Below are 72,089 nucleotides of genomic sequence, written 5' to 3' on the forward strand. Positions count from 1 at the left end.
GATGCAGCAGGTGATCTTGCCGGTGATCCTACAGATCAACGATGTACACGTTCTCAGTTTGATAGAGCCTCTTCTTTATTGGCTCAAGCTTCAGTGAATTATGATCCCGACACCTTTGCATAAGCTTCAGGCCATCCAGATTGGGAAGCAGCTATGAATGAAGAATATCATTCATTATTTGCAAATGATACATGGGATCTTGTTCCTCTACCAAAGGGACGAAAACTTGTTAGATGCAAATGGGTTTACAGAACCAAGTATGGCCCAGATGGGAAAGTTTATAAACATAAAGCTCGTCTTGTTGCTAAGGGTTTTTCACAAGTTGAAGGCACTGACTACACTGAAACCTTCTCCCCTATTGCCAAAATGAACTCTATCCACCTTGTTCTTTCCCTTGCTGCCTCTTTCAAATGGGAAGTCCATCAGATGGATGTTAAATCTGCCTTCTTGCATGGGGAATTGCATGAAGAAATCTATATGGAACAACCTATTGGCTTTATACAAACAGACTCCAGCCTTGTATGTCGGCTTAAGAAATCCCTTTATGGTCTCAAGCAAGCTCCTCGAGCTTGGTATGCCAGAATGGATAACTTTCTTTTAGAAAATGGCTTTTCTAGGTGTCATTCTAACAATACTGTCTACACCAAGAAAGTGGGCAAGTCTCTTATCATTCTTGTTCTTTATGTTGATGATCTTATCCTAACTAGTAGTGATCCCAACCTTATAAACCATGTGAAGACTAGCCTTAAAAGGAAGTTTGAAATGACAGACTTAGGACACTTACATTATTTTCTTGGTCTTCAAGTCTTGCAATCCAAGGTATTTCCCTTTCCCAGTCCAAGTATGCCTGTGATATTCTACGCCATTTTCACATGGAATACTATAAGCCAGCCCCTTCTCCCTTTCAATCTGGAGTCAAACTTTCAGTCACTTGTATTTCCCCTGAAGTTGATGCTACCTTATACCGTCAACTTGTAGGAAAACTTTTGTATCTAACCCATACTCGTCCTGACCTTTCCTTTGTCGTTGGCCTTGTTGCTCGGTTTATGCAAAACCCACGTGAAAGTCATTGGAAAGTGGCTAAAAGAATACTTCGTTATGTTCAAGGTACAATTCAGTTTGGGATTCATTACAGTGTCGAAGCATCTCCTCTATTGGTTGGTTTCACTGACTCCGATCGGGCTGGTGACCCTGATGATCAGAAGTCTACTGTAGGTTATGTGTTCACTCTTGGTTCAGGACCTATTACATGGGCTTGCAAGAAAAAAGGTGCCATTTCTCTTTCTTCAGCAGAAGCAGAGTATCGTGGTGCCGTAGAAGCTAGTAAGGAAACCTTGTGGCTTCGTCAGATCCTGTCAGAGTTTGGCTTTCAGCAGCAGCATCCGACTACACTTTGGTGTGATAATCAAAGTGCCATTCAACTATGCAAAGATCCAGTCCAACATCAGCGCAGCAAACACATTGAACTGCACATGCACTTCATCAGAAAGCTCATCCACGACGATGTTCTTGAAGTGAAATATTGTTCAACAGATAATCAAGTTGCAGACATCTTTACAAAGGTTCTCACAGAGGCGAAATTCACTAAACTTCGATTTATGGTTGGAGTTCAGGAAGTTGTCACTAAGGGGGGATAGGCTCTCGTGCCTCCTTCCTTCTCCTATTGTGTCATATTTGTAAATCCTTCAATCCTATCCCAAGTTGTTCTTAAGGGGGGATGTTAGGATATTCCGACACATAGGAAATAGTTAAGTATAACTTGGTCTAGTATAGAGTTAGGTAAAGTGTGTTTCTTTACTATGTACATTTTGTAACTTACAATCCGACGGTCACGATATGTAGTGATCCGACGGTACATTCTCTCCTTAGTATTACCGACACTTGATCCGTGGCTTAACACCCAATTGGTCCATGATCTCTATTTAAAGAGCATGAAGGGTCATTTGTAGGTTAACTGTCCATGAGAGAAGCTTATGTAAATTTTCATTCTTTTATTAATAAATTGCCTGAAGTGGCCGCGTTGGCTCAGGCCGTGGACTGTTTCCCTCTTTGAGGGTTTTAACCACGTCAAAAGTATTGGTGTATTGATCTGTGATCTGTTTGTGAGCGGTGTCCTTTGGTGTTCTATCTGAGGAACTTACCCTGTAAATTCCTACAATCTAATCTTATTCCTTGATTAGAGATTTAATCTCAGTCGTTGATGGACCAACGAGAAAAGTATAAGAGGAGGCTTGAGGGTCAGTTGGAGAACACACTAGAGTGATTAGTCATTCAATTTTCTAGAGTGGGATTTGCTAAAAGAAAGCGAATCAGTGATCAACAATGAGGGGCAGTGAATACATAGCAAAGAGGCAGAGTTAGTACCATAGAGATAGCACAGAGCTCAGAGAGGTTGACGCAGAGGCAGTTGGGTGCTACATAGAGGCATTTGGGAGCTACGCAGAGCCTGGAGAGGCCAGCGTGTGTGATGCAAAGTTTCTGATGGTTGACGCGGAAGCTTCAGTAGCTGCGCAGAGGCTAGCAGAGCTAACACAGGGCCAAGAGGCAACACTAGGAGGATTTTCGTGGGACGAGTTGGGAGTTGGTGAGTTGGGTAGGGTGACGCAGTCCCTATTAGAGTGACGCGGAGCAGTGGAAGCTGAAATTGTCGATGTTGGACCGTTCATTTGGTGATTAATCAGCCGGAACATTTGTCTCCAAGGAGAGGTACTACTGTCGAGGAATTCTCTGTTGGGTGAGCCATTTCTGGCACCCTAGTTGTATTGTGAAAAACTACATAATAATAAAACCCTTTGAATAGTTGCACCAATTTTCCCGCATTGGTTTTTTCCGATGACATTGGTCCAAAAACAATGGTGTCACTTGTGTACTTGTTTTCTTTCAGTTGATGATCTGCATATGTTGTGATTGTATTGTATTTATTTCGATGTTTAACTATGTTAAATAACTTGTAATAATTTAGACAAGTAGGAGAAATAAATCAGAAGAATACAGAATAATTTTCTAACGAATAGACATGGAAAATTCAACACACTTTGATTTTTGGCAGCGTCATTATAAGCCTAAAAGATGCGATTCAAAATCCTTTATGGCCATGTGGAAACTAAATTATGGTATCCTAGGCCTATTATGGTCATCCACGGCCTATCCCTTTAGTTTAAGTTCCTATTCTTTTCATCCTAGATGAAATTCAATGGATTTTGATGGATCTCATTAGGACTCATGGTTTAGAAAAGCATTTGGTTTTGTGGGTGTGATCACACATTGTAGGGCCACTCCATCCCATGTCTCGTGTGCACTTATGTATTTCCCACATGGTTGTTTTATTGATTCTGAAATTTTAAAATTAGAAAATGGGGGAAAATTCCACTTTGGGAAGCTCCTTTGAAGAAGATAATTGTGGCATGAATTCCTCTTTTTGAGAGGACCAAAATCGACCTAAAGATCATCAAATTTGGACAAAGAGAAATGCGTTTTTTAATATTATGCCCACTCATATGAAAATTATCAAGGTTGGCCTCACCTCCATGTAGGCTCATAAAGCCCAAACTTCATGTCTCATCCAAGGGCTCCCGTGTATGTCTAAGGTAGCAGAGTTCTAGAAGGAGGACGAAGGGTTATTTTGTTTTGGATTATTCTTCTGCAACAAGGTCAAGTTCCTTAAGTAGGAGGTCAAGGTTGGCAGGAGAAAGTTTGAGCTGATTTGATATGTCTTTTGGGCAACTCTTATCCTCCTTTGTAGGCTGATTTCCAACCGAAAGGTAGCCGTAGGTCTAAGGGTTGATCTAATAAACTTTTGGGCATGATCCTTGTGGTAAAACCCTCCTAGAAGTAGGTCGCACTTGATTGGGCCACTTACATCTAGGCCACGGGCCTTAATTACCTCGTTCAGGAGGCCGAGAAGCTACAGATAGAGGTTGCAACTTGTTATGCCTAAACAATAGGTTTGATAGATCATTTTTTATGCCTAGAAGAAGGCTAAAGGATAGTGAGTTGTTGGAGGGAATATTTGAAGGGAAGTCGTAGTCAAATCATAGGTCTGATGGGTGTGAACATGGTATTGTAAGTAGACTGTATTAGTGCCCTAACCAGTGTCCAGAATTGCAGAGAAGAAGGCATCGGCTCTTGGACAATTCAAAGAATGTTAGAATTGCAGATTAATTGGACCATCTCCTTGTTTAAGAGAAATGTTATTAGATCTTCAACTATCTCTCTTTTGAACATTTGATATTAAAAATAAGAAGAATTGATAAAGGGTTTCCCCCATCTTGGGGTTTTCTCTTGGCTTGAGCCAATTCATGTGTTCTCTTTTCTTGGCTTATCTTCTGCATTTATGTTGGATGATCTTTCATCGGTTATTGTTATAAGATAATGGTTAATGTGATTGCTAATGGATTAATGGAATTGATTGTGGCTAGGGTTGACCGCAGGTTGACTATTTAACCGGACTTTGACTAGGAAAAATTTGATTGTTTTGAGGGTTGTTTCATCTTTCTATTTGGAAGCCGAAGTTGACCGAATCTTTGAGGGTCAAATACGCCATGTTGACCAGCATTGACTTTTCTGGTTAGGGCTCTTTTGTTGCGGTTATAAATTATCATAATTTGTAAATTCTACTATCTCTCTCTGCTGAACTATTGAAGACTAAAAGAAGATTTGATTAAGGGTTTCTCCACATTGGGGTTTGTCCCTGGTTGGTGCGACATCTTATGTCCTCTTGTCTTGGCTTGTCTTCTACTGTTTATGTTTATGTTCTATCAACATTTTACTTACATGTTTATGTGATTGCTAAACTGAAATTGATATTGGGCTCATAAAGAAATTGAAGTAAAATTGCTCTAAAGCATAGAACATACCATTGTTGCCTAAAATTAACAGTAATGACATATAGTCGCATCTTTGTCTCATTGGCATATGAACCTGCTATAGTATGAGTCTTTGCATTGTAAAATTATCACAATTGTGTATACCATCTCGACATATCTCTTGCTTCAGTCATATGTATGTTATTGATTCACATATAGAACAACATTGGTATGGCTTCCCATATTAGCAATGATGAGTATCAACCTATATGCACAGATTTCTTCACTCTTATATGCACCCAACATTACGTATGGTTGTCATTGCTCAATTAGCTCCAGTATGGTATTGTTATGTTCTAGCTACAGTAATATATGCATGACCTGAACTTCATATATATATATATATATATATATATATATATATATATCACACAAAGATGTATGGCATCCCTATGTATGATGGTCTCGACTCGATACAATATATGAATATATATGAGTGCATGTCAAGATCCAACAGTATAGTAGATATATATGGCTTCTTGCTTTATATGTATGGCACCTCTACATTGTTTCTTAATGTATATTCATTGAGATGGCATTGTATACATAGCAGTGAGATCCCCTTTGATCGTATATTCAAGCTATTGAGCTCAAGTTATATGGTATCAAGAAGCCTATACAAGAATAATGACACAATGATGTAGCTGCATATCCTCTAAGATATCAATGCATTTGCTATGATTGATCATTTTATTGTATGGGCAGTATTGATTATGTTCACAAACGAATCCAAGATGTGTTCCTTCAATGGTGTCAACACATATGTAGATACTAGTTTGAACTTCTTAGCTAAGCTGACCTATGGAATTTTATGTTGGAAAAAAAGAAATCTACATGCATCAAGCAGTATTGATCCTCATTTAGTTTTTAGTAGAATCAGTCACTTATGACCTCTTTTATGACGGAAATCACTATGCTTACTCTCCTCACATTATATAATTGATAATCTTAAGAAGTGTTGATTTTGGGTAGCATCGGTTGTTCTCTAGCCATGAAAATTGGTGGAGAGGCTAAAGCACATGAGATCTCCGAGACCCAAAAATGGTTTGGACAGATTATACCCGGTTTGGGAGATATTAAAATAATTAATATTTTTAATGGAGTTCCTAAGTATAAACTTAGGAAAAATAAAATATTAATGGGTATTAATATAAAACTGGGTTAGAAGGTTCCAAAAGTCATGGATCAAGCCAAATCTAATCTTAGCCATTGATTAGAGATTTAATCTTGATCGTTGATGGACCAACGAGAAAAGTATAAGAAGAGGCTTGAGTGTTAGTTGGAGAACGCATTGAGGGAGATCAGTCAGTTCGATTTCTGGAGCGGGGTTAGCTGAGAAATTCGAACTAGTGGTCTGGAGAGCAACAGGAGGCAGCGAGTACGGAACCAAGAGTTGGGAACAACACCAGAAGATTAGCGCAGAGGCAGCAGACTGCACAATCACTAGAGGGCATGTGTGGGTGACGCGGAGAGTCCCAATGTTGATGCAGAGAGGCAGGGGCTGAAACAGAGGGTCTGGGAGCTACGCAGAGGTTAGCCAGGCTGACGCTGAGACTGGGAGAAGTGCTGGAGAGTTTTATCTTTGTTGGGCAAGCCATTTTGGCACCCAGTTGTACTAAAGAATTACTAAATAATAAAATCCTATCGTGTTGCATTGATTTTCCCACATTGGGTTTTTCCGGGGACTGTTGTCCAAAATATCTGTGTCAATGTGTTAATTCTTGTGCATGTGTTTGTTTCTGTATTATGGTGTGATATCTGCAGCATAATTTATTTTAATGTTTACTGAAGGATTTTCATAAATAACTTATTGGGAAAATAAGTAGGTAAAATAAATCAGTTGTTGCAGTGATAGAATTTTCACATGGTATCAGAGCAAGTAATCAGAGACAGGAAGGGAAAATCAATTATGGGTCGAGACCATGATGCAGAGGCATCTACGTCAGGAGACTCGCACAGATTTTCAGAAAATTGCACAAGAGAAAGTGATTTCGATTTCTCTATGTTGGCTTCCAGGCTGGAAGAAGAAGTGGCTTGTGTGACTAGCTCTGCATCATCAAAGGTGTGGTATATAGACAGTGGAGCCTCTTGGCATATGACAGGAATCCGGCAATGTTTCTCAGATTATCGAGAGGAGAAGATGAACTTTCAGATCACCATGGGGAACAAGGCAAAGTGTACTCTAGTAGGGAGGGGTACCATAGTTTTTCAAAAAAAAACGAGAGAGCGGTTCCGTGCTACTAGTGTGCTGCATGTACCAAGATTGGGGATGAATTTACTTTCCATATTGCAACTTCAAGGCAAAGGCTATGACGTTTTCTTCATCAAGGAGAAAGTATACGTCAAACACATGAGCTGGAAAAGGAAATTTCAAATCGGGATAAAAAGTAACAGGTTGTATAGGCTACAACTAGAATCACCAATGGCACTAATAGGCAATCATGGAGACAAGGATTTGAATGAACTATGGCACAGAAGAATGGGACATTTGCACCATGGGGCTCTAAGAATTCTTAGGAGCATTGTAATAGGAGTTTCAGATCTTAGTACAAAACGAGATGATGTATGCAGAGGATGTGCTCTAGGAAAGTATGCCAAAGCAGCATTTCCTAGAAGTAAAAACAAGGTCAAGAGTGTACTAGGATTGATACACTCAGATATCTGCGGACCCATGTCCACTAAAGCTCTTAGTGGTGTCGAGTACTTCCTCACCTTCATTGATGACCACTCAAGGAAAACTTGGATTTATTTTCTGAAAAGTAAGGACAAGGTATTATGTCGATTCAAAGAGTTCAAGGCTTTGGTGGAGAATCTAAGTGGGAAGAAAATAAAAGTTTTGCACTCAGATAATGGTTGAGAGTATATCAATAAGGACTTCACTGATTTTTGCGGTAAGGAGGGCATCAGAAGAGAGTGGAAAACTCCTTACAATCCGGAGCAGAATGGAGGAGCAGAAAGAAAGAACATGACTATTGTAGAAGTAGTTAGGGCCATGATGTATGATTAGGATATGCCAAAATTCCTATGGGCAGAAGCATGCAACACAACAATCTATGTTCAGAATAGAACTCTTCATCGGGAATTGGGCAAGATTACTCTTCACAGGGAAGATGCCTAAAGTCAGTCATTTCATTAGCATATTGCCGCATACCTGAAGAAAAGAGGAAGAAGATGGATCAAACTACAGAGAAAGGATATTTTGTGGGATACATCGAGAATTCTAAGGCATACAGAATCTATCTTCCTAGGAGCAGGAAGGTAGTAATTCAATGAGATGTGAAGTTCATGGAGGACAGGGCTTTCAAAAAATCTCGAGAAATGCCTTCTGAGGAGCAGTTAAAAGAGGAACCATTGGTCAAACCTCTTCAACCGACGGAAGAAAAGAATTCTTCCTCGGGTCAGGAAGAATCACAGGATGAGAAGGAGCTAATAGAAGCACCTGCTGGAAGAGGAAGAACGAGCAGGGAACTTTTTCAAATTCTACGAGATGCAGAGGACTTCATCGGTGCGCCAAGGAACAATAAGAGGGAGTGAAAATAGCCAGATAGATATCAGGCATTAGTAGCTCAGGATGGGAGCCTGCCAGTTTTCAGGAGGTAGCTCAACATCAAGTTTGGCTAGATGCGATGGTAGAGGAGTAAAACTCCATAATGGTGAACGATGTCTGGGAGGTAGTGCCAAGGCCTCAAGACAGATTAGTGGTAGGTTCGAGATGGATCTACAAGATCAAATATGCTACAGACAGTAGTGTTGAGAAATACAAAGTCAGGTTTGTGGCTAAGGGGTATGCTCAGAAGGAATGAATTGACTACGAAGAGACCTTCGCCCCAATAGCCAGGTATACATATATTAGAACCGTGGTATCTCTTGCAGCACAGATGGGGTGGGAGATTCATCAAATGGATGTCAAAATGGCATTTCTGATCGGAGTGATAGAAGAAGAGGTATACATTGAATAACCAGAGGGTTTTGAGACACATCAACTATGCAGATTGAAGAAATCCTTGAATGGGCTGAAACAGGCACCTAGAGCATGGTATGGTCGAATCGATGGCTACTTGCAGAAAATGGGATTTGTCAAGAGTGATGCAAATCCAAATCTCTACTATCTAGTTGTAGAGAATGAGCCTCTAATCTTAGTATTATATATGGATGATCTCTTCCCGACAAGATCATCCAGACTCATAGGGGATTGCAAGAAGAATCTAACCACGGAATTCGACCTGAAGGATTTGGGACAAATGCATTATTTCCTGGGGTTGGAAGTTTGGCAGCAAAAATGGGATATCTTCCTTGGGTAGGGGAGATATGCTACATAAATCTTGAAGAGATTCAGGATGGAGGACTGTATACCCATGGCTACTCCAATGATAACCAATTGGGAGAAGATTGATGCATCAGAAGACAAGGATGTTGATCCCACCTTATATAGGCAGCTCATAGGGTCCCTGATGTATCTAGTCAATACCAAGCCAGACATTTGCTACGTTGTCAACACCCTCAGTCAGTTCATGGTGGAGCTGAAGAGGGCACACTGGGAAATAGCCAAACATGTTCTCAGGTATTTACAGGGAACAATCGATTATGGGCTCTTGTACACTAGGAGTAAGGATATCATATTGAGTGGGTTTACTAATGTAGATTGGGCGGGAAGTTTGGTGGATCGAAAAAGTATCTCTGGGTATTGTTTCAACATTGGATCGGGAATGACCTCCTGGTGCAGTAGCAAACAGAAATCTGTGGCTTTGAGCTCAGCTAAGGCAGAATATATGGCTACGAGCATAGCTTCGTGTGAGGCCATATCGCTTAGAAAAATGCTTGTGAACCTATTCAAAAGAAAGATGGAGGCGACCAGGATCATGTGCGATAATCAGAGTTGCATCAAACTCTTTGAGAATCTAGTGTTTCATGATCAGTCAAAGCATATTGATATCAGGTGTCACTTTGTCAGAGACTGTGTCCAACAAGGAGTTGTACAGTTGAGCTACACTCTTATAGGAGAACAGGTGGTAGACATCCTCACCAAGGCCCTTGGAAGAACAAATCTTGATTACTTCAGGGAAAAGATGGGGATGATAAAGAATCTGGTTCAGTAGCAGAAATGGGGGTGATGTTTCCGTGCAGTAGTAGTTAGCAGTAGCATGATGAGAAGAGGATGAAGTGCAAATGTAGTGATGGGAAGAAGGACCAACAACGGCACAGATGTAGAGGGAGCTTCCGTACGAATGTAGCAGTGGTAGAGGCAGAGCCATGGGCAGTAGTAAAGGATGCAGCAGTGCAGAGGATGTTGGACGGGGATGCCTAACATCAGCACAGGTACCAGTGCTGATAATCAGAGTGATGCTCAGTGAGGAGCATTACTAGAGCACAGTCCTCGCTAAGAGGGAGTGTTGATTTGGGGTAGCATTGGTTGTGCTCTAGCCATGAAAATTGGTGGAGAGGCTAAAGCACATGAGATCTCCAAGACCCAAAAATGGTTTGGACAGATTGTACCCAGTTTGGGAGATATTAAAATAATTAATATTTTTAATGGAGTTCCTAAGTCTAAACTTAGGGAAACTAAAATATTAATATAAAATTGGGTTAGAAGGTTCCAAAATTCATGGATCAAGACAAATCTAATCTTAATCATTGATTAGAGATTTAATCTAGGTCATTGATGGACCAACGATAAAAGTATAAGAAGAGGCTTGAGGGTCAGTTGGGGAACACACTAAGGGAGACCAGTCAGTTCGATTTCTGAAGCGGAGTTAGCTGAGAAATTCGAACTAGTGGTCTAGAGAGCAGCAGGAGGCAACGAGTACGGAACAGAGAGTCGGGAATGGCACCAGAAGATCAGCGCAGAGGTTGGAGAGGCAAATGCAGAGGCAGCACACTGCGCAGTCACTAGAGGGTCTGCGTGGGTGACGCAGAGAGGCCCATTGCTGACGCAGAGAGGTAGGGGCTGACGCAGAGGGTCTGGAAGCTACGCAGAGGTCAGCCAGGTTGATGCTGAGACTGGGAGAAGTGCTGGAGAATTTTCTCTCTGTTGGGTAAGCCAGTTTGGCACCCAGTTGTACTAAAGAATAGCTGAATAATAAAATCCTCCCTTGTTGCACCTCCCACATTGGGTTTTTCTGGGGACTATTGTCCAAAATATCTGTGTCGATGTGTTAATTCTTGTGCATGTTTTTGTTTCTGTATTATGGTGTGATATTTGCAGCAGAATTTATTTTAATGTTTACTGAAGGATTTTGATAAATAACTTATTGGGAAAATAAGTAGGTATTGTTATCACTCAGGTTATTCCCTGCCTCCAGAAGGGAATACGGCCGAGGTAACAACTAACCAGTGTTTTAATTGTAGATTCTAGCCAATCTGCAACCAGAGAGGGCTCTCTCTTTATAATTTAGATTTGTTTTGTTATATTTTAGGCTAGTTATTAAGCATAAGTTTTGTTTGGTGTTTGGAAGATGACATTCAGTAGAGCAGGGCTGTAATGTGAGAGAAGTTCAGACCATTGGGTTGATGGAGTCTAATGGAAATAAACCTCTGGGTATGGTGTCTTTGGCAATAGGAGAATTACAGAGCAAGATAATCAAACATAGAGACAATTTTCAAGCTGTAATAAGGTGAAGTGAAGTCAGGGAATGAAAGGCAATTAAGAATCTTTCATTATGCTAACAGAGGGAAATTGTATAAACATAATCAGGGAGCAATTAAGAATTCCTTAATTATATTTAAAATGAAAGAACCAGGGAGGCAAGAGCAATGAAGAATTCTTGTCTATGCTGGCCCTGTAGAAAACATAAGAAATTACAGAAATTGAACACAGAGTACAGCAAAGTAAATTATGTGTTATCCTTCTTTCCTGTAACTTAGAGCATGATGTTCAGATGTTTAAATAAAACACAAGTATAGTAACATGAGAGTAGAGAAGACTTATTGATCCATGCATTAACACGAGAATTCTGCAATATATCCTTCTGCCATTGATTCCATAACCAGCAAATTCACCAGCAAAGCATTCCAGCAATCTTTTATTTCAGAAGAGCTCTCAAAACATACAGCACAGGTCCAGAATGATATTCACCAGCCAACAACAATACATATTTTGGGGAAGTATTTATAAAAGAGTTTACAAAATATCCCGTAGGAAGAAATATCAGGTAATAAATTCATCCATCTACTCTGGCAAAGGCAATAACTGATGTGGAAAAAACCATGCAAAAATAAATGAAGGAGTAACTATGCTTGTACAAGACGGCTTAGGTGTTCTGCTATTGTTGACTTTTTGGCTTGAGTAGTCGGCTGATAGTTGTTTCTTTGATTTGCGTCCCTGTTGTGCTATCGTTTGCCACCTGTGCCTGAGTTTGTCTCAACACTTTTCATTGTGCATTCCTTCCTTTATCAATTTGATTTTCTGATGGGTGACTTCTGCATTTAACTTTGCTATTATGCAGCAGATCAAAAAAGAATTTTTAAATTACCTTGGCAAAATCTCAAGCATGCTCTCCCACCATTAATCTGTAAGCAGCTGGTGTCTTTGTAGCTTAATCAGTGTTTCATCAGCTTTAGTGTATGTGTAATATTTTGGCTAGACCTCAAAAATATGATTTATTTCATGTTCAATATAAAACAAATTTTCCAATTTGTCATACAAAACTTGTCCAGAGGGAGGTGTTGTCTCTTCTGTGCTGCTTGATGATGCTGTGATTTGATTTGTGATATAGGTATTTACCCTTCGAGCATATTGTTCATGTGTTAACAGTCTTCCACTGCTGGTCAGTAAGCTAGGCAACCCCTTGCTCTGCAACACTGCAAACTTTTGTCTGAAGATATTTATTTCTACTTGCATCTCTTGGCACTTTCTCTCCAAAGTCTGCACAAAATTCCTCATGGTCAGCACCTTTTTTACTAACAGAATTGTGTCTGTTCTGTTCCTTATATCCAGAGCTGCCAATTGTTCTCTAGTATGGGTATTTAAAAAATGGATCATTTTGTTGGCCTCTTCGGGCTTGTTTGCCAATAATGTTCTGGCCTTTTGAGTCTCAAATTGAGCTATCCCAATCAACTCAATCTGGTCATGAATGGTCTGGATTGTTGTCCATTGATCAGTAATGGACTGGCCAATTTTACTCCACAAAATTGTTTTGATTTTTGTTAGAGTCTTGTGAAGAGTAAGGTCCTTCTCCAGCTCCTTTATTCTTTTCTCCAAGGCCTTTACTTCCCTTGTCTTCTCAGCCACATCCATTTTTGATTTGTCATATTTTACCTCAATTTTGGCCAGCTTTTCTTTGGCTTCTTTTAATTCTGCCATTTGCAGTTCCAGAGCCTTTATTTCTTTCATCATTTCCTCCATACTCAGGCTGGCTTCTTGTTCTGTTGCTGCTGTAGTTGTTGCTGAAGTTGAGGCTAGAGCTGAGGTACCTGCTGTTGGTGTTGGATCAGTAGGAGGGACTGCTGTGGTGACTGTAGGAGGAGAAGTTTCCAGAGATGGGGCTGTTTGAGCTGGCTGAGAGGCCAACTCTCCCTGTTTTCCTTGCAGTGCTGCCCCCAAGGCTTTCTCTGTTTCTAGCAGTCTTTCATTCATCCTCATAAGTAAACTTACTACATCCTCCTCTTCTTTTTGTTGTGCTACTTCTGTGGTTTGAGGATGCATTGTAGCCGACAACCTGAGTTGTTTTCTGAGGGCTGCTATGTCTTCTTCTTTCTTCTTAATTAAAGCTTGTACGCCTTTGGGATCATTGGGATCATGTCCCAGCTCCATAATGATCTCCTCCAATGATTTGATTCTATTATCCTTGGCCAATGATGAAGCCTTCTCCAATTCCAATTGGGCAGAAGTATTATGAAGTGAATTCTGCAATCTGTGGGCCAATATTTCCTTGTCTGCCAAGGTGGAGTACACCATTTCTCCAGTTTGTTTGTGTAACTCAATCTAGTCCATTGGGTGGATGTCTTTAGCAAGGACTTCCAGATTGGTTCTGATATAATCAGCAGCTGACTGGGGCTGTTGTACTGTAGGCTTGAAATGACTGAGGGTCATTTTTCCTTCTTGGATATCATAAGCTGCCATTAGCCTCTGTTGATTGGTGGGAGCCATTCTTAGTAATTGGTTATAGAGCTGGAACCTTACCGGCTCATTTCTGGCTTTGATTTCAGTGAATGCCTTCTTGATGTCAGAGCCTTGCTTGCTCTGTTGCTTGGTGGATGTAACCTCCACACCTTGTTGTCTCTCTTGCTCCTGTTGAAAGGAGCTAGCTGATGTTTCCATGCTTGGAGGAATTTGTTGTTCGGCTGTTTCCTCACCCCTTTGATTGCATGTTGTCTCCTCTGTAAATTCTTCCTCGGAGTAGGGGTTTAGCCTTTTTCTTTTCTCTCCTTGTTGTTCTGTGGATGCCCTTGTAGGTGTCTCTTCTTGCCTTTCCCTTTTCTTGGTTCTTTCCTCATTGAGAGGAGTTTGTAAGACAGGGATTTCAGGTGCTTTTGCTTGTGTTGAAGGGGCTTGCCCTTGATTTTGTTCTTTGCTTGTGTCTGGCCGGTCTGCCATTATCTCCTGCTGCTCTGAATGCTGCACCTCTTTGCCTTTAGATGTCCCTGCAGGTGGAGCACTTTCTTGGGCAGGTTGTTGTGAAGTTGTGGCAGATAATGTGCCCGCTCCAAGGTGTCGAGGCAGTGTGAAAAACACTTGTCTAACAGAGTCTAGGTCAAGTGTCTTTTCAAACTCTTTCATTTCTTTTTCTAGTCTCTCTTCTTCAGTAATTTCTTCAACTAGTGTGCCTTCTATCCACTCATGTTGATTAGCATATTGTTCAATTTGAGGGATACTATAGTGCACATATCTGTAAGCTTGTGTTTGACTCTCCTAAAGCTTATGAAATGTTCAGGGTCATATGGTGACCAAAGAAAACTTTGTTTCAGCTTAAGTTTGTCTCTCATAATAGTGTCAACCTCCTTCCATGCTTCTTCCCTTTTATTAAATATAAAAGGGCCCATTTGGTGCCTTATCTTGAGCTGTGCCTTTTTCCTAGCACCATAGAAATGAGTCAAATCTGAACTACTGAATTGTCGGTAGTATTCCAGGGCAAAGAGTCTCATAGGGACATACTTTGGCAGCTTGTAGGGAGCCAATTGACAGCCATAGATCCTGATCACTGTATGATTTTGGTACAAATACCAATCACCAATACTGTATTCCTTTGAGAGGTGTAAGATTTTCTGCATTTTAGCAGAGAGCCCGGCAGGAGGAGTTATTGACAACAAGCAAGTGGCTGGATATATGAAAAGGTCAATAAACTCACAATATGTGTATGAGGAGCTACTAACATGATGGAATACTGAGGACCAAAATATCACAGAACTTCGCTCCCCCTTAGCATCCATTTTTTTAAGGGGAACTGGGAAACTATCACATTGATAGTACAACATCAAATGGTATATATATGCAGTGTATTTGAACACTCTCTCTCTCTCTAAATTCATGAACTGCTCATGAATTTTGTTAGCTATATAGGTGGCATAATCATACTTGACAGCAGGGGGTTGTCCTGGGGCAAACATGGACATCAAAGCAAAGATAGTTTCATCCACAATCTCACTTGTTCTGAATCCCAGGATGTAGGAAATCATGTCTATGAGCATTTTTCCAACCTCATTAAACCAGGCATGGTGATAGGGAATTTTGTATCTGGAGTGGCAATCTGGTGGCATAAACAGCTTGGCAATTCGGTCAACTTCTGTAGAGGACAACTTGGAGGCTTGGTCCAGCAAATTTTTCATGGTGAGAGGGATCAAAGGCTGAGCTGGCTCGAAGTGCAGCATCTCATTTATAGACTGAGGGGTGATATAAAAGAGGACATTTCCAGAAGGGTCCATCACTGCCCTTTGAGAAGGCTCATAATTAGCACAACATTGATGGATGAGGTCAGGGAAGACATTGACTGAAGGCAGGTAGTATATAGGCATATTAGACTCCCAGATTCTAAGTATGTCAGTTTTGTTCCTGTGGCTATTCCTTATTTCACAGAAAGCTTGCAGGTGAGGCTTTTCACCCTCCATGTCATCAATCTGGAAATCCCTATCAGCAAGAGGTAACCACTCCAACTGCTTATGTGGTGCATTCAAGGGTGCAATGTTCAGGGCCACTGGAGCCTCCATTCTCAGTTTGTTGATGACTTTTAACTTAAGGTTAGAGTTTCTGGAGCAATAGACAATAGAACACTGGTTTTGTTTTTCCTTAGGAAATCAGAGAGTGAGTTATGTCCCCAGAAATTGTTGTCTTTTGATGAAATTCACAGTGGACCTAGAATTTGTAGAGTTTGGGCAGGAAGGTGGACAGAAACAGGGGAAACAGTCCTCTTTGGGAGTGAATTTTGACAAATTTGACTTCAGATGTGGATGTTCTTGGAATTTTACCCGCAGAAATGGGCACGAGATACAAAGGAGTGGTCAATATGCAGAGGAAAACAGGCTTACAGGTTTTTCTGTGGAAGCAATGGTTACAGAGTGACTTAGAATATCGAGGTTCGCAGAGAGTAGTGCATTTCACACAAATTCAATTCTTTTGGTAATTGCAACAGCTATGTTTCGTAAAAACAGGGTTTATGGGTATCTATCGGGAAAATACCTGTTTTGCAAGCGACTGGAGTGAAATGTGGTTGCGGAGTGAGCTGAGGGAGTCCAGTTCGCAGGTTGACTTTGCTTGGGTGGCGGTTTCAACGTAATTCTCATGCACACTCTCGACAAAGCGACGAATAGAAAATAACAAAAGACATCACTTTCATGACTTTTAAACAAATTTGGGCTTTTTCGGCTTTTTGGTGCTTTTTATGCTGACGTCATCATGACGTAATTTTGTCGCGTAGCGAAGTACGGGAAGTGACGTGGCTGATGACGTGGAAGGGTGACAGGGCAGACACGGTGGACGGAATAGTGGTGGGGGTGCTGACGCAGACGCAGACGTGGGGATGACGTGCGCGGCGGGGAGAACAGGCGGTAAATGGTTTCCATCGGACCGCTTTTGGTACGGGGGTGGTTTCTGTCAGAGCGGGCCCGATGCAATAGGAATGGGACACGCGTCCCCGCGTACGGCGGCAAAACCACTTTCCATCGGGAGCTAACGTGCGGGTGCGGGGGTGGCTCCGATATCAACGAGGGCCGTTGGATCTACAGCGCCGGATCGGACGATTGACGAGAGAGGTAGGTGGTGGGGTTTTATGACGGGGGACCCGCGTATTATTTTAATGCTTAAATAAAGTTTGGCGGGGTTATAAACTTTGGGTTAGGAGTTTTAATAACTGTGGTTGTTTGATTAATCAAATATTAATCAAATTCCAATGTTTTTTGCGCAACGACTATGGTTATTCGTTCAACCGGAGGTCAACGAATCCCAGGGTGACAAGTGGCGGGTTGTTATTGGTCCCAGGTGGACCAATGACTCCCGAGGGAAATTTTATAGCCATATTAGGCCGGGGCGGGGTATTTACAATATTGTTGGGTTTTTGTGGATTTTTATACATAGTAGGGGAGGGGGAAATATAAGGGGGATTTATATAGTAAAGTTAGAATATTAATATGAATATGAGGGAGAAGCGCTAGGTGTATGAAACTAAATCACCTAGGCTTTAGGGTGTTTAGGAGAAACAAAACTTTACACAAGAAATGTGGCTTTTAGCTCTTAAGCAAACCTGAAGTTTCACTTAAGTTTTTCTAAAAATGGAGTGAAGTTAAGAGTTTGGGCAGATCCCAATCTCTTTAAGGGATGTTAGTGAATATTTGTTGTGAGGGAAGAGAGAGGAAGTTAGACATGCAACATCTGATCTGTCATCATACCTTTTCCATGGCACTTGAGACATCCATGAAGTAGATCATATTTGAAAAAGAAGACACTACTGACAGACTTGTTTCTGCAACTTCAATCTACTTACCCATTCTACAATCCCTAACATTTTTTCTTCATTTTAATTGGGTGCACTTGAACTTGCAAACCCTGATTTTGCTCTTTTCTTTTGACTGCTCTCCTATCTAGATCTACCCTTATTTCTTCCAAGGCTCAGATTAAGCAGTTGAAACCCTTTGCTTCTCTATTTAGCTAGTGATCTGCCAAGATTGAACTGTTTGGACAGACCTTCATTCTCTATTCTACAGCAGGAAATTCAAATATGGTCTAACCCAAATTGAACTGTTGCGACATCCATCAAGTGTGTTCAAAACAGTGTTTGTACTTTGTGAACTTGCTTTACACAAATAAGATAGTAGTGGCATTTTGACTGGCCACTTTCCTGGTCTTTCTTTGGGGTTCATTTTTCTTTTCTTTTTGTTGACCAATTCATTCTTCTTGCCCTTTGATTTTTCTTTTAGGGCATACCCTCTTTACATTTTTTTATTTTCTTTATCTATATACAAAATATGGAACCTTTTCAGCATGGAAAGGATGATCATATTTGGCACTTCCATAGTCAATCATGAGAAATGATACCTATTGGTATAGGAACCTAACAGGTACAATAAATCAGTTGTTGCAGTGATAGAATTTTCACAAGAAGTTAGTTTGGACCCTCCATTAGCCTACAAAATAATTTAAGTTGTATTGAACTGTGTCACCGATCCTAGGATATAGCAAGTATTCATAGTATCTCATCTCCATCATTTAATGGCAAGCATCACAACCTGAAGGGCAGAAGTCAATTCTTCTTTAAACAATTAACTATTTACCACATTCTTTTGCAATAGTACTGAACCTTGGAAGAAATTCAACACATCAAATAATATATTTGTGGTTGAGAAGTAACTTGGCATAATTTGGAATCTCTTTGGTCTATCTAGAAGATGTTAAGATCGGGCTAGAACTTGGATCTGTGGCATAATCAGACTTGGAAATCATTCCAAGGCTGAATTCAAAGTAAGTCTCGTGGTATCTTTATAATGTCAGTCATACTTGTAATATTAGTAATAAGGTTTTATTGATATACTATTGTTGAGATTTTTCAGTTGAACGAGCAAAGCATGTGAGAGAGTTTACCTATGCATTTTTGAGGTTTGGTATGATAATGTATCATCCTAAAGATGAGGAGAAATTTGATAAAAGGTTGGATGACCAGCTGAAGCAAGAATTCAAAGGGAACTATATTGATGACTTTAGCACATGGATTAAAGGAATAATGACAGGAAAAGTAGCAAGTTGCAGATAGCTCGATGATTATGATTTTGGCAAGGTCACTTTCCCTATATTTAGAGGGATTTATGGACAAGCCATGTTGAGTGGATTATAAGGATGCAACTATTGATGATGTTTGATTGATGGCCCTCTCATTTATCAATGTAAGAGGGAGTTTACTTTTGAATTCAAGATGGAAAACCTGGTCTTGATGCACTATTCCCTGCACTTAAAGGTTTGATGAGATGGAAAAGTTGATGTCTGCATATGTATATCTTATGGGATCCCTGGTGTTCTTGATAAACGCCCTATCAGTCATATGCCTCGCTATGAAGACCTGAGTCGATTTATGGATGAGCCTCATATATTGGATAGTTTCTTATTGAGATATATTTGTGATTCTATTATCTATAATCTGAGGTGCACTGCTGGAATCTAATATTCCATGAATATTTTGATGTTGGATCGAAAGAGCACATCTAGTACTATATCTATTGATTCGATTGATCTGGAAGCACTATTGAGGTTGAATGTATATAACAAGAAGTATGGCTTAGTATGAAGCCAGTTGGTTGAGGAAGCTCTTCAGTGAGCCATTTGAGCACATGTTGGTAACCACTATTGTATATTGTGATATTCTTGAGCGGGATTCATTTTTTAGAGAATATGTGTTCCACAACAGCTCCAAGTGTTTGGTACCGATTTATTTTGATAAGGAACATTGAAAAGCTACCAAGCTCTATCATTGTTGGTTGGATGAGCAAATTACTGCCATCCTTACATATCCTCTTGGTAAGGTCAAGATTATCTTTCTTCATAGAGAGGTTGGGAGTTGTGGATGGACCCTACTAGGAGGGTATCGATTGAACATTGAGCTCTGGGAGTTCTGGGGGCTTGGGATACTTCTTGAAGCTATGAGTGACCATAGGATGAGTGGTTCACCTTCTCCTATAGGTGTGTTGTGTGTAGGGTGAGTGGTTCACCTTCCCATACAATTGATGATATATGCATAGGATGAGTGGTTCACCTTCTCCTATGGCATATGAATAGGATGAGTGGTTCACCTTCTCCTGCGGATACCCCCGTGAGAGATGCATATAGGCATATGTTGGTTGTCACATGTGGTCATGTCAGTGGGATGTGGTTCATCCTTTCCCCACATGTAGGATGCTCATTCCCTACGAGTGGTTGACATGTCAGTGGGGCGTGGTTCATCCTTTCCCCACATGTAGGATCTTTCCTACGATTGTTGGTTGTAGGATGTGGTTCATCCTTTCCCTACTATCAATGGTTTTCATGCCCGTAGGATGTGGTTTATCCTTTCCCTACGATGGTTGTGACATGTGACTGTAGGATGTGGTTTCCTTTCCCTACGTGTGGTTGTGAGCGGGATGTGATATATTCTTTCTTTGTTGTTGCCCTAGCATCATCCTACCCATGTAGTCCAGGACACATGGGAAGTACCTCTCATCTGGCCAATGAGTTGGGAAAAGTGGATAGGGACCATAACACTACTGATGGACGCATCGTGTACTGTCGTACTCCCTATGTCTAGGATGCATGATGTTCAACAAAACTTGATCACTTGGGATCAAGTTTGATTATGGTTCTACACCTGGTTATGTGGACTAACTTTTGTCAATGGAGAGTGGTAAGGTCTTGTGATTCACTCTCAATCTATTCTTCTTCATTATCTATATCAATGTTCAACAGAGTTGAGATGGGATGCAGAGATGGTTCATGATGACATAATGGCATGGATAGACAGGTGGAATTCTCCCTAGTTGAGAGGGAGTGTTAAAATTGGCAACTAGGGCCAAATTCCACTTTGGGCAGCTCCTTTGAAGAAGATAATTGTGGCATTGAATTCCTCTTTTCAAGAGGACCAAAATCGACCTAAAGATCATCAAATTAGGACAAGAAGAAATGTGTTTTTGAATTTTATGCCCACTCATATGCAAATTGTCAAGTTCAACCTCACCTCCATGTAGGCTCATAAAGCCCAAACGTCATGTCTCTTGACCCTCAAACACTTGTATATATAGAGGTGCCTCCAACCTCATTTGTCACATCCAAGGGCTCCCATGTATGTCTAAGGTAGCCGATTTCTAGAAGGACGAAGGGTTATTTTGTTTTGGGTTATTCTTTTGCAACAAGGTTGAGTTTCTTAGGCAGGAGGCCAAGGCTGTCAGGAGCAAGTCTGGGCTGATTTGATCCATGTTCTAGGCAGTTTTTATCCTTCTTTGCAGGTTGAGATCCAACACGAAGGTAGTTGCAGGTCTAAGGGCTGATCTAATAAAGTTTTGGGCATGATCCTTGTGGTAAAACCCTCCTAGAAGTAGGTCGCACTTGATTGGGCCACTTACATCCAGGTTGCAAGCCTTAATTACCGAGTTCAAGAGGTTGAGAAGCTACAGATGGAGGTTGCAATCTGTTATACTTGAACAGTAGGTTGGATGGATCATTTATGAGGCTCAGAAGAAGGCTAAAGGATAGCGAGTTGTTGGAGGGATTGTTTGAAGGGAAGCGCGCAATCAAATCTTAGGTCTGATGGGTATGAACAGGGTGTTATAAGCATAATGTATTTGTGCCCTAACCAATGTCCAAAATTGCATAGAAGAAGACATTAGCTCTTGGAGCATTCAAAGAATGCCAAAATTGTAGATTGTTTGGGCTATCTCCTTGTCTAAGAGCAATGTTATTAGATCTTCAATTAGCAAGTCATTTTTATTATACTCTCTCTCTCTCTCTCTATTGAACATTTGATATTTTTAATAAGAAGAATTGATAAAGGGTTTCCCCATCTTGGGGTTTTTCCCTAGCTTGAGCCAATTCATGTGTTCTCTTGTCTTGGCTTGTCTTCTGCATTTATGTTGGATGGCCTTTCATCAGTTATTGTTATAAGATAATGGTTAATGTGATTGCTAATGGATCAATAGAACTAATAACGGGCTAATGAAGTAACTGACTTAAGCAAAGAACATGTTAACTCAAAATTAATATGAATGCATTATTTGACCATGGGATATTCATTAAACAGTTCTCAACATGGAAGTCTCATGGTTTTTCACTAGTTCACGTTTCTCGATGTGGTACATGCTTCCCAATGCATGTGGTCTCGAAAGGAAAAAAGTCAACTTGTTCTCAGATTGCTCAAAAAAAAAAAAAAAAGATGACGTGCCACATAGAAATGTTTCAAAAATGTGAAGGCGTCATCAAGAAAAATGGCAATCAAAGGTAGTCCAACAACAAATGGGGGTTCTAGATGGTAGAAAAGGGTCAAATCTTGGCCAAATGAGACATGCAACACATCAAAATTTATCTACATAATCGGATGAACAAAACCCAAGTGGCATATTCCTCATTTTCCCTAGGGTGGTGTAGATTCTCATTAGTTGCATGATGACATCCTCACTAGATGCCACACAGAGTTGAGAGACTTGTCATGAAGGGGTGAAATTGACATCAAAAGTTATGTAAAATATTAGCTAGACAAAACCCATGTGGTGAAATTCTCAAGGGCATTGGAGATCTAGCATCCGAGCAAGGTGATGTCATTCCTTTGTGATACATGGGGGTCATGCTAGCCATTGTGATGGGCCAAACTAGTAGTTTGAAGTCAAAAGGTGGAAGGTTGACCCATGTGTGGACAAAAAGTAGTTGTTGTAAAGCAAAATCATCTTCCTTTCAACCAAATCAAACTTCCTTGGACCGAGTTGAATTTATGTGGACCAAATCAAGCCAAACAAAGTGGAGCGAGCTACCCCAACTACCCTTTGGAGTCTTCTTGAGCAAGATATTAAGCATCTTTTACTATAATTCTTCACTTCTTGCCTCTTTGACGTCAAATCAAAGGGAACATTTCACTTTTAAGGGTCAAATCAAGCCAAGTTGAATTCCTTTGTGGGCAATTTATTGTAATAAAAATTTAGTTATTGAATTTACTTAATCTCGAGGTTGCAGATGATAAGTAAAAAATATTAGTTTGAGAGTGACGTCCAATTAGTAGTTACAAGAGAAATTATAAAAGGTTAGTCCCTCCTCTCATTTGAGTGGTTGTTAAACTATGTGATCGCTCATGACATAATAGAAATGTTATTTGCAAACACTTTGTATTCAATTTGTGGGTTGGATTTTTCTACTTTTCTTTTTCTTCATTTTCTTGTAACATGGCTTAATAAAATAAAACACATGTAAGGGTTACACAGAATTTGGAGGGACAATCCACCAAGGGGCTAAATAGTCACATGGAGGATACAATCAACACATCAATTTTCATTGCAAGCTTGTTGGAGGTTGAAGAATTATTTTACCCCACAGTCAACCTGATGATTGGGGACACTTTGCTAGAAATTTCTTCTAGTTGGATCTAGAAACTTCTGGAGTTTTTAGACATATGTGGAGGTGATACAATCTTCTAGACCCCAAGCTCACTTCACTGTCCAGATTGCAAGACTGACTAAAGAGTGATATGACTCACAACCCAACACTTGAGAGGTAAAGTTGTGGCCAACGTAAGTATATCTCAACAACCATTTTCTTATTTATTAGTTTTCATTTTTTAGATTTTATCCCATGTTTAGCTAGTAACCCTTGCAGTTATGAGAATAAAGTTTAAATTTAGTCCAAACGATCAATATACCTTGTTTTAAGCTTTTAAACACATACATTTCATGGGCATGTTGAGTTGTTTTTGCAAATCTACATTTAAATTACAATTATACATCTTCGGATTTTGCAAAAATCCAAGGGACAAGGGCTTCTCCAAGTAAGTTCTCATCTTAAAAACCTTTGTGATAGTTTTCAGATTTGTATTTCAAGTTAATATCATTAATTTTGAATTATTTTAAGCATATTCTAGCAGCTAAAAGTTTAGTTTATAAGCTGGAATTTATTTCTAGGTTTTTACCCAATGAGACTCTGATCCAAAAACCAGTTTCTAGCTAGTTGAAAGCTCATATTTATTGCATATCTAAAACTTAGGAAGGACCAGTAATGATCTAATATTGTTGTCCTAGCTTCCCACCCATATATTATCAATCTATAGTGGTTAGGAACTATTGGGTGGCCCTATAAGAGGAGATTTGCTATTATTTTCCATATTTTCTGTAGATTTCATATCTACAGTCACAGGAAAGCAAGCAAAATCACATAGAAAACTTCTTTACCAAAGATTCAATTCAAGAATAACTTACAGATTTGTTAAAAATATAAATTTTTCACTCCTTTGAGCTATTTTCATGTTATTTATCTTCTGTTTTGAGTGAATCATGTTGATGGTCTACACTATTTCCCTGCATAATCTAAATTTATATATCAATAAATAATTAACTCCTCACTTCACCCAAGACCCCGTTCAAGGCACTAGTCTACCAACTATTAGGTGAAGCACTTTATACAAGGAATATTCCCATAGCCATTCTAGTAGGAGTTGGCCTTGAAGAGTGGGGACTCATACCAAGGCGACAGTGGGCACTAGTTCTGTGTGTCCCATTTTAGCAGTTTGCAAGGACCTTGTCAAAACTGCTAGTTTGGGTGGTAAGAGGACCAAACCCACGTGTAGCTTCATTGTCATAGCTCATAGAAATTACAACTATAGCGTGGCCATGGAAGCGGACACAATAGGAAATAATAATGGCCTCATTTCTTCTTTTCAAACAATGTAAATGATGTTTCTCAAGCCAACACTATTCTTGCTTTCCTCCACATTCACCTTATCATAACTCAAGCTCATAAATGTTTATTCTTGCCCAATAGTTTCAGAGAAAGTCAACTTTTTGTCAGATTCAATCTTCACATTTGGGTTGTTTGCATCAAGCAATTCAATCGTTATATACAACTTATTAGACCTTTGTACCCATTTGACTTACATATTTCTTGAATTTAGAGCATACCTATAATTCAGAAAGTAACCTGAATGCATTACAGATGAAGAATGTTAGTTCTACTTTTCCCACAATTTCAAAGTTGATGAGCAATCATGCACAAATGACCATGTGACCTAAAAAAAGGCTTTTGGATGGAGAATAGTCTAAAAGTTCAGACTTTAGACTTTCGTGATTCATCTTTGATTGATTATATTGTTATGGTCACACGTCCAACGGTAATAAAGTATTTCAAACCTTTTAGTATACAAGTTTTCTTCTTAGTTGAAATCCCATTGTTTGTACTCTGAAATAGTATGAGGCCTATCCCTTCTTCTTGGTTTTGGCCTTTCCATATAGTAAAATATTAGTCTTCTAGTTTCTTCTCAATATTAACTACTTCCATAAGATCAGTGAACCCAAGTTCTATGAAAAACTTACTCCAGGTAATGTGTTCAATGATTTTACATCATCGAGAACTTTTCTATAGTAAAATATTAGTCTTCTAGTTTCTTCTCAATATTAACTACTTCCATAAGTTATTGTTTTGAGGCTTCTGCGATTTGTACTTTGTGTATAGTTTTCTTCCAGAGTTCCCGCATCCATAATTATTTGAAACCAAGTTCTATGAAAAACTTACTCCAGGTAATGTGTTCAATGATTTGTGCTAGCAAGAACTTTTCTCATATCAATCAGATTACCAAATTCTCTACTAAAGTGAAGTGGTTCAGAACAAACATGTTTGCATCCATTATTTGTTAGGATTGCAACTCTCTCTCTTGTAGCTCAAGTATTATTTTTGGCCTTTTAAAATGGCTTAACAAGCAATTTGAAGGGAAATGTATCATGATATAAGTTGAGATATTCAACCAAAATTAACTCATCCTTTGTCAAGCATTTAACTTGTAAAATGTGTTTCCTCGCAACTTCATGTGTCGACAATTGATTAACAATTGACCAATGCCAACATGTCATATCATGCATACCATCACATATGAATGACCTTCGACCATGACATCACCACCAATTGTTGCAGAGAAAAAGAGACAAGGTTGTATATAATTCTTAACAATATAACTTCAAAAGCTTTTATTTAAATATGTATATCATCGACTCCAAATCCACTGGCCTCACATGGTAATTGGATACAAGCTTATCTAATTGAAGTATATGACCCATTGGATAGTGGAATAAATGGAATTTGAGCAAGATCCCTTCCTCTCATATTTTTTATCCTATATTTAATCCTCATTTTCCTTTCTTCTCCTTGAATCTTCTATCTTGATGATGAATCTGATTATTTGATTCGAAACATCGACCTATCGAAATGTCCACTCCGGAGTCTACTCTGGAATATCACTAAGGCAATCAGATTCTATGTTTACCTTAAGACAAGACTCAAATCCACTATGACGGCTAGTCAAACATTCATAAAGAGAAACAAGTTAGGACCTTATCCAATCCAAGCCTAAGTTGTTTAAGTCAATATTGACTTCATCAAATCGATCAAGATTCTTGGACCAAGTGCGTGCATGCCTAAAGCAACTGCTAAGTGATTTGACAAAGAGACATCCATTTGTAGATAACCAACACCAAGATGCCTATTTATTAAGTCATCAGGTAAAAGGATGTGTAACTGATCATTCCAACCTCATAGAAACATGAACAGGAGAACCCAGCATTTATCCTTTCCCTCTAAAGTCCTGCAAGGAGAAACATGTAATTTGGAAAGAATCGTTCATGACAATGGAGAGAAAAAACCCTAATACTTCCCCACCTGATGGAGCAAAACTCATATAAATTGATAGAACTCTTTTCAGGTTGCTTTGACAACAGTGAAGTGACATTGTACTATAATAGAATCATAGATGTTACCATATAACAATCCATCAAAGCTTTTAGCTACATAATTAAAGAAAGAGCGTTCACACTTACAGAACGTGGAAGCATGCATAACTTAATTGATAAAAAATACCTTGAAAGGTAAATATGTTTGGTTTCTGAATAGTAAGACCAGGAAAGAATATATCTTGAGTGCTGGTTAAAATATACAAAAGACAGTACTGCCCATAACTTCAGCTCAGAGAAGAAAAAGGGATTTCATTATATTTTTAGATCGCAAGGATGGGTCTCTTTGACTAGGTCACATCTCTCCTCCTGGCTAGATAATTTCTTGTATATATTAATTATTAATAGAATCCCTATTTAGTTGCCCAACAAAAACATATGCCATATTCTAGATTACCTCGCAGTGATGTTTATTCAGAACTGGTTACTACATTTGCTTCAGATGAAGCAAAATGCATAAGGTCATTAGTTAACTTCACAACGCAATTCTATTTAGACAAGTATTAGATGCAATTGCGCACATTCATTTCTTGTTAATTAAAAACAGCAATCAAGAAGTTAAATGCTTTAATTCAAATTTCCAACATAATAATCTAGTACATCCAATAAGTGTACTCAGATCATGGGGAGTCTTTCAATCCATCAACAAGACCTCTTGAAAAGAGGTGAATTCAAGATTGTTATTATTAGAATTTAGGATAATGAGGAAAGAATGGGAAGGAAATTGAACCCTGAGTCCTACTAATGCTATTATAACATAAATTTCTCGTATACATGATGACAAATTAAATCATGTCAGAGGTGAGTCAGTCAAATCAATGATGCGCCTCGAAACAGGCCGTGGTGTAGATGATATTATTATGATTGGGCACTGAGATGCTACTGGAGAAAGAAAACTATAGTTTAAATTCATTGGTTTGCCAATGGGACTGGACTTACATGGTGTTATATATGAATATGGTGACTCCTCGGGAATTTTTAGCGGTGAGATACAACATAGAGGACTGTATTTCTGAAAAGAAGGAAACTCTGATGGACCTGAGCTAGCACCCATTTTGTTGTTTATGCTATTATCCACGTTATCCGTTACCTGGTCAGCCTCATTGTCTTTAACAAGATTGCACTCAATGCTAAAATCTCTGGACATGTTAAACTCCGACGTCTCTTCTTCAACAGACATTCTTCTTCTTATGCTAACATTATCCAAAATATCTTCTATCTTGTCATATTCACTGCCTATGGCAACACCGCAATCAGGTCTGAAGTTTATGGACCAATCATCTTCCATAGAATATGTCATCTCTTGTCTGTGATTGGTCGTTGAAGAAGAATTTGGTATCATAAATGAATCTCTTGTTCTAATACTGATATTATTCTGATCTTCACCAAAATTATCCTCACTGTCTTCACTGTCTGATATTTGAAGCAGGCTATTGGGTTTGGCTGAGAGAGTGTCTAACTTATTCTGTCTCTCAGACATAATGTTTCCATTTGTCTGCATTGAAGATAAAGACATTTCCTTTGTGGAAGGAACTAAAACTTCAGAATCTGATTCATCTTCAAGAGAGCTATCTTCTATCTTGTCATACTCACTACCTATGGCAACACCGCAATCAGGTCTGAAGTTTATGGACCAATCATCTTCCATAGAATATGTCATCTCTTGTCTGTGATTGGTGTGATTGGTGGTTGAAGAAGAATTTGGTATCCTAAATGAATCTCTTGTTCTAATACTGATATTAATCTGATCTCCACCAAAATTATCCTCACTGTCTTCACTGTCTGATATTTGAAGCAGGCTATCGGGTTTGGCTGAGAGAGTGTCTAACTTATTCCGTCTCTCAGACATAATGTTTCCATTTGTCTGCAATGAAGACAAAGACATTTCCTTTGTGGAAGGAACTAAAACTTCAGAATCTGATTCATCTTCAAGAGAGCTAGACTTCTGTTTTTTTCGAGGGCGGCCTCTTCTCCTGCGTTTCTCACGAACCTGAGTGCCATTTTCTTTTTCTTGCTGGTTTTTAATACCAGTAGGCTGCTTTTCATGGGCTGTACCCTTGTAGTTAAGAGCTTTGTCTTCAGGATCACTGACATCACTTTTGTTGGAGCAATGATCTTCTGCCAGATCATCCTCGTCATCCGACACCCAATTATCTGTGTAACACGGAAGCTCATCCAAAGGACAAATCTGAACTTTCATATGAGGAGGGAGAGTGGGGCAACCCTTGGTCTTGTTTATGTACTTTGTTGACAAAAAGTTGACAGTAAGATTCAAGCTACAAACGTAAAGAACAATATATTAAAAAATTGAATCTGGATCTGCTCTTATAGTCTATAACAGTTATAAAATTCGTCTCCAGCTAAACAAACAATGATGTGTATACAACTATCATCTCTAAACTTACGTATGCTCCTCTTGATATTGAAAGTGAAATTGATTTTTTAACTCCCACTAAATTTATTCCTAAATTTAATTAAAACAAGGATATAAATTAAGATATTTCTGGCATAGAAACCATTGTCAGTAGTAATCTAACCTTTTCCATTCTGGAAGTTTCAGCATAGTGTAAGCGAGCATTACTTTACCCCCGGTACCACTTAATGACCTCAAGCCTTTGGCCGCTTCCCTTACAGCAAGAGACTTGTTTGGATGCTGCCAAGCCCACTCAAACTGTAGGAAAGAAAATAGCAAAGAGAAGTGTCAACTGTAGTATACATTTACAGCATATTAATGATTAAAGCCAGAATTTGCCACGCAAAGTAGTTTGTAGACAATTTAATGAACAAATTTAAAAGAGCTATTAAGCGTGTATCAGCATGGTAAGGATCTACTCAATATGATGATGAATTCACAAACATTTCAACTATGAAAAAGAATCTTATAAACATTGAATCTCACTTGAAGAATAGTGATAAAATAAAAGTTGGTTGATTCATGCATTTAAATCAGAAACTAAATCGATTACTTGACCTGTAACTAGTGCACTGTTATTTTCTTTTAGAAACGTAACTAAGCAAAATCACCATGATATTTTATCTTACAGTTACTTCGATAGCCAGAATATATACATAGTTTACAAACAGGCTGTAACAAACTCAAGAGGCACTAGATTCCCGACAGCATATGTGCATGGCTAGAAGGCTTAATATGTTTGATAACAAAATCTATTGGGCACAGAAATGTAATGTTTCTGTTCCACATGTTGCAGTCTTTAAGTGACTCAACCTCGAGGACAGAGTGACCCCATCCGATCACTTTGCTTGTTACAGGAAATTGATGTTGCATTTGAGGTGTTCCCCCTTGGATGACAACAAGGTCGGTTCTCTGACGTTCCTACTCACCTCCTCCCCCCTAGACAACAATTGCACAAGGTGTTGACAGAGAACATTTATAAGTAGTGCATACATGTCGCCTAGATTGCTCTCCCAAGGACCTCAATCCTAGGATGACTTTCTATTTTGAGCACTCCATGTATTTTTGTGAGATGGCCTTATTTTTATTTTTTTTGCTAGGTGATGTGAGTCCTGAGATGACTGGCACACCTAACTTGTGGCTTGAGTAGCTACAACCCAGGGCATCTAAGCTGTCAAAATCACCCGAGGATTGCACGCGGCCTTAACGGAACAACCTGTCACCGTCTGCTCTACGCCCCATGGGTGCAAAATGGCCTTATTTTCAGAACCCAATATTACCAAAAACATTGGATGCACAACCTCAAGACTTCTGTAGTGAGTCCTGAGATGACTGGCACGCCTAACTTGTGGCTTAAGTAGCTACGACCCAGGGGCATCTAAGCTGTCAAAATCACCTGAGGATTGCACCCAACCTTAACGGAATACCCTGTCACCATCTACTCTACACCCCATGGGTGCAAAATGGCCTTATTTTCAAAACCCAATATTACCAAAAACATTGGATGCACAACCTCAAGATTTCTGTAGTCCAAAACAGGTTTGTTTTCATCAAGGTCAAGTTGAGACAAGTAACCACATTTCAAAGTCCGAGAAGATCTATCAAGTTTGTCACCTACAGGACAATGAGTTGAACCTGTGAAGGATCACTTTATCTTTTAGTGCTTGGTAAAATATGAGACCAGGGAAAGGTTCCATTAGCTCTCTTTAAGGAATTAGGCAGATCACTTACTACTTTCTTTAAGTATGTAAAAGGAAGGTGTTTCGCTTTGTTTCTAAGGGAGGTGCTAGATCTCAAGAGACAAATTCTATGGGATCCACCCAAGAGAAACCCTATTTGATTAATTACTCATTTCTTCACCTTAATATGATGGTAGATGACCATAGGTAACATGAACAATCTCATTGGACATCAATTCTAGATCAGTGACACACTGCATCTTCTCTATACCTATTGTCAATAGACTAGTTCTCACTAAGGCTTAAATGAGGCCTTGCCTTACGTAAGGTACAGCTCTTAGGTCAAACCCCATCAGGTCAACACGCATCCTAGCTCCATGAGACCTCTTGGATTTGTTGACCATATGCAACATGAACAATCTCATTCGACATCAAATTCTAGATCAGTGACACATTGCATCTTCTCTACACCTATTTTCAACAGACTAGTTACCACTAAGGATTAAATGAGGCTTTGTTTAAGGTACAACTCTTAGCTCAATCCTATCGGGTCAACATGCATCCTAGTTCCATGAGACCTCTTGAGTCAAATTGCCCCTCTCAAAGTATTGCCATCAACCATCCATTACCATATCCTTTCCAACAACATCAAGTGTTAAGAGAGTTCTATTGGATGGCCTGCATCACCTAGGATCTCACAACCTAACCCCCCTCAATCCTCTCCATTCTTTAGATGACATCGTTAGGCTCTACATCAGTACCTTCTTAGTAACTAGACAAGGCAAGGGTGTCCCTTCTTCTCCCAGCACTTCTACTTACATTTCCATCCATGATGTTAATAATGAAATTTCTATCCATGATGTTAACATTAAGCTTAGGGCCTCATTGCTATATCTAGCCCCTGCCCCTCTTCCTTCTTCCTTTTTGACATTACTTAATCACGCTCTTTCATGTTTTTGTTATGTACTTCTTAGTTGAGCTTACTTCAAGTCTTCAAGTAGCCTTAAGTATTCCTACAATTGCTTATCATTGATTGTTGTCCTTCTTCCATCCCATTATCTAACTTTTTTGGTCCATTGGACATTCATTATCTTATCTTCTATTTTATAACAACATATTTGGAGTAGGTACTTAGTTAGAATTGTTGAGATTTATGAGAATAATCATAAAATATAATCATATTGATGTTGTAAAATGTAAATTAGTGTCTGTCTGTCAATATATATAGAGAGAGAGAGATTCTAATGAAAACCTTGCAAGATCCCCTACTTTCCTCGAAATATTCATATGAACAATGGCTCAGCTACTAGCCACAATAGAAAATGGTAGCCCAGCGAGACTCGAACAAACTCAAACCTCAAGTGGACTAGAATCGAAGACCTCACATTGAACTCTACCTTGAAACAATGCATTCAAATTGATTGAGCTAACCCATTAAGCTATCTCTATTATGTTTTCATATAGATAGATAGATAGCTGTCTCTCGCTGCTTCCTTTTTTAACATTCTCGAGATGACATTTGTGAACACAAAACTAGAAATAGAAAAACACATACATGTACTTCAATATATAAGCGGTGTCATGAAATATATTTACCTGTAGTGCAGAAACTTGTGAAGGAAAACCATATATACACAAAATCATCTCCCAAGGCCTCTTTTTTTTTGTTTGCCATGCTCCAGAAGTTATTTCTCCATTATGTTGTCGTATTCTACGACGAGGATTGACAGTGAACCTATCATAATTAAAACATAAAACATCAGCATCAATATGGTGAATCAATACAATAAAGGAAGAATCTAACAAGAAGTGATTACTTACATCATCACTAGTGATGATTAGCATGCAAAATGCTCAAGAAATCACATTATATATGAGATGTTTGCATTCGTATATTAGACACAAACATTTGTATTTCAATCTCGTGAGATATAAATAATGTCATTGTTTCCTTAAACCATGATTAGAAACCTCTTTTATCAATCAATTCAATACATAATTAACTTTATAATAAAAACGGAAGAATTGAGGTGCATATGAATCGAGATAATTAGACCATTTTCTAGAGTGTTGAGGACAATAATTTTCCTCCAAATACTACACATAATTTATATGATAGTTGAATTGTCTACTTTCCATGTCATGCATATGCATCGACATAATCAATTTCTTTCCTTCTTTCCATCCCACTAAAAGTGGTCACTACACCATCCTCATTTCCATGCATATCCCACTACTTATTATTGCATATTTTAGTATTGGTTTTATTTATGTTAATTTTTATATTGTGGATATATGTTCTAGGGCACACCATTGGAGATTATATTTTGCTAGGTTATAAACGACAAAGACAATAATAAGGCCATAGAGGAGCACCATGCTACATTGAAAAGGATTGACTAAGGTTTAGGTTCTTTCCTTCTCCCTCGTATTCCTTTTGTGTCATCTACCTTCAGGATTACACATGATCTAATATGTATTATTTGATTAGGTAGATTTGTATTTAACCCTTGGATAGGGGCCACCTCATTGTTGCTTTGATCATATCTTTGTAAAATTTAGCGACCAAACTTGAAGGTTACATGATTCACATCACTTGATTGTTCGTTCTCCCTTAAGTCAATTGTTCAACCTCCTTGATTTGCTCTCTTGAAAATTCCTAAATGACAGGACTCCATAGTCCAAATAGATAAGGCGCTAGACTTCCCTTTCGCTGATCATAACCAAACCCATTTCCCTTTCCAATGTTCATTTACATTGTCGCTAGATTCTGTTTACTCCCACTCATTACTACACAAACTGAACATTACCAACATTATTAATGAGGAAAGGTAATATCGCAGAAAGAGAAAATTCAATACCCCTTGGATGATTATCCATGGTTACATAATTATTACCGAGGAAAGAGAAAATATCATGATATTTTTCATGTGAAATATCATTTGCCGGAAAATCTTGTCCATGGTATTAAGCTTTTCCATGGTATTATTGCTAACTACTTGTGGTCCCTTACATGATACTGGTTAACCACTTTATTTATTATTATGGCCCATCCCATTATTACATTATCCCCTTGGGTACCTCCCTCAGTACCCCATACTATCCCCCCTAGGTATACTACACACAGTCGAGGGAAGCCTAGCGAAGGAGGGAAAAGGGACTATTTGTGGTGTTATTTTCTCATTATATCAGGCCAAGTTATTAGAGAAGGCAGCCAGTGAGAAAAGGAGAAGTTTTGGGATAATTTTGTGCTAGTTTAAAGGTGTTATATATCTGTTTAGCAGGTCGAATTTCCATGTGACCTCAGGCTAGACAAATCTCTAGTTTAGGGCAGTTTTGAGCTAATTAAGGGTTTCAAGCTTATCCATGGTATTATTGCTAACTACTTGTGGTCCCTTACATGATACGGGTTAACCACTTTATTTATTATTATGGCCCATCCCATTATTACATTATTCCCTTGGGTACCTCCCTCAGTACCCCATACTATCCCCCCTAGGTATACTACACACAGCCAAGGGAAGCCTAGCGAAGGAGGGAAAAGGGACTATTTGTGGTGCTATTTTCTCATTAAAGCAGGCCAAATTATTGGAGAAGGCAGCGAGTGAGAAAAGGAGAAGTTTTGGGATAATTCTGTGCTAGTTTAAAGGTGTTATATATCTATTTAGCAGGTCGAATTTCCATGTGACCTCAGGCTAGACAAATCTCTAGTTTAGGGCAGTTTTGAGCTAATTAAGGGTTTCAAGCTTATCCATGGTATTATTGCTAACTACTTGTGGTCCCTTACATGATACGGGTTAACCACTTTATTTATTATTATGGCCCATCCCATTATTACATTATTCCCTTGGGTACCTCCCTCAGTACCCCATACTATCCCCCCTAGGTATACTACACACAGCCAAGGGAAGCCTAGCGAAGGAGGGAAAAGGGACTATTTGTGGTGCTATTTTCTCATTACAGCAGGCCAAATTATTGGAGAAGGCAGCGAGTGAGAAAAGGAGAAGTTTTGGGATAATTCTATGCTAGTTTAAAGGTGTTATATCTATGTTTAGCAGGTCAAATTTCCATGTGACCTCAGGCTAGACAAAGCTCTAGTTTAGGGCTGTTTTGAGCTAATTCAAGTCTGTTATAATAGCTTAGAAGGAGGCCGAATACAGTGGAATGGCAGGGCTAGAAGGGAGGAAGGACAACGCAGAAGTTGTGGAGGTTTGAGGGCGTGTTGATGTTGATTTGGGGTAGCATCGGATGTGCTCTAGCCACGAAAATTGGTGGAGAGGCTAAAGCACATGAGATCTCCAATACCCAGAAAGGGTTTGGGCAGATTCTAAACAATTTGGGAGATATTAAAATAATTAATATTTTTAATGGAGTCCCTAGGTCTAAACTTAGGGAAAATAAAATATTAATGTGAATTAATATAAAATTGTGTTAGAGTGGTCCAAAAGACATGGATCAAGCTAGATCTAATCTTAGCCATTGACTAAGGACTTAATCTTGGCCGTTGATTTGTCAATGAGAAAAGTATAAGAGGAGGCTTGAGGGTCACTTGGAGAACAACACCAAGAGATCAAGATTTCGACTTTCTAGGGCTGGGCTCCCTGAGAAAGTTGAGAGAGTGATCATAGTTGCAGCTGAGGGGCCATGAATATAGAAGCAGAGAGGCAGAGATAGCACCGAGAGGATCAGCGCAGTAGCCAAAGAGAAGGACGCAGTGCACATAGAGCCAGCCAGGGCTCACGCAAAGGCAGCCAAGAGTTACGCAATGTCTCAGAGGGCCAACGTGGGTGACGCAGAGGGCCAGAGGGTTGACGCAGTGCCTCCAGAGGCTAACGAAGGCCAAGCCAGAGTGACGTTGGGCTAACGTTAGGCCAAAGAGAGGCTGACGCGGTCCCTAGAGGCTGACGTTGGGGTTTCGTGGGGCAGATTGGAGTTGTGGCGCTGCCAGAGTGTTTATCTAGGGTTTCAGCCGAAATATCTGCTTCCGAGTAGAGAGGTACTACTGCCAAGATTTTTCTCTGTTGGGTGAGCTGGATTTGGCACCCAAATTGTATTCTGAAACTGCATAATAAACCAAACTCTCGGATAGCTGCACCAGTTTTCCCACATTGGGTTTTTCTAGGGACATTAGTCCAAAAACAACGATGTCACTTGTGTGCTTGTTTCTGTTCCCTTCAGTTGATGATCTGTAATGTGTTGAGCATGTACTTGTACTTATTTCCAGTATTTACATGGTAAATAACTTGTTAATTAACAGAACAAGTAGGTAGGAATAAATCAGAAAGTACATGAAGGGTTTCTAACTGGTCAGAGTTAGAAATTCCAACATGGTATCGGAGCGTGGTTGTAGATCACATGAGGACTGAGGACATCAGCCGAGCAGAGCGGCAACAGTAGAAAACAGTTGTCTCGAGAGACAAAAGTTGTTCCTAGCAAAAAAGCAGCAAGGAAGGGGTGACGCAGTGCAGAGGCTGAGGGAGGCAAAGACAGGCTCACGTAGAGGCTAGGAGGGCTGATGCAATTGGTTGAGGAGGTTGATTTGCCAGTGCTGGGATTGCGCAAAGCCTAGGAGCTCTAACCTTCAGTTCGTTGGGGTTTAGGAGGTTGTGGGTAAGTTACAGAGTGGAGCTGGTGGGGTACTGTGGTCAGAACAATACCTAACAGGGCAAGGCCAAGGAGGAGGGAGTAGCTGCCGAGGATTTCTAGCCGAGAAATCCGTATCAGTGGTGCAGTTGCACTAACGATCGGAGTGGGGGCACCTCAACATTGGCAAAAGGGTTTCCAGGAGGGAAATCGAGGCTCAGAGGGAGTCACACCAAGAACTTCCAGGAGGGAAGTAGAGGAGTAGCAAGATGGCAGTGAACGGGGTAAGAGACCAGGACAGACTGGACGGAGTCTCAAACTTCGTAGTCTGGAAGGCCAGAATCCTATCCGTTCTAGACAAAAATCGTGTCAAGCACTTTGACTTGAGGAAGATAGTTATCCCAATTGACCCAACTGATAACGACAAGTACGAGGAGGCAATGGCGAGCGCCAAGAACATCATTCTTGACGGGGTCAAGGACCATATGGTACCACATATTGCTGAAAAGGACACGACAAATGAGATGTGGGAGGCCCTAAAGAAATTGTACCATCATACTTCTGTGCAAAGAATGATGTTACTAGAAAATTAGTTGCGATCATACTAGATGCAAAAGGGAGAACAAATCGACCCCTTCCTAGGTCGATTGAAGGAGATCCGGGATCAACTAACTTCCATAAGAGCCACGTCGGATCAAGAATTGATAGTGAGAATAGCCCTGAATGCAGTCTCAGAAGACTGGGAGGTGTTTGTCCAAAGCATACTGGGCAAGGCAACCCTTCCAGATTGGGAGGAAATGTGGGCGGCTCTTCGCCAAGAAGAGATCAGAAGGCTAAGCAAGGCAGGAAGCAGCAGCAAGGGGATCAGAATCAAGAAGGTGGAGGAGGTGGATGTTGCCCTAGCATCTAAGGAAAAGCAGGAGACATGGAAGAAGAAGGACCTCTCCAAGGTCAAATGCTTCCACTGGGGGAGCTAGGTCATTATGCGACCCAGTGTCCAAGGAAGAAGAGCAAGGGAGAGGCCTCCGAGACCAAGGTTGCACCAACAAGGGCAGAGAAGGAAGTGGAGACAAACGATGACTGTGCCATGAGTGCACACACACCCTTGAGCGGAAGTGGGGATACATCGAGCTCTAGTCAGACGGACTACAAGTGATGAGGGGCAAGATCCTCGAGGTACCCAGCCTCTTGGATTAGACCTTACTACAGAAGCCCCAAAGAGGAGTAGCAGTACTGGAGGATATCAGTAGAGACGAATGCAGATGGAGTGACAGAGTGAGCTATAGTGCAGGATTCCCAGGACAGCGTTAGGCAGCAGTGCGAGAAGCACGGGACTGTTGCACCAGTGCAAGATGGCATAGAGAGGTGTGCAACGGTGCGAGATTCGTGGAATTGTTGCAGCAGCACAAAGGTCAGAGAGGGAGCACTTGTCAAAGACAAAGGGAGTTTCAACATCGAGGGTGTCTCTAGCCTAACAGAGATGTTAGAGTTGGGAGATTAGTTACTTACTTCTTAGTAACTAGGTTGCACTACAGCAGTTAGCAGTGGTAGTGCTATGGGCAGCACGATGCACCAGGATGAGAGGGAGTTGCAGTACGAATGCAGTAGTGGCAGTGGTAGGGCGATGGGCAGCAGTACAGGATGCAGCAGTGTAGATGATGGGCAACAGGCCTAGCATCAGCACAAGGACCGATGTCAGATGATCAGGGTGATACTCAGTGAGGAGTATTGCTAGAGCACAGTCCTCGGTAAGAGGGAGTGTTGATTTGGAGTAGCATCGGATGTGCTCTAGCCACAAAAATTGGTGGAGAGGCTAAGGCACATGAGATCTCCAATACCCAAAAAGGGCTTGGGCAAATTCTAAACAGTTTGGGAGATATTAAAATAATTAATATTTTTAATGGAGTCCTTAAGTCTAAACTTAGGGAAAATAAAATATTAATTTGAATTAATATAAAATTGTGTTAGAATGGTCCAAAAGACATGGATCAAGCCAGATCTAATCTTAGCCATTGATTAGGGACTTAATCTCGGCCGATGATTTGTCAACGAGAAAAGTATAAGAGGAGGCTTGAGGGTCACTTGGAAAACACACCAAGAGATCAAGATTTCGACTTTTTGGGGTTGGGTTTGTTGAGAAAGTTGAGTGAGTGATCAAAGTTGCAGTTGAGGGGCAGTGAATACAGAAGCAGAGAGGCAGAGATAGCACCGAGAGGATCAGCGCAAGCCGGAGAGAGGGACGTAGAACCAGCCAGGGGTTCATGCAGAGCCAGCCAAGGCTCACGCAGAGCCAGCTAGGAGCTGCGCAGTGTCTCAGAGGGCCAGCGTGGGTGACACAAAGGGCCAGAGGGTTGACGCAGTGCCTCTAGAGGCTGACGCAGGCCAAGCCAGAGTGGCGTTGGGCTAACGTTGGGCCAGAGAGAGGATGATGCAGTCCCTAGAGGCTGACGATGGGGTTTCGTGGGGCAGATTGGAGCTGTGGAGCTTTCGGAGTGTTTATCTGGGGTTTCAGCTGGAATACCTGCTTCCGAGTAGAGATGTACTATTGTCAAGATTTTTCTTTGTTGGGTGAGCCATATTTGGCACCCAAATCGTATTCTGAAATTGCCTAATAAATCAAACCCTCAGATAGTTGCACCGGTTTTCCCGCATTGGGTTTTTCCGGGGACATTAGTCCAAAAACAACGGTGTCACTTGTGTGCTTGTTTCTGTTCCCTTTAGTTGATGATCTGTAATGTGTTGAGCATGTACTTGTATTTATTTCCAGTATTTACATGGTAAATAACTTGTTAATTAACATAAAAAGTAGGTAGGAATGAATCAGGAAGTACATGAAGGGTTTCTAACGGGTTAGACTTAGAAATTCCAACAGTTGAGGGTTGTTATAGTGGTACAGAAAGCCCTAACCAGTGGGCCAGAAAAACTCAGAACCAAGGGCACAGGACCGAGTTGAATCTCAGGCAGAAGGGTATGTATTTGTCTTCTTAAGTTGTTGTTTTTCTAAGTGGATATTGTTCAGGTTGGACAGTGTGTGTTTGGAATCTTAAGAGCAGTGAGGAGGGTTGCTAGTAGGTGTCAAAAGAAGCCTTAAGTGCAGACCTGTGAAGGATTATTAGGTTTGCTAGAGAGGCAGTTTTAGAGGCCCTAAGTATAGTTCTTGTGAAGGACTACAAGACTGTTAGTGGGCAAGTTTTAGAGAGCTCTCAGGGGAAGCAGGATGGCTTACCAAGGGTTGAGAGCAAATCATTGTCTAGAGGGAGCATCGAACTTCATAGCTTGGAAAGGGAGGATTATGATAGTGTTGGAAGATAATGGTGTGGGAGAATTCATGAAGCAAGTTATCCCACCACCACAAGATGCCCAACAATTGGCCCAACATAATAAGAATGATATCAAGGCAAAGAGGATCATTCTAGAAGGGGTCAAAGATCATATAGTGCCTCATATCCATGAGAAGAAGACAACATATGAGATGTACGATACAATCCTGAAGTTGTATCAGAGTACCAGTGATACTAGGAAGCTTGCTCTTAAGGAGAAGTTGAGGAGTATCCAAATGAGCAAGGATGAGCCCATCGTCCCATATTTGTCAAGGTTCACTCAGGTACAAGATGAACTAGGTGGGTGGGCAAGGTTGTATCTGATCATGATCTTGTGAGTTTTGCCTTACTTGGACTTCACAAGTCGTGGAAAGGGTTCTAGGATGTTGTTAGTGGGAGAGAGAACTTCCCAAATTGGGAAAGGTTTTGGTCTAACTCCATACAGGAAGAGATCCAGAGAGGAACCATAGAAGGAAGATCAGTTATGACAAAGGACGAGGAGAATTGTACCCTGGCAGGCAGGGGTAGCAAGGCTAAGGGCAAGAAGAAGGATCTCAGTAAGATCAATTGCTTCCATTGCCATGATTTTGGACACTATGCTTCTAAGTGTCCTGGTAAGAAGAAGGGGGCTGGGAAGAATCATGTCGTTGTATCAACAGAAATAGATGACTTTTCTGCCTAGTTCGAGAAATATTTCCCATTGATTGCTTGCATGGAAAAATAAGAAGATAGCAGAATATGATATATTGATTCAGGGGCTTTCTTCCACATGATTGGGAACAAGAAGAGTTTCGACCACCTGAAGGAGAAGGACATGTAGTTTCAGATTGAGCTAGAAGATGATGGTCAGTATGCAACTAAAGGAGTTGGTACTATCAATGTTCAGAGAGAGTCAAGTAATCCTCTTCATCTCAGAGATCTTCTTTATGTTTCGGCAGAATCTTGTTTTGGTATCTACCCTCGTGAACAAGGGATATGATATCATCTTCAGCAAAGGTAAGGCTTACCTCCAACACTTAGCTTCTGGAGGTAAGAAGCAAATAGGTGTGAGGGTGAAGAATCTATACAAGTTGCAGGTAGAGACAGGTGCAGCCTTGTGCAGCAAGGAAGGGGGTTCTCAGAGTAGAGATGTTGTGGTTGAGCGAGAACATGATAAAGCTCTCAAGATGGAGCCTCAACCAATATCTCAGTTTCAGGTTAAGCTAGTTGGTAGTTGGGCTGACCAGCAGGATGATGAGGAGGAGGACCATAGCCCAGGGCAAGTGAAGGCAGTGCTGAAATTTCTACGTCTAACCCATTAGAAATTTTCCTACAATATCTGGTTTATTTCACCTATTTTTTAATTTCTGAACAAGTTATTTAACCATATAAATACTGAAATAAACACAATGCAGTCTCAACCATCTATAAATCATCAACTGAAAGAAATAGACAAACACACAAGGGACACCGTTATTTTTGGACAATCGTCCCCGGAAAAACCCAACTTGGGAAAACCAGTGCAACAGTCCTGAGGGTTTTATTATTAAGCAGCATTTCTTGAGTACAACTGGGTGCCAAATTGGATCACCCTACAGAGAAATCTATCTGGCAGTAATATCTCTCTTTGGAAGCAGATATTCGGCAAGTTTGCTCCATGTAACTCTCTCCAACGCCTTTCTGAGGCTTTGCGTTAGCCCTCCTGGCCTCTGCGTCAACCTAGAACCCTCTGTGTCAGCCTACAGATGCTCTGCGCTACTTCTCTGGCCCTCTACGTCACCCACGCAAGCCCTCTGCGTAGTCACTCTGGCCCTCTGCGTGGCTCCTATTGGCTCTATGTCTGCCTCTCTGCCTCTACGCTGGTCTTCTGGCACTATCTCTACCTCTTTGTTATGCACTCATTGCCCCTTGTTGCAACTTTGATCACTGGTTCGATTTCTCTCAACAAACCCCGCTCCAGAAAATTGAACTAACTGATCAACTTGGTGTCTCTCCAACTGACCCTCAAGCCTCCTCTTATACTTTTTTTGTTGAGTCTTCAACGGTCGAGATTAAATCTCTAATCAACAGCTAAGATTGTACTTGGCTTGATCCATGTCATTTAGAACCTTCTAACCCAGTTTTATATTAATACCCATTAATATTTTTATTTTCCTAAGTTTAGACTTAGGAACCCATTAAAAATATTAATTATTTTAATATCTCTCTTACTGGGTAGAATTTCCCCAAACCATTTCTGGGTCTTGGAGATCTCATGTGCTTTAGCCTCTCCACCAATTTTCATGGCTAGAGCACATTCGATACTACCCCAAATCAGCAAGTCATTCAGTCAGAGACTTCTAGAATAGGGAGAGTTCGAGCCAAGTGGGCAGAGGACTTGGTTAAGGGAGATCATAAGTGAATTGAGTCTCCCAACATCAAGAAGAAAACACCCAGGTACACAAGGTACATGGCACTTTTGACTAAAGTGATGGATTCGCAGAACACGATGGGAAAGAACAGATCTTCAAAGCAGGTTCCACAAAAGAAAGTCGTGAAGTCATCCAATTCAGAGGGAGCAGTTGCTTGGTAGTGTTGGAGACAGATCCAGGTGGACGAGGTTCTTCCAAGAACACATTCCTCGCTAAGAGGGAGTGTTGAAAATAGTAGCAAGAAAGTGATTACTTGGTTTGTGCCTTAATTCAAGGAGTCAAATTCAAGTTCCTTCTTGTGCATGACTCGAGTTCCTAAAAATTAGGAGATTCCCTATAAAGTAGGATGAATTACTATAATTTAGGAATCAGTCCCTAAAAATTAGGACAAGTTAGGATGCAATTAATAGATGTGTTGAAATTCAAAGTCAAATTCTTGGTTTTGTAGTGTGATTGAGGAAAAACACAAGTGATTGAGTTTTTGTTATGAATAAAATATATTAAATATAAATAATGATGATAATTGTAATAATGAATAGTTAATTAGTAATTAATGTTGAAGAGGCATGTCTAAATGGGACATGACTTTCCATGAAGAGGCACTTGCCTCATATCTGAATAAAATATATTAAATATAAATAATGATGATAATTGTAATAATGAATAGTTAATTAGTAATTAATGTTGAAGAGGCATGTCTAAATGGGACATGACTTTCCATGAAGAGGCACTTGCCTCGTATATAAGCAAGCCCCTCACTCTCATTTGTAACATCATTCCTATTCATACATTTTAATATATATTCTTGTATCCTTAATGGAGATCTTTATATTCCAAGTCTTCTGGAGTATTTAACTTGAAGAACGAACTTTGTTCGTTCCATTTGGTATCAGAGCCACATTGGCTGATCCCAGCCTTTGGCCATCAACTCGTCATCAACTTGATTGTCGTCGTAATCGAAATGTTTCGCTATATAGTGGGAGATTCTCCATTTAGCGCTACGGCTTTGACCATTTTTAAATAAATAAATAATATATATACATACATATATATATATATATATGAAAGGTAAAAAAAGTTTAAAAAAATAAAAATTGAAAATTATAGGAAAAACATCACAAAAAAAAAGTATATATATATATATATAAGTTCTATAAAAAAAGGAACAACGAAACAAAAAAAGCGACAGTAGCAGCCGCCACTGCCACATCCTCCGTCCGCCCTGACATACCAAGGCCACTGCCCGACGGGCAATCGACCGACCAACCTCCGACAGATTCCTGTCCACTTCTCCACAACCACCACATCCCCAAGCAGCGGCACTGTGCTCCACCCACAGAAAGCCCCGCTGCAAATCATATTCGTCGTCTTCCCTATCAAATGCCGACGGACCGTCGCCTCCCACGTTGTTTGTTCATTGCCATACAGTCAATCCAGCCACTGACGTTTTCTGCATTTGTCGTTCAACCGCTACACCTATAAGCTTGATGTGTATAATTGCAACCTTTCCATCCCGACTTATGCACTTACAGATTAAAAATAATTCGTCTGTATTGTCAATAGCTAAAAATTATTGAGGGTCTTGTCCACTACATTGGTAGAACCAAATTGTGGCCGTACGAGCCATTCGATGCGTCCGTATAGTGTCAACAATTTTCCACCATTTGAATAATTAAAAGTCGCATCCATCCAAAAAAGAGCACAACCATTAACAGATAACGTTAAATGATAAATCTAATCAAACTCTTGGACAAATAGAATCCGTCAATTTTCAAGATCCAAGGATCACGTTGGTTGACCACAACATTATTATTGACGTAGTAGGACTAATCCAAGGGTAAATACAAATTTTAGAAACTGATCGGGACATTATTTAAATTACATTTGAGAACAAAAGGAACCAAATAAAAATAAAAAGGGAATATCATTAAAGTAAATAAAAATAAATAAAATGGAGACTAATAGTGGGAGATTTTTAGAAACTTCACGTAATTATGCTTCAGTGCTATTTAGAAATGAAGGGTCTATTGCGGGAAAAGATGTCACTATTGCTATCTCATCTGCCGAAGATAAAAATTATATAACGCTAAAATCGCAAACCAATTAGTGATTCCAGAGTCAAATATAATCAAAAAATTAGACTGTTTTGGCAACAAAAAATATGGCATAACCAATTTACAGCTAAACATTGAGGATTATACATTTATATCACAATTCTCAGTTCAAACCCTATGGAGCAATCAAGGTGACATTATTTTGGGTTCGCCCTGGATGGAAAATTTAGGATCCTTCATCTTTGTTTTAACATTTTCCTACAAGAAGAAGAAATAACACTCCAGGATGTTACACTGAAACCAAATTTAGTAACACCAGAAGACATCCAAGATATTTCAAAAATAACTTTTCAAGAAGGAAAAAAAATATTACAAAATATGCAAAGAGAAATTGACAAGATCACCACTGACAAAAATGAAGTTTTTCGACTTAAAGACCATAGTGAAAAATTGACACATATTAAGAAGCTTAAGAAGGACAAGAAGTCATTAGAAAACAAGGTACAACAACTTATCAAGAAGGAAGCATCAAATGTAGAAATTCAAGTTGACGAAAAAACAACAAATACCGATCCAGTCAATATCACAACTCAAGAAGAGGACAAACTAGTTGAAGTAAAGATGTACTTAGAAGTTGCAGTTCCAACAACAAAAGATTCAAGTGAAGATCCAGAAATTAACTTCCATAACTAAAAGAAATCAGGTGCTTCAAATAAATCAAGAAAACAACACAAACAAGATAAGGGAAAATCAAATCACTAGAATTCCTTATCGACATCTGAATCACGAGAGTAGACAACTCAATCAAGCTACGTATTTAGAACAGAAACAACAAACTGATGTTCCGAAGAATACTAATGTCAGTGCAATCCACTCATGTGATAACAATTCATCACAAGTTTCCAATCACTGCAAGATTCCACAGAAGATTAATTTAGGATGGTCTAATCCCTTCTTAGTGCGACATTTTTGTTTATCACTTAGAGGATCATATCAACTTGTATCAACGAAGATGACAGTTCTGAAACGAGAAGACATTCGCAACAAAAAAGATCAAGCCTTTTCATCAGCAAGCTTTGAGGACAAATCTTTTTGAAGAGGAAGGCAATGTTATGAATAAAATATATTAAATATAAGTAATGAAGATAATTGTAATAATGATTAGTTAATTAGTAATTAATGTTGAAGAGGCATGTCTAAATGGGACATGACTTTCCATGAAGAGGCACCTGCCTAGTATATAAGCAGGCCCCTCACTCTCATTTGTAACATCATTCTTAGTCATACATTTTAATATATATTCTTGTATCCTTAATGGAAATCTTTATATTCCAAGTCTTCCGGAGTATTTAACTTGAAAAAGGAACTTTGTTCGTTCCAGTTTCAAGTGGTTGACTTGAAATAGGACAAGTTGCATGAACAGTTAACTCGTGCTAACTCAATCAATCATAAAATCATTCCTTAATTAGAAAAATCACTAATTTTAGCCATTCGAATTGCCTTTAAAAGGAGGAACTAAGGCACAAGTTTATTTATTATTTTGGTAGGCCCAAGTTGGTGAGACCAAGCAATAGGAAGCACAAGTTTGTGCGTGGAGCTTGTGAGAGAAAAGTGTGCAAGAGAAGCTTGTGCACAGTTTGGTAGAGGGCAACAAAGATCAGCAGTCTTGTAAGGGTTTTAAGCTTAGATCAAGCAGGAAAGACAAGTGTGTATCTTAAATTGAAACAGTTGTATTGTATAAGAGATCAATTGCTCAGTTTTTCTATCAATAAAATTCTCATCAAGCAGAGGGTTTTCCCAGTTGGGTTTCCCTAGAAAAACGGTGTGTTTAATTGTGTGTGAATGTGTCTTTAATTCTGTTCTATTCCGCTGCAAATTTGAAGTAGAGAAATTCTATGTTTTAGTTAAAAGAAAATAGTTTTCAGTTTTCAGATTTTTCACTATAACAGTTGCAAAATTTCAAGGAAATGCTACAAATATTGCGATATTCTTGATATTTCGTGAAATATTGGCGAATATCGCTGATATTATCAACACTGCTAGTAACCAATAGTGAAACAACCGTTGGATAGGAACCTTTTCCTCAGTCTAAAGTGCAGATGAGAGAGTTGGTAATGTGACAGTGGCCAACCTCCTATATTTGGGACTTAAGCTAAAGGTACTGGTTGTGTGATAACACTTGGTATTTTGACTAATTCAAAGTTCAAACTAATCATTTTGAAATGGTCACGAGTCACAAGTTAAGGCAAGGGATTTGCTGACTTTAATTTGCTCGTGTACCCTAGGATGTTGTAAGGACTTAACATATAACACATAACAAATGTTTGCATGTAAATCAATGTCATTTTACAATCTAAGGGTGTCTGAGCATTTAACCTCAAGATTTTGCCGTACTTAGCTATGAATGGGACTTCAAAATAGTAAATGACTAGCGTCCTCTCTCTCTAAGACGTGTGCATCAATGCACAATCCACAACGGGTTCAACACTGATGACAATATTATTATAGTCGAAATAGCTGCACACACATTTTTGTTCTGGATGATTTGCATGTGTACATCAAAACAATTAAATGAATCTAACAGGAGCCCACATTTCCAGTATTGAAGATTAAACTGTTGTTCTTTAACTCTCAGATTGCACACAGTTTAGGAAACCCATGAGGTTGAGATGAAACAAATTTTACAAAACTTGACCCCACTCTTACATTGCTGCAGAATGTAATTATATGTACTTTAAAATTTAAATTATTTGCTGAAACACACTTGATACAGTTTATTCATATATATTAGCCAGTGTGAATTCACCCTGATTCAAGTTGCTTGCACATCTACTGAAAAAATATCTTTCCAAGTTACTTCCAGCAGTACTGCAATAATAGCCCGGATAAAAATTGCTTCCATTATGGATGGGGGAATTCAACAGGTCCGATTGTTCGAAGTTCTCTGATTGAAGTTACTTCCAATAGTAATAGACTGCAAAGTGTCCACTACTAAGCACAGGGGGTTGAATATATGAAACGTTAAGCCAAGTAGCAAATCCAAAACAAACAATATGAGAGATAACCTTCAAAAAGAAGATTCAAAATCTGAAAAGGTGTTCTTAAATGGATGATCATGCAAGCACTCTCTCTCTGCTCCAAAATAGGCAGAAAGTTGAGGAAAACAGAGCAGCTTGTTCTGAAGTACAAATCAGCAAGTGCCTCGAGATCCAGATGGAAAATATTGACCATAAGAAACTACGAAGCCTACAACGGGTGCATATCTGATAATTGGCATTATTTCCAGTAAATAATAAATTTTTCCATTTCAGAAATGAGGGGAAACCCTACTCGCATTCACAAGTGATAGCACACGGTCAAAATCAGAAGAACATTTGGCTTAGCTGTCACGTTCAAGGAGTTTCTATGCCGTGAAAATTATCTGGATTTGGACCTGGCCTTGTCTGATTTGCCTCGACAAGGTTTCAAATGAACCTGTGCCATGATCCAGTAAGTGCTCGGCCATACAGGCTTACCCCCAAGACCATGGCCCGCTGGATTCCAATTGACAATATGTTGAGGATCTTACTCCCGTTCAATATCACCTTGCACAGGCTGGATAATTTGCTCCGCTGTCAGTCCAAATCCTATCCCAACATCTTAATGATTATTAACCACTTTCTCAACATGGCTTGGGAGGCTCACACCAAATACAGAGGAGGACTCTGGCTACGGATCTAAAGTTAACCATTTTTTCACCATGGCTTGGGAGGCTCACACCAAACACACAGGAGGACTCTGGCTACGGATCCAAAGTTCTGGAACCTGACTCAGGTCTACAGTGAAAAATGTTGTTTCAGAGAGCTTTCTTGTCTGAGTTTTTTTAAACGCCCACATTTTTTTTAATAGGTTACAGAGATCTGTCAGACCATTCACCAGAGTTAATTTTTCAATAATTCCATCATGGAGCCATAGTTCACTGAGAGCATCTGAATACATAATTTTACCTCATATTTTGACTCTTGAACTTATCTTTGATAATGAAAAACAAAATCATGTGAACTGAACATACCCTATGTAGGTGCAGCCCTTGAAACGAGGGCTCATGGAACAGAGCAAGTAGCAGGCGAAGAATGGTGGTCGATTGGACCTCTGAGAAGCTAGTGGATCTTCGGCCTCCATTTGATTCCAGCATGTTTCAGACGCAATCATCGCCATAGAAATGGTATGGATCAATCCAGGGCAGGCGAGGGGTTGATCCTATGAAGCTCTTCCTCTCACTGTGTTGATCTCTCTCAACGACTAAGTAAAATATGACCGTTAGTACTTTCAAATTCTATTCAATGATTTGAGCCGATAAATTTTGTCTTTATTTTCAATCACGGAATCTCCGCACCAGTAGATGGGTGGGTATATAGCTTAGGTTAGGGTCACTATATTTTGCGATGGAAAAATTATCTGTTTAGAAAGAAATATTTTTATTTTTTCTAATTATTAATAATATTTTTTTGTTTCTGTGGGGTAGTTTAATTGATAATGGTTGTGGAAATGATGTCTTACTAATTTTGTGCTATTCAAAAAATTCGACATGATAAAAATGTAATCCTACCGAACTTACAAATAAAATATTAATAATTTTTTATTTTTATTTTTTTAATTTCATTTAGTGATATTTAGTTCTATATAAGAATAAAGCTAGAATGTGGTTGTAAGCATCCTAAAAAGTTTATCTTTGAGGATGTAATTGTAAATACATAATTTTCTTTTTTAATTATTATTTATATGATATATTAGTTTATTTTGTAAATATAATTTATGTTTTGGTTTTGGAGTAAGATTTTATTTATATAGTTTTTGCATAGTTAAAAGTTTCTTTTCTTTGAATGAAACTAAGGGTATAATTGCAAATACATAATTTTCTTTATTAATTGTTATTTATATGGGATATTAGTTTATTTGTAAATGTTTTTTATTTTTATTTTTATTTTTTGGAGTAAGATTTTATTTACTTGGTTTTTGCATAGTTAAGAGTTTATTTTCCTTAAATGTAAGAAAATAGGTTAAAGATGTTGGAAATATAATTATCGAAGAGTTGAATTAGTATAATATCCAATCTTAACCATTCAAAACACGTTTAATACAAAAATAAAATAAAAAATCACATTAACAGCAATATATGTGGAAAACTTTTTTTTATTAGTGAATGATATTGTAGGGCCCAACTTACTTTTACAAAGATTTTCTTGCACCCACTAGAGTGAAGCACGAAGCTCCTAAATTATTGTTTTTGGCATCTACCAGAAGGACGTACCAACTCCCTCAGAAATACAGGCACCAACCTGATGAATGTTTAGCATAATTTCTTAAGTGTGAATTTAGCATTATTTTGTACTACTCCTCTGTGTTGTACCTTAATTCTTGTTCTAAATCCTTAGTGTGGCTTCACAGACATCCTTTGATCTTTATCCTTTGTCCTCTTCTACAATCAAATGTCTTCTACAGACGTCATTCCTCTGAATTGTTTTGCTCTCTTTTCTCCCCTGAAACACAACGCACCAAAAACTCCTTCTATCTCCACAATCCCATACTTCAACTCCAAAGTATTCTAGCTTATTCATAGTTTTTCAAAGCAACCAACCATGGCAGGGCCAACAATTCAAACAAATGACCTGTATTATATTTTTTATTTTCTTGCTGGAAATCTGATCCAGATAACCTCAATACTACATGAATCAATGGCTCCTTGGCTCCTTGGGTCTTAGGTGATTAACCAATGTGACCAACTAGAAGGACCACGACTTTAATAGCACTTTCAAATATATTTGGAAACCCAACTCTTTTAGTGCTAACTGACGATGTTGTATGGGTCGACCTTCGGATACCCAGATACCTTTTTCACAAAGTCAATATAATATACAAGCATATGTGCGAGCTACTTGTACCCCTAGACTATCAGATTCCCAAATAACTACTCAAGATACCTTTTTTCTAATTGAATATGGATCCACTCCATCAATATGTGCACACCCTAGATCTAAATAAGTTGAATAACCCGTCATTGAGCGGAACCATATCCTCATGGAACTTTCGCTTAACTAACTTTATCGATTGCATCTGAATTAGGGTTACAAACATATGTGCATTCTACTTGCACCCTTGGACCATCAGATGCTTGGATCACTTAACGTGACCGTGAATGTCGGATCTCAAATGGTTTTTCATGTTGTTGGAGGTTGGATTGATGGATAAAGGTTGCACTGCTAATCTAGCACAGTTGCTTTAATCTTCACCAATTTTGGTTAAAATGAAATACATAGGAAGCCTTCACCAAACGGGTCCCTAGCATGAATCTCGAGATTGCAGGAGTTGCCATGTCAAAGATCCAAGAGCCAATCAGAACTTGCTAGTTGTCACTCATAATAGGGCCACTTAGCCACCCACAAAGTCTAAATCTACCTACAATGTGTCCACATTTCAAGTTGACGTGTCATCATATTTTTCCACCTGACACCATCTGTTATCCTACCTATACTGCCATGTTATTTGGGGTCCATTTGTCAACCAGCGAAGAAATTAAAAAATCTAGTGATTTTGTTAAGTGGATATTTTTCCTCATCCCCGAAGACCTAGATGCCCAGATGTAGAAAAACAAATATGGTATTTGGTTGATAACTCTTTGTGGCAGAGAGCCTAAATGCCCAGATTGTCGAAGAGGCCTAAATATGCTAAGATATATGAATGTGTTGAAGCATATGGATGTGATGACACAACTATATACGTTGAGATCCGAATATTATTCAAAGGTGGAACTTTGAGTAATCTTGGAACCTGTTGTCACTACAACAACGACCCTCCAAATTTTTTTACTATGTCACTTTTGGAGCCTACATCAACTTTTGTTTCAAGCCCCTTTATGTCGTCATGTTGTTTGATTTGTTATTCATATGTTCTCTCCTAGTGTCGTGCCCTCCTAAGTCAATGTTTCATAAGTGTTGTCACTTAACCATTAGAAGCACTTAAGTTAGTCAGTCCATGGTTGGGTGACCTCATCACTTTTCTTAAATTAGAAACTTGCCTTCTCGCCATGCACACGCTTGAAAAACACTCAAAAGCACAAAAAATGAAAACAAAAGCAAGAAAATCACTCAAAATAAAAAGTTCACTCCAAGTTGATGAAGACATTCGCTCAATTTAAGTGCACTCCTTTGGGTTGAAGAAGTCACCCTCGTTGAGCATGCTCCTTCATGCAGAGCAAGTGTGCCCTACCCGAGCACACTCATTAGTGTTGAATACATGTGCTCTTTCTAGGTGCATGCATAAGCCATCTTGTTGCATGTGGGCGCACTCCTAGAAAATATGAGCCCACTTAAGTTCTCTTAAATAACCCTTTCACTCATCAACAAGTGGCGATCATGCATGAATCAATTTTGCATGTAAAATTCTTTAAATCAACCCAATTAATCATTCATTCACATAATCATTCCATCTGATTTGGGCGCACAGCTATGGATCAAGAAACTCTTCATCAACCAGCGCTACAAGTAAGTTTTGCATGTTGAATCTTTTCATTCCCTTTCATGATTTCACTATCGTTCTTGCTTTTCTTGCTATCATTTCTTCATTTTTCAGTTTGTTTGTTGGCGTTTCTGTTCAATATTCATGTTGCAAGTGTTAATCTGTTATCACATGCAGAAACTCTTCACATTCTTCAACCTTTCATATTCCACCGTGAATGCGACAACATCTATATAATCTTGCAGATCTTTCTTCTTCTCATCTTATCATCAAATCTTGTTGTTAAAACTTGTTTCTAAGCTTCCAATAGGCAGAGCACACTTTTGGACCTTGAAGCCTAATCAACCTTGAAAACTGCAACTAGAATGACCAAGTTTTTTTCTTGAGCGCACTTCTTCACCACGAAGAAATGTGCCCTCCCTTGAGCCATGAGCGCACCCCAAAGACTCGAAGCATCTTCCTTCGTCCTTTTGGAGTGTGCCAGTGTGCCCTCCTTGCCTTTGAGAGCGTGAGCACATTGTGAAGGCCTAAAGGTTGGTCAACCCATTCCTTTGTCCCTTCGGAGTGTGATCCTTGAGCGCATGAGAGCATTATGAAGGTCTAAAGGCTCAACAACTCACCTCTTCGACCCTTCAGAGTGCGCCATTTCACCCTTGAGGTTTCCTTTCACTTGCTTGAGCGCCTGAGTGCACTACAAAGCCCTAAATGACCCCTTACATTAATTTGTTCCTTAAAAGTGCTCCCTCCTAGTTTGCATGCCTATTTTCTCATGCATGAAAGTGGCTTTTTGTTGTCATTCATAGATTTTTGTGACCAGTTACATGTGATGGTGTTAATTTTTCTTAGGGCTATATTGTTGCTTTGATAATTGCATTCTTCTTTAGCACATTAAGTTCAAAAATAAAATCATAACATTGTTCATATTTACATCATTATTCAACAATATATGCAACTATATAGAAAGAACAATATCATCATCAATGCAGCAGAACATAAAGGAACAACAGAAGAAAAATATTCACACATAGAGACACCAAGATTGGTCGGAGACCAAGGAAAAACCCCACAAGGGGAAAACCCTTCCAAATTCTTCTTCTTATTAGATTGTCATAAAATGTTCAGCAAAAGAGAGAGTAAAATGATCCATATCTTCATTCATACAACTATTCATCAAAAGAAACTACAACATCCACGAAATGAACCCAATAATGCTTATACTCAAAATCATGATTCTGAAGCCTGTAATGAATTGTCACTGTTTGCGGTCAACTATCGAACACTGTGGTCATTGAGCGAAATATTCGGATAACTGAAATTCGTTCATTTAGGTCCTGGTTGCATGAAGGAGGAGTCATGAATGTGACTGGGAAGGTTCCAGTCGCTCTCTGGAGCCTACAAGAAACTGACTGCAGTCTGCAATTGAGATCCTAAAACCCTAGATGTCGGTCGCATGAAGGAAGATTTGTATATGTGATTGGGATGCTTTAGTCACACGAATAAGCCTGGTGGCAAGCGACTGCAGTCAAGATCTCTCTATCTTGTGCTTGCAACTGAGGCCCAAAACCCTAAAACAAAGATGTGAGCTTTGGACCCTGCAATTTCATCTTTGAGCGAACATGTTCCTCTGTGGACAAGACTAAGACCTCTGCGAGCCAAAAACCAAGATAGAAGAGTGTCTCATGATGATTTCCAAATGAGGCAGAGGTCACTTATATTTATACCCTTCCAAGGGTGTCCACTTTGCTTTAGGGCCGACCTTATCAAATATGTGCATGTGGGTTTTTCTTCATAAGTATATTTTCCCTTATCTATTTTCAGTGATCTTTAGGTCGATTTTGGTCCTCTCAAAAAGAGGAATTTAGTGCAATCATCATATTCATCAAATGAGTTATCAAAAGTGTAATTTTACCATAGTTGCATATTTTAACACTCTCTCTCAACTAGGGAGAATTACACGTACATCATGTCATGAGTATCCTGTCAACAAATCATAACCAGTCTTAAGCATCTCATCATCATGTATCGTCATTGATCATCTCAGTTCCTCTTTCTTATTCCTCTTTGTCTCTTGTTTGACCCTGCTCATATGCTAAACATTCTTAAGTCTAAAAGAAGAAGAATTTGTTATCGGAGGGGAGCTTATTCTACTACCCTCTATTCATCGGGGAGCCACTAATACCACCCAGAATCATATCAGCGGGGATTCAATTCTATGACCCACATCATCATCAGAGGTCATGCCATCAAGGAGCACATCTCAACCTGGAACCACATCGAGGAGCACATATCGACCTGAAATCTCATGGGGGAGTTATACATCTACAACTTCATATCGAGCAATAGGATATCCAAACACATAAGGGAGCACATCTCAAACCTGGAATCACATTGGGGAGCTCATTCTCAACTTGGAACCACATACTGGAGAAAATCTCAACCCAATCATATTTCCTTTTTGTTAGAAAATTATATATTACAAAGCAATGGAACACATAAAATATTGCAGAAATATAAACACAGAAAACACATAAAACAAGAGAGACACAGATATACGTGGTTCACCCAATTTGGGCTATGTCCACGGAGAAACAACCAGTCCTTCCTTTCATATTATCCAACAAACTGAAGAGATACAACCTACAAAAGATCCATCGTAATTCCTTCTTCTCTCTCACACAATCTCCTCTCTCTTTCTCACTCAGAATACAGATCTACATAGACGCAATACAATTCCCTCATATATAGCAAGGGGTTGCCTTCTAGGGAAAAAAACCCTAAATTAAACATAAATTCTACCATCAGATCTCTGCCTAATGAACGACCTAGATTGACTATGAAATTACAACATTTTACAAGGCAATTTTACATCTATTTTTAGCTTCCCCGCCACATTATGAACTAGGGGCCAATGCGGTGATACCTCTGAATAAAGAAGATAATCAGGCTCCACACCCAACAATCTCCCACTTGGAGATTGATTATAGAAACTCCACCACTGCTTCATTTGTTGGACAATGACTCCACTTTGGACTTGGTTGTTTCTCATCTTCATCATCTTACTTGAAGACCAAATGAAACCGAGCAAAATCTCAATTTCTCCCTGGTTACAACTTTTGTTAACATATCTGCAGGATTCTGGCTAGTGTGTATCTTTTCCAGCTTCAACTGTCCATCTTCCAACATTGACCATATGAAATGATACTTGAGTTGTATATGTTTTGTCTTGGAATGAAATGCAGAGTTCTTTGCAATATGTATGGCACTTTGGCTGTCACTGTATAACCTACCCAACTCCTGCTTCTTACCCAATTCATCTAGAAACCTTTCTAACCAAATTATTTCTTTACTAGCCTCTGTAGCAGCGACATACTCTGCTTCCATTGTTGAGATTGCAACAACACTTTGTAGTTTTGAAACCCAACTGACAGTTGTTCCACCTACAGTTTACACATACCCTGTTGTGCTCCTCTTGTTATCTCTATCACCCACCATATCTACATCAACATATCCCTGTAGAGCAATGTTTGAACCACCAAAGCATAATGCTTGATTTGTGGTACCTCTCAAATACTTGAGAATCCACTTCACCGCCATCCAATGTTATTTTCCTGGATTGTTCATGTACCTGCTTACAACTCCCACTGCATGTGCAATATCAGGCCTTGTGTAGACCATTGCATACATTAAGCTTCCAATTGCTAATGCATATGGACCTTTAGGCATATAAGCCATTTCTTCCTAAGTCTTGGGACACACCTCCTTACTTAGTTTGAAATGGCTAGCCAAAGGTATACTAATTTGTTTTTCATTCTGCATATTAAATCTTTTCAACACCTTTTCTATGTACTCACTCTGAGACAATGTTAATTTTCAATTCTTCTTGTCTCTAGTTATTCTCATACCAAGGATTTGTTTTACAGCACCCAAATCCTTCATTGCAAATGAGTTCGCTAGTTTTCTTTTGAGCACATTTATTTCCTGCATGTTAGAACCTGCAACAAGCATGTCATCTACATACAATAACAATATAATATAACTGCCATCATTTTGCATTTTGAAATAAACCCAATGATCAGAGTGACATCTAGTATAACCTTGTTCAGACATAAACTTGTCAAATTTAAGATACCACTGCCTTGGAGCCTGTTTTAAGCCATGCAAGCTCTTCTTCAACCTGCACACTAGTTTCTCCTTCCCTTTTACCACATATCCTTGTGGCTGCTGCTTATATATCTCTTTGTTATGAAACCAGCTCACAAAAAGATAGAAAAGATAGTTGAACACCTTAGAATTCAGCCTCTTCGAGGGGGCAACCTCCTTTACATTACACAATTGAACAATTATTGGATGATTCAAATGACAAAACTTCCTTTCTATATATAGGAGTCTAAGGAGTCACAATATAACCCAGCTGACCTAAAAATAATAATATAAAGCCACAAAAATAACAATAGAGGGATTCTATGGGGCACAGTAATAACAATATGGGGACAATAGGGGCACAACAATATTAATAAGGGATACAACTACAATAGTAATGGGGCAATCACTAGTATTATAAGGACCTAACATGCCCCTGTCCTTAAAAAAAAGTGTTGTCCTCAATGCTTGAGTAGTTCTGGATTTTTCTGTATAAAATTCTCATCCTCTCATGTGGAATCTTCAGCGGATAAGTTCTTCCACTTGATGAGATACTCTGAAATTGATCGATTTCGTAGCTGTCGAGTTTTTGTTTCTGTGACTGCTTCCAGTTCCAATATAATTTTTCCTTCCTTGTCAAGTTCTGGCAATATTGTTTGAATTGGGAGCTTGTTGCCTATAACCTTCTTTAAACATGAAACATGGAAAACTGGGTGCACTCGAGAAGCTGTAGGAAGCTCCAATTTGTATGCCATAATACCAATCTTTTGCAACACCTTGGATGGACCATAATACTTTGGTGATAATTTATTATCCTTCTTAGCTTGCTTGAGGGACATTTGTTTATATGGTTGTAGCCGTACGAATACCCAATCACCTACATCAAAACTTCTTTCACTGCGATGTTGATCTGCCTGTTGTTTCATTCTATTCTGTGACAACATGAGGTTATCTTTTAAGAGTTGGAGAACTTGTTGTTGATGTTCGATGTGATGTTCCACTGCTTGAACCTTAGAATTTTCTCTTAAATATGATGTGATGGATGGTGGTGGATATCCATAAAGTGCCATAAATGGGGTCATTTTTGTTGATGTATGGAAGGAAGTGTTATACCACCATTCAGCCAGAGGCAACCACTTGACCCATTGTGTCTGTTTATCAGATACAAAGCAACGAAGATATCATTCCAAACATTTGTTTACTATCTCAGTTTGCCCATCAGATTGAGGATGATAAGATGAGCTATGAGCTAACTGAGTACCAAGACAAGAAAATAATTATGTCCAAAAATTTCCAGTGAAAATGGGATCTTTGTCACTTACAATAATCTTTGGATTTCCATGTAGCTTTTGAATTGTTTCCATAAATGCAGTAGAAACTGTACTGGCTTTAAATGGATGTGATAATGCACAAAAGTGTGCATACTTGGTAAGTCTATCAACTACCACCATGATGACACTCTTTCCCTCAAACTTGGGTAAACCTGTGATAAAATCCATCGACACCTCCTCCCAACATTGCCTTGGAATGGATAAAGGTTGTAATAGACCCGGGGTCTTAATTGTTTCAACTTTTTTTTGTTGGAAAACCAAACATTCCGCCACAAACTTTTGAATATCCGATTTAAGGCCATCCCAAAAAAATTCCTTCTTAACCCTGTGGTAAGTTTTTAAAAATCCTGAGTGCCCTCCTAAGGGAGAAGTGTGCAATTCCATAAGAATCTTTTGTTTGAGTTGGGAATTCTTGTAGAGGTATAAGCGATCTTTGTACCAAAATGAATCATTTTGCCAGCTAAATGTATCAGATGTACTGGAATCTTGTTGTAACTTTCGAATAAGTGCCCACACTTCTTCATCATTCTTCCATTCCTCCCTTGCTTCGTTTATCCAATCTGGTTGGATAATAGAAATGGCGCACAACAATGCTTCCACATCCTCATCCTTTCTTGAGAGTGCATCTGTCACCACATTTTGCTTCCCTTTTTTGTAGATGATTTCAAAGTCATAACCCAACATCTTTGTGACCCACTTTTGTTGCTCTTCAGAGGATAATCTTTGTTCTAAAAAGTATTTAAGGCTATCATGATCTGTTTTTACCTTGAAGTGTCTCCCCATTAGGTAGGGTTGCCATTTATTAAGTGCATGTAGTATTGCCAACATTTCCTTCTCATAAATAGCTTTGTTTAAAAACTTTCCCTTGATTGGACGACTTTCAAAAGCAATGGGTCTTTCATCTTGCATTAAAACAACACCAATTCCATTTCCTGAAGCATCACATTCCACAATAAAGGATTTCGTGAAGTCCGGTGTAGCTAAGACCAGTGCTTGGAACATTGCCTCTTTAAGATGTTCGAAGGCCTTTGTTGCTTCTAGAGTCCATGAAAATGCATCTTTCTTCAATAATGTTGTTAGAGGTGCTTCTATTCTCCCATAATTCTTAAAAAACTTGCAATAATAACCTGTCAACCCGAGAAATCCTAGCAGATGCTTTATGGATGTGGGGATTTTCCATTCCTTAATGGCTTTAATTTTGCTAGGGCCTTTGCATATAAACATTTGGATCTTTTTGGATCTTTTTGCATATAATTGTTTCTCCTCCAATAGTTCTAGCACCCTGTCAACATGTTCAACATGATCCTTCCAAGACTTGCTGTAGATTACTATATCATCAAAAAATACTAACACAAATTTTCTAAGGAAGGGTTTGAAAATGGAATTCATAAAACCTTGAAATGTAGAAGGTGCATTGGTAAGGCCAAAAGGCATGACCAAAAATTCATAATGACCCTCATGAGTTCTAAATGTTGTTTTCGGAATGTCTTCAGTCTTCATTCTGATTTGATGATATCCTGAACGAAGATCCAACTTGGTGAAGTAAATTGATCCATGCAATTCATCCAGTAATTCATCAACGACAAGAATGGGAAACTTATTTTTAATAGTGAGCTTGTTGAGCTCTCTATAATCTGGACACATGCGCCATGATCCATCCTTCTTTTGCACCAATACTACTAGAGCAGAGAAAGAACTTTGACTAGGTTAAATTATACTAGCCTCTAGCATTTATGCAACCATACATTCAATTTCACTCTTTTGGGCATAGGGATATCTGTACGGCCTGATGTTTGGAGGAACACTTCTTGGAATCAGATGAATAGCATGATCATGATCACGAATAGGTGGGATACCTTTGGAAGTCTCAAATACTTTGGAATGATTGTCCAAGACTTTTTGGAGATCTGGAGAAATAGATGATTCTGATTTGGAAACATCCAGCGAACATAATTTGTGCAATTACACCTCTTTGTTCTTTTTTAAAAGCTTTTTCATACCGTTAGAGCTGATTATCTTTCCTAGTTTCCCTACAATACCCCTTAATTCCACTTCCTTTCCTTCTGCAGAAAATTTCATGAAAAGTTCTTGAAAATTCAAAGCTATTGTACCCAAGGATTGTAGCCATTGGACTCCTAGTACAACATCAGCACCTCCCATTGGAATGGAAAGCATTGGGCTAGTCAATACATATTCTCCTATGGATAGCTTGATATTATGGCACTTTCCAGAGCAATTTATCATTCCTCCATTTGCAACCATCACTTGACACTTTGGTGCTGGATATAGGAAGCAATTCAATTCTTTGTCTACCTTACAATGAATAAAATTGTGGGTACTTCCTGAATCAATCAACACTATTACCTTTTTCTTCTTGATTTGTCCTTCTATCTTGATGGTTTGAGGAGTGGTAAGTCCAACCAATGCATTACAAGATATGGTCGGATTCATTTCTTCTTTATCTAGGATTTGTTCCTGGAGTATATCCTCTTCTTTTGACCTTTCTTGCTCCTTTTCTTCTTCCTCTTCACAATCTATGTAGAATAATTTTTTCTCAGCACACTTATGACCTTTAGTGTATTTGCTATCACAACTGTAACAAAGCCCTTTTGCTCTTTTTTCTTCCAATTGTTGTGGTGTCAACCTTATAGGTTGTGGAAGACTAGGGGCAACAACACTTCCATCTTTATAGTTGTGAGTGGTATGCTTCCTGGTTGCCATAATTTTGCTTTCCATTTTTCTTGCTAACCTAAATTCCTTCTCTAATGAATCAGGTTCCCAAAGGCGAACATCATGTTGGATATTATCCTTTAAAGTCCCTATGAACACATCAATCCTATGCTCCTCTAGAATATTTTTTACCCTTATGTTCAATTTTTGGAACTCCTCATTGTGCTCCATTATTGAACCCTTTTGTTTGAGACTTATCAATTGGCTAAAAAAAGTGTTGCTTTTTTTATCCTCATAATGTGTTGTCAATTCTTTCGTAAAAATTGCCCAAGTGATAATTTGTTTACGAGAGCAAAGCCATTGATACCATACAAACTGACTTGGTTCCAAATATAAAGTTGCAATACGTACCTTTCGTGTGTTTTGCACATTATTGAGATCGAAAAATTGTTCCATTTGTAACATCCATGTTGCGGGATCCTTGCCATCAAACTTCCTCATATCGATTTTTGGAATATGGTGGGTCTTTAATCCAACATTAGAGTCTATGAAATCATGATTAACATTTCTTTTGTTTTCATCATGAGTTTCCTTTACTACCATTTCACCATTAGTAAGCATTTCTTGTAGAAACTTTGTTAAATCTGTCTTCAAATCTTCCATGTCTGTCTTCAAATCGTCCATCTTAGCTTCCACGTCATTCATCTTAGTTTCTACGCCTTTCTTTAAACAATCCATCTTAGCTTCTACGCCTTTCTTTAAACCATCCATCTTAGCTTCTACATATTTCTTTAAACCATCCATCTTAGATTCTGTTGCTTTTTGTGCAAGTGACACTTGTTGCACTTGGTCTCGTAATTTTGATATATCATGTTGCATTTCTTCCTCTTCTTCATGAGTCATGCTAGAGCTTTCAGGTTGCTTACTAGGTGTTTGCATTTTCTTTCCTCGGGGCATCAATTACCGATAATAATGCTTTACTATGCCCTTTCAATTCCTTCAAACTAATTTTTCAAACCAAGCTTATTAAAAAATTTGAAAAAAATTACACCTTTCTTCACTTTGTAGGAGCTTGATATTTAATCTGATGTATCTCTGTAATTTCGAATCATCCAGTTCTGAAATTGTGACCTGCGGTAGCCCTCTACATCCTCTTTCTAATGCCACCAGTCTGATCCAAATTGGATTCTCCAAGGAAGAGTTATGCCAAATCTTCCACAGTGACCTGATTATAGACTAGTTCAGTAGAGCGAACTTGTACAACATGCCACGAGTCACTGTTTCAACCTTTGGCTCTAAAAAATATATACAATAAACTACAGTCCATCCTCTTTCTGTACCTTCTTACGAAATTTCAATCCGATGCTCAGAGAGAAAGTTATGATGATTTTACCCAGGTCACCTGTTTGGAATGTAATTCAGGAGTCTGCAAAAAGACCAACTTCCTCATATCGTATCTCCGCAAATATAGTGCAAAAAGATCTTAAATTTGGACCCAAGGTTCAGTGAAATTTTGTCTCAAATGGGTTTTTTTTTTAGCTTCTGAAACGTTGCAGAAAAAAAGTTATAGTGAAAATGCCACGATAACCTATTTGGAGCAACGAAACCCTAGAATCCAGAGCTCTGATACCAAATGTTATGAGACCAGCTCACAAAAAGATAGAAAAGATAGTTGAACGCCTTAGAATTCAGCCTCTTCGAGGGGGAAACCTCCTTTACATTACACAAATGAACAATTCTTGGATGATTCAAATGACAAAACCTCCTTTCTATATAGGAGTCTAAGGAGTCACAATATAAACCAGCCGACCTAACAATAATAATATAATGCCACAAAAATAACAATAGAGGGATTCTATGGGGCACAATAATAACAATATGGGGACAATATGGGCACAACAATATTTATAAGGGATGCAACTACAATAGTAATGGGGCAATCACTAGTGTTATAGGGACCTAACACTCTTCCTCCAAATCCCCATGGAGAAAGGTTGTATTTACATCTAACTGCTCAAGATGCAAATCTTCAGCTGCTACTAGACTAAAACAGTTCTGATAGAAGTCATTTTAACAACAAGTAAAAATATCTCATCAAAGTCTATACCCTTTTTATGTGCAAACCCCTTCACTATAAGTCTAGCTTTATACCTTTTTCTACCTCCATCTTCTTCCTTCAACCTATAAACCCATTTATTCTGCAATGTTGTTTTACCTGCAGGCAATCTGACTAAGTCCCAAGTCTGGTTATGTGCTAAGGAGTCCATCTCTTCTTTCATGGCTTGCTCTCACTTCTTCCTGGTTTCTACCTGCACTACTTCTTCATAACATTTTGGTTCACCAAAATCAGTCAACAAAACATAATATAATGAAGGAGACTATCGTTTAGGGGGTCTACTTATCCTAGTAGATATTCTAACACCACTTTCAGATGTTTGAGGTGCTTGTTGCTGTTGTGGTTTTTGTTGTTGTTTTGACTGTTGATCATTATGATTTTCAAACACCTTCACTTTTTCTGTGATCTCATCAAGCACTGTGTATTCTTTGTTTTCTTTTTCCTGTTTATTTTCCTGCAGCTGATCTTTATACAAAACCTTTTCATTGAATATGACATCTATTCTCCTAATGATTTTGTGTTTTTCATAATCATAAAAGAGATAACCAAAATCATTAACACCATATCTAATAAAGGTACATTTCTTTGATTTTGCCTCAAGCTTTGTTCTATTTTCTTTATTAATGTGGACAAAGGATTCACAACCAAAAGTCTTTAAAAATGAGTAGTTTACCTTTTTACCTGTCCATGCCTCCTCTGGAATACCACTATCCAAGGAACTTGAAGGCCCTCTATTTATTAGATAAACATCAGTATCTACAACATTTGCCCAAAATTGTAAAGGCAATCCTACATGCAATCTCATGCACCTTGCACGCTCCATGATTGTCCTATTCATCCTTTCTGACACACCATTTTCTTGCGGTGTTCCTGGAACTATCTTCTCTATGCGAATTCCATTCTCTGAACAGTACCTATCAAACTCTTTGCTGCAATATTCACCTCCATTGTCTGATCTGAGACACTTCAACCTTTTTGCTGTCTCATTTTCAACCAAAGCTTTCCATTTCTTGAAAGTATCAAATACTTCAGATTTATTTCGAATACAATAAATCCAGGTCTTTCTGGTTGCATCATCAATAAAAATAACATAATAATGAGAGCCACCGAGAGATAATACCTGAGCAGATCCCCATACATTTGTATGCACAAGCTCTATTTTTTTGGTCTTCTTTTCTTTCCCAACTCTGAGGAATCTGACTCTCTTCTGTTTTCCATAAACACAGTTCTCACATAATTTTAGATCAACATGCTTCAAACCCGACAACAAATTTCTTGAGTGAAGAATCTGCATCCCCTTCTCACTCATGTGCCCAAGCCTATGATGCCACAATGTCGTATCTGCTCCTATAGAGGTTAAAGCATTAACAGAATTAGAAATACCATTGCATAAATACAATGTACCAACATTTTCTCCTTTTGCTATTACCAGGGCTCCTTTAGTGACCTTCCAAGTTTTATCTGTAAAAGTAGTTACACAGCCTTCACCTCTCAACTGCCTTGTTGAAATAAGATTTTTCTTCAGATCTGGAACATGCCTTACCTCCTTCAATAGCCATTGATTTCCATTCTGTTGTTTTATGAAATTGTACCCATTCTAATGATTTTACAGGGTTCATCATCACCCAATCGAACCTGTCCAAAATCTCCTTGAACATAATCATGAAAATGTTTCCTATTAGGTGTGGCATGGAATGAGGCCCCTAAATCTACCACCCAAACATCAATAATATTTTCTAGTGAAAGAATCAAAGCATCTTACAACACATCACTTGTCACATTTGCTTCATGATTGTTTTCTTGTTGCGTGTCTCCTTCTTTTTCCTTCCGAGACTTGCAGTCTTTCTTCAGGTGTCCTTTCTTCCCACATTTCCAGCACATTATCCCCGATCTGGGCTTGGATCTACCTTTCCTTGACTTACTACGATATCCTGGGCTCTTTCCTCTTTCCATTTTTCTTCCCCTAGTCTCTATAGTCAAAGCATTACATGATGTCTCACCGGAGCTTTTTCGTCGTATTTCCTCGCTAAGGATTGCACCGACAACATCATCAAACTTTAAAGTACTATATCTAGAGATAGAGTTACTAATGGCCATAACTAAACCATTCCAACTTTCTGGAAATGAACATAGAAATAACAAAGCCCTAACTTCATCATCAAAAGTTTCCCCTACATAACTTAACTGAATGGTAACTGTATTAAATTCATTTAAATGATCAGCAATAGATCCACCTTCCGACATATTCATATTAAATAAATTCTTCATAAGAAATACCTTATTTGAGGCCGAGGGTTTTTCATATAGTTTGGCCAATGCCTTCATTAAACCCTCTATTGTCATTTCCTTTGAAATATTAAAGGCTACCGATGTCGCTAAGCACAACCGTATTGTTCAAAGTGCCTTTCTGTCGAGAATATCCCATTCTGTGTTTATCATACTCATCGGCTTCTTTGTCTTTCCGCTCAATGGTAGGTACAGATCTCTATGGTACAAATAATCTTCCATATGCATCTTCCACAACTAGTAGTTTTGGCTGTTAATTTTTTTGACCCTAAACCTACCATCTTCTGCCATTTCTCCCACTCGAACCAGGAACCCTTCTCTCCTGCGATTTTATCAGCCAAATAGACCTTCAGCTCTGATACCAGTTGTTAGAAAATTATATATTATAGAGTAATGGAATACATAAAATAATGCAGAAATATAAACACGGAAAACACATAAAACAAGAGAGACACAGATATACGTGGTTCACCCAATTTGGGCTACATCCACGAAGAAACAACCAATCCTTCCTTTTATATTATCTAGCAAACTAGAGAGATACAACCTATAGTAGATTCGTTGTAATTCCATCTTTGCTCTCGCACAATCTCCTTTGTCTTTCTCACTCAGAATACAGATCTACATAGACGCAATACAATTCCCTCATATATAGTGAGGAGTTGCCTTCTAGGGAAAAAAACCCTAAATTAAACATAACTTCTACCATTAGATCTCTGCCTAATGAATGACCTAGATTGAGTATGAAATTACAACATTTTACAAGGCAATTTTACATCTATTTTTAGCTTCAGGGGTGCTGCTGCTCCACCCCTAGACCCCCCTTTTAGCGCAAATATTACGGGTGGCATTGCTGCCACATTACGAACTGGGGTCTAATGTGGTGATACCTATGAATAAAGAAGATAATCAGGCTCCACACCCAACACTTCTAATCTTCCCATCAATGACTCTAAGCAATCATGTGGCAGAACGACTCCATCATAATCCGAGCTTGGACGAGATACCTGACTTACCAAGAGGTAAGGATCACATGCCTTCAAGCCTCCTCAACCCATTGGCCAGATGGTAAGGGACAATCCCACAAGCCCTGTTTGTGGGTATGATGCCAACTGGGGTATATTATGCAACGACCAGAGGTGGGGGAGATACCCGACTTTTCAAAACGGACAAGGATCACACACATCCCATGGGTGACAGATAGGGGTGATACCTTATTATCCGGAGTTCCCTCAAACACAGGAACCCTCTATCTCAATTCCTCACCCTGGGAGCTCAGACAGGGGGGAAGAGTTGGCTCAGTGTTCTCGATCAGTGATGCTCTCTGTAAATCAACAAAATATCATCGTGCTCATATCATGTCTCAATAGAATTTGTCTCTTGTTCATAAAAGACATCAAATCAAATATTATATTAGATCAAAATATACATATCATAAAAAGGATACCATAGTCATCCTCCCTCTCGAGGAGGTGCCAACCACAAACCTATGCTTGTCTCGTACAACAACACTGTCTCAACAAAGGTATCTCGTTCCCAGCCATATATATGTGATTCTCTGCCAATCGATTCCCAATCTTTTTCATCACAGTGTATCCATGTCATATCCAGATACTGCTCAAGCATCTCTCCAAAGAGATTTTTCATCTTACCTTATAGCTAGTCATGCTAGCAACCATTATACTTAACCTTGGTTGTGCTTAAATCTACAAATTTCTCATTCAAAACATCATGCCAGATCTCATACTAAGGCATCACCCAAATGTGCTCATTAATAATGATCCAAATATCATTAGTACACCCATGCAGTCACATACCATAAGAAGAATGTCAAAGATAGACCATCCCATGCAAATATCTTGAAGGGTATGAAGTGGCTCAGTCATGAATATGTATGAATTCCATGTCTACCATGAGAAGAGTACACTATATCACCCTTAGGAAAACAGAACTATTGAATCTTTTAACAAAATTTTGGAGAACGCGCTGATGAAGATCTGTAATGCACTGTTGGGCGCGGGATCCCACAAGGCAAGTTTTGGGGCTTAAAGCCCAAGTTTTGACTATGTTCGATGTAAAGACTTTGCGAAGTATGGGCATGGAGCACGATGTTGTAATTGAGTCATAGGGTTGTCTGCGCTTACTTTTTGTAATGTAATGTCGGCTTGAGATTTCTACCCATGGACCGCGGACCATGGGATTATATAAATAGAGCGAGGCTCTAAGTGTAAATATATAGATGCAGGTAAGATCTAATGATGATGAATTGAGTTTTGGTGGAAGTGTAAAGTCATGTTTTGGGTCGTAGAATAGGAGAAGGCTCTGCAGCTGAGTGCGCAGAGGCCTAGTAGTCCGCAGTTGAGTGCACGGACCCCTATAGCTGAGTGCGCAAGGTGAGTCGAGTCTGTAACCGTGGAGAAATTAATAAAGAGAAGTTTCTTATCATTCTATGTGTCTTTTTCTTGTTTTATGCATTGAAGTATATTGGGTATGAATTACAAGTTTACTGTTTATATGCTGCGCGAACTTATATGAATATGTTGAATAAGCGAATATAAGATAAGTATCTGTTTCTGCAAAGTTAATTAACAGTTATAAGAATATAAGTAAGATCCACAGTGTAACTTAGGAAAAGAGCATAGATTGTTGCCTTAGCAGCGCGAAATCACCTCAGCCCCTGATTAGGGTTGCGCAAAGGTGAATATAACAGAGCGCGAAGGCCTCGCAGGCCAGGAAAGTGCGTGAAGTAACCTACATGAAGGTATTCACAGTTGGACTAAACCGACCCCTTAGACATCTCAAGGGTGCGGAAACTTGGTTCTAACATCCCCCCATACTGCTTCGGGTGAGACCTCAGTCCACGCTCTGCGGGTTGTTGCCGAAAGGGCCAGTAGTACAGGGATTTGTTTGGCTAATTAACTCCAAACCTGGGTCAGGCCCCATCAAGCCAACAAATGGTTCCGTTGCCGGGACCGGAATCTGCATAGAGATGTCTGATGTCGCATCACTGGAATCCAACTAAGAAGGAGATTGAAGGGTGGTTGGACAAGAAAATTCACGAATTCGCGGCACAGGAGAACAGGAATCCGTGACTATCGAAGGAAGAGTGGTTAGATTGCTACCTGTACACAGAGATCCACAAAATTTTCTTCGCATCTTTCCCTACTGAGCTATACGAGTGGATCGCAAAGCTAGCAGATAGCCAAGGAAGGTGGAAGCTCGACGGACCTATTGTGTGGACCCCAAAGTTGGTGCACAAATTGGAAGCATCAGAGGATAAGATTGCACGCGCTATTGATCACTGGCTCGATCGGATTATAGGAGGATTCATTACTGAGTTCGCGGTAGATACTTTGGTCAGCTACAGTGAGGCAGAGCGACGCTTTCTCAAGGGACCGCGAGGTAAGTACGTAAAGTCTCTAAACACTTCGATTAAAATGATATTGTGAAAAAAGAGGATTATGCAGCTACATTGATGTTCGGGGCTATGCGAAGTGTGAGAATTTACAGAAATGAAGGAAGTGCAGCACTAGAGACGAGCCCCTTGATTTCACCTCGGCGAGGGGATGAGGAAGAGCTCGCACAGGTATTTCCGCGAAGTGCGATCCATTTGATAAGGCAGAGGATTCTGCGCATACCACCTCCACCCACACCACCACCAGTTTCACCATCATGACTTCCATCTTCACCCATACCACCTTCGCCACCACCGCGTTTTAAGATGGCTGTAGAGCTGTAACAAGGGTCTTTTTCACCTCTAGTTATCTCACATTACAAGTCAATCCGGGAGCGTTTTGTTATTGTAAAGGGTATCTCAATTTGAGGCTATTTGTCAGAGTAATGCTTAGTAGTATAGGTCTAAGAAATACAAGAGTAAACGGATGCTAAGCTATGGCTAAATTACTTTTGCATAAAGAAATCACACGTGGCAACTTTATCAGTCAAGGGTACGGAAATAGTAACCCATCCCTCTAGAAACCGATGAAGGAAAAGGAATTAGAGTATGGATCATGGATCTGGGAGCATAATAGCGTCTGCTGTGTCTCACGACAGCCTTGATCCTCCTCCCACACCAAACCAATGAATGCAAGTAAAAAGGAATAGCAAGAAAGCAGAATGGAACGACAATTCAGAAATGGAACAGCAGTAAAAGGAACGGCAGTAAAGAAACTAAATCTCGTGAGTTCAACACTCTCAATTCTTGGCATCAACTTACATACAAAGAAAGAGCAATCTTTTGTACAAGTAGACAACTTAATCAAATGGAACAGCAAACCACCATAAACAGGAAACGTCAATCATATGTACACATAATCTGAAATGATCACCAGTAGTCCACACACAACGTTAATTCCATCTTCTTATGATCGTCACTCCAACCATATGTAGCTAAAACATTCCACTTATAAATTCTGTAACAGAAGTGAACAACTCAGAACAATGTTATGTGATCAATTCTGGAAATATGATGTAAACTTGTTACAAAGATTTACAAAAGGAAAAACTACTGATGAATGAGTATGGAACAGCATGTAAGTATATCAGATTATTAAGAACAATAAACAAACCACACAAAGCCAAACTGTAATGATACAATCAGCCAGTGTCCGTTGGAGCCGGGCCCGTAGCTTCCAATGGCACACCGCCGTAACTTACTTCAGATGCAGGGAGAAAGTAACACCAAATATATTATATTAACGCATCAATGATAGTACAACAAAACTAAGTCTCAAAGAGACTCGATAGTCTGAGTTTAACCAACTGTGAAGTCTGTAAACAGAAAGTAAAGATACAAGATAATCCAAAGTCCCTGAAGTCTTCGATGCTGCCCCTTTTTATACAAGTAATGGCGGAGTTAACTAGACAACAAAATAATTGAAAGTAACGATCCCTCAGGATCAAAGATCCTGAGGGATCTGTTAAACTGTTAACTCCTCTTTTTTCTCTGCCTAGCCTTCCGAACTGACAGTCCTTCATCTCGTCCCGGATTGATCTGCCTTGATTTACTCGCCCTAGTCTGGATTTTATTTGGTTTTGGAGAGACAGCCGTTATCTCCTCATGGAACTCTCATTTTGCACCGCGCCTTCCTACTTTTGTCTTTTCCTGCATAGAGAAGATAACTATTAGTGATTGGGTCATTCGTGCTCATTCTCATTACATTCTCCTTATTTTATAACAAAGAAAAGGTTACAACTATTGCTTGAAACACCACTAAGTTATTCGTTAAAACATACCTTTCCAATGCTCTACACACCCCCCGGCTTACTCTGTTTCATGGCCTCATGAAAACGTTATAATTAACATGGAGAGCGGTAAGAGAATAGGCAGGAGAGGGCACCTCGTGAGGAGGTCTGCAACCATGGTGAGCAACCAGATTATCAAAGAATTGATTCAATTGATCTGCAGGCATATTATACAAGGCCTGGTACCCAGGTGCAGGGTGCCAAATAATTGGGCTACGGAACCGGTATCCTAACCAAGACGGCCCAGCTTGCAGAATGCGCTGGCCATAAAGGCTCAACCGTTCAGCAGCCAGCTCAAAATTCTCGTATTTGAATGGCTCCCTGAGCTGGATGCTTGGGGTAGAAATCCGATAGCGGAATTTGGCAGCATCCAGGGCAGAATCCTTAATAGCCAGAAAGTATTCCAAGCTATTTCGGATCAAATCCTCATGCATGGGTCCTAGCAGTTCTATGACGCCCGGGGTTCTCATAAGGCTTTTGTGTGATTGCCATAGGTGAACTGGGTCTCTAGGCTCGGCCCTGACCCATAGATCTAGGCTGTTCTCCTGCCTCTAAAAGGCATTGTAAGCCCTGAGCCACTTTAACTGATTGACCCCAAATGAAACAAAGGCTTGTAGTTGTATATCTCCCACGAAAGGGCCAGGGTTTAAATCAGTTTCCTGCTCAAGCACCATATTATGCAAATAGAATTCACATAGTAACCGTTGGACCTTAACCCCATAATGTTTGCAACAATCAATAAAATCATTAACAGTATTAATCTGAATAGGGGCACCTGCCCTGACAGCTTTTATTTTCAATCTTAAGTATCTTTCAAGGAGGAATAAAGCATAATTCTTTGCAGGGGCCCTGCAAGTCAAAACATCATTATACAGTGAACATACAGTGTCCAATTGTTTAATAACATCATCTAGTCGACGTGTTACCTTGGCAACCTTTTCCTGTTCCTTCTGCCATCCTTCAAAGGCCTGACTCTCTGATTGACTCATGTTCCGCAGTTGCTGCTGCAATTCTTCATGTTTTTCCCGAGGGATCATTTGTTCCTTTAACTGCTCAGCTTCCTGCTGCAACTCCTCGTATTTTTCCCGAGGGATCATTTGTTCCCTTAGCTGGTCAGCCTCATGTCGGGCTTGCTTCATCTCGTGGTGCAAGGCCTTGGTTTTTGGATCCTTTTTCCATGATTTCTCAGAGGCAGGGAGTTTTACCTGGACCTTCACGTTTCGCTGCCTGGAATTCGTATCCCGAATTATCCCTAAAGGTGGTGCCTCAGTTTGGACTACTTTGTTTTCCCTTTCTTTCTTAACATGAATAAAGGGGTACGATGGCCCCTCTGTAAATGGAATGTCGTCTTGCGGCTCGGTTTTGATTGGAACGGCAGTTGGTCCCAATGGGCTATTTGGAACAGCAGTCTGTTCCTCAACGTCAATAGGAACGGCATTCTGGTGTTCCATATCAGATGGAACGACATTTTGTTCCTCAGTGCTGTTTGGAACAGTCGTAGGTCTATCAGCGGAGTATTGACCTACGAGATGCCTATAAGCCCCTTGCCTTCTCATCTGACAGGACCCTGCTGCATTTGTCCTTCTTTTTCTCCTTATGGTCCTTCTTTTTCTCAGACTGAATTTCAAACTTCGAATTTTCTGCCGAAGCTGGGCTATAATATTCAGCAGTCTCTGCTGTTTCTTTCTCAATTTCTTAATTTCTCTTGCCTCGGCAGTGGGCGCATGAGTGGCCCTCAGTTCTGCTCCTCTTTCATCGAGGGTTTCTTCTGGCATTCTGGGAACGAACTGTTCCCGACAAGCATTTTCATTCTCCACGTCATCAGCAGATGGGTTTTCTTCTGGTGTCTTGGGAACAGATTGTTCCCGGTTGGTATTTACATTTTCTTTGTCAACAACAGGGAGGTTTTCTCCTCCTGCCATTTCTTCATGCAATTCTTCATGCGTCTCTTCCCCAGAGGGTCCTTAAGGAGGGTCTGCTGGACTGGAAGGTGAAGCATAATCTCCCAGGCTGGCCAAGATGGTGGCCAGCTCTTCTTCCTCCACGGAGACCTGTGGAGGGCTGTTCCCCAATTGTTCCATCTCCTTCTCCTGAATTGGCTGCTCAGCGGCTGCCTCCGGATAGTCGGCCTCGGCCTCAGAGTCAGAATGTTCATTTCCTTCCTCGGCTTCTGCTTCGTTCTCAATTTGTTCCACGTTTTCCCTCAAGGGTTCCTGTTATGGCACTGGTGGCTCATCTGTTATTTCGATCGGCTGGTCAATGCTTAGCTGGATTTTCTCCAGCCTGCCTCTTATTCTTGCCAACCGAGCTGACTTCCTAGGCCTCTCGGGCTGTTCAGGTGTGCTGGCCACCTGTTCTTCCACCACCACCTTTCTGCGTTTTTCAGATTATTCTGGCGTGCCAGAGGAATGCCTACGTTTCGAGGCAGCACGCTCTTCTGTGGCCAATTCCTTATGTTTTTCTGCATGTCCAGATGCTCTAGAGGAACGTTTTCGTTTTACTGACTCCGTGCGTTTCTTGGGTTGCTCGGGTGTATCCGAGGGATGCTTGGGTTTTGGTGATTCTCTGGGCTCCTTGGGTGCTTCAGAGGTACTAGCGGGATGCTTAGCCTTTGGGGATGGTGATGCCACTCCCCCTCCAATTGCTGTAATAAGC

The 72,089-nt window shown here is 39.5% G+C and overlaps 1 protein-coding gene across 1 annotated transcript; it reads right to left on the reverse strand.

Moving 5' to 3' along the window:
* Positions 1 to 27,265: 27,265 nt before the first annotated feature.
* LOC149244927 (uncharacterized) lies at positions 27,266 to 48,500 on the reverse strand. Its single transcript, XM_089455532.1, has 4 exons — positions 48,205 to 48,500; positions 32,403 to 32,541; positions 29,252 to 29,385; positions 27,266 to 28,990 (listed from the first exon to the last, which is right to left on the reverse strand). Exons 1-4 carry the CDS (start codon positions 48,348 to 48,350, stop codon positions 27,505 to 27,507), a joined length of 1,905 nt encoding a protein of 634 aa, XP_089311658.1. The 5' UTR covers positions 48,351 to 48,500; the 3' UTR covers positions 27,266 to 27,504.
* Between the last annotated feature and the right edge of the window lie 23,589 nt (positions 48,501 to 72,089).

This window comes from Pinus tabuliformis, chromosome 7 (genome assembly GCF_031772625.1).
Source record: "Pinus tabuliformis cultivar Carrire ecotype Pingquan chromosome 7, CPIR1, whole genome shotgun sequence".
Taxonomy (NCBI): Eukaryota; Viridiplantae; Streptophyta; class Pinopsida; order Pinales; family Pinaceae; genus Pinus; species Pinus tabuliformis.

Bases quoted from the DNA above. Each gene is read 5' to 3' on its own strand.
- LOC149244927 (XM_089455532.1), bottom strand. From the start codon at position 48,350: ATGGCGATGATTGCGTCTGAAACATGCTGGAATCAAATGGAGGCCGAA. The intron at 32,542-48,204 runs GTATGTTCAGTT...TAATTATGATAG, and splicing joins AAGGGCTGCACCTACATAGG to GTTCACTGTCAATCCTCGTC. The intron at 29,386-32,402 runs GTAAATATATTT...TCTTTCCTACAG, and splicing joins CACAAGTTTCTGCACTACAG to TTTGAGTGGGCTTGGCAGCA.